At 41.7% G+C, this 72,089-nt stretch overlaps 3 protein-coding genes across 3 annotated transcripts in view; 1 reads left to right on the top strand and 2 right to left on the bottom strand.

Moving 5' to 3' along the window:
* Window positions 1–6,045, bottom strand: part of pgrmc1 (progesterone receptor membrane component 1) — a 9,317-nt gene extending 3,272 nt beyond the window's left edge. The window contains exons 1-2 of the mRNA XM_071530225.1: window positions 5,747–6,045; window positions 84–239 (exon numbers count right to left, since the gene is read on the bottom strand). Of these exons, the coding sequence (XP_071386326.1) occupies window positions 84–239; window positions 5,747–6,044 (454 nt within the window). The 5' untranslated portion in view covers window position 6,045. The remainder of the gene's footprint in view (window positions 1–83; window positions 240–5,746) is intronic.
* Window positions 6,046–8,315: 2,270 nt separating this feature from the next.
* Window positions 8,316–22,014, top strand: rab24 (RAB24, member RAS oncogene family). Its single transcript, XM_071530226.1, has 10 exons — window positions 8,316–8,555; window positions 9,091–9,329; window positions 10,462–10,530; window positions 11,239–11,317; window positions 14,075–14,142; window positions 15,441–15,540; window positions 15,905–15,955; window positions 16,739–16,787; window positions 17,417–17,432; window positions 17,521–22,014. Exons 2-10 carry the CDS (start codon window positions 9,213–9,215, stop codon window positions 17,584–17,586), a joined length of 615 nt encoding a protein of 204 aa, XP_071386327.1. The 5' UTR covers window positions 8,316–8,555; window positions 9,091–9,212; the 3' UTR covers window positions 17,587–22,014.
* A 10,142-nt stretch (window positions 22,015–32,156) lies between these two features.
* Window positions 32,157–68,009, bottom strand: nsd1b (nuclear receptor binding SET domain protein 1b). Its single transcript, XM_071530223.1, has 28 exons — window positions 67,811–68,009; window positions 60,888–61,835; window positions 58,873–58,889; window positions 56,554–56,695; window positions 54,753–54,925; window positions 53,433–54,336; window positions 52,932–53,072; window positions 51,234–52,499; window positions 50,321–50,433; window positions 49,677–49,935; window positions 47,948–48,048; window positions 47,688–47,733; window positions 46,967–47,238; window positions 45,639–45,776; window positions 44,326–44,449; window positions 43,696–43,896; window positions 41,843–42,022; window positions 41,450–41,606; window positions 39,999–40,204; window positions 38,783–38,895; window positions 38,015–38,161; window positions 37,747–37,869; window positions 36,750–36,866; window positions 36,261–36,402; window positions 34,968–35,074; window positions 34,071–34,272; window positions 32,856–33,391; window positions 32,157–32,792 (listed from the first exon to the last, which is right to left on the bottom strand). The coding sequence occupies exons 1-28, from the start codon at window positions 68,007–68,009 to the stop codon at window positions 32,652–32,654; spliced, it is 7,215 nt and encodes a 2,404-aa protein (XP_071386324.1). The 3' UTR covers window positions 32,157–32,651.
* Window positions 68,010–72,089: the final 4,080 nt, after the last annotated feature.

Genomic DNA, 72,089 nt, shown 5'->3' with positions numbered 1-72,089 from the left:
ACCCCCCAGCTGCACCGCCCCCCCCCCCTTCTGAGAAACAGACAGTGAAGAGGCGGAGCTCTGCGTTTGGGTCCTGGACTCACGGGTGAACTGCGTCTCCCACTCGGCCAGGCTCTCCTGCTGCATGCCGTTCAGGTCCGACAGGTCGTCGTGTTCGTCCTTCAGTGCTTCCTTCTCCAGGCAGAATGTCGCCAGGCCTCTGGACGCGTCTCTGCCTGCAAACACCCCGTACGGCCCCTCTGGAAGACAAGGAGACAGAACAGTTAGTTATTATTTATTCATTCATTTATTTAACCAGGAAAGCCTCATTATTGAGATACAGGATCTGTGTTACAAGAGGGACATGGCCAAGAAAAGCTGCATGAATGACGGACACAAAGGTTACAGACACACATCATAAAACAATATAAGGCATAAAAACATGAAATGAAAATATCACCAAGTTCAGAGCAACAATAGCTTTTAACAAAGAGATCAGTTGTCCATCGAGTCCATCAGAACAGTTAGTCCAAGCCAAGACATTTAGTCTGTTAGTTAGGAGGCAGATGCAAAACGACAGTCATAAATCTTTCTGTACCTCTTTTCAACAATAACAAGGTTACAAACCGCTGTATTTACAGATGGAATATATCGGCACTATTATTGACAGAAAGCTGTGTTTTGAACCCAATGCGGATGGTATTTTTAAAAAAGTTTAAAAAGTTTAAAAAGTTTAAAAAAACAGCGTCTTTTCTTTTTAAGGAAAATTAATTCTTTTAATGTTTGCAATACCATGATGACTCTTTTTTATTGAAGTTTTATTGAGTCTGTCTTAACTTTCTGCATTGTGGCATGGTATGGCAATCTCAGCTTGTCGAACAGGAAGAGACTTGATAGCCTTACCAGAGTGGCAAGCAAAATTATTGGAGTGAGTCAGGCCCAGCTCACTGACATTTATCATACACAGGTTCTTGGAAAGACCAGAGTCATTCTGGACTGTTCTGATCACCACCTACATGGGGAATTTATGTTGTTGCCATCAGGCTGTTTTAGGGTGCCGGGTGGAAAGACTAAGAGAATCAAGGCATCTTTTGTTTCTGTAGCCATTAGTCTGCTGAACTCCAAATAATCACTATAGGGACTATGATTATATGGAGATTCCTTTTATACTAGCTTAATCTATTGTTTTGATCTTTATTGTACAATGGCACTTGTGAGGAGTAGGGCTGAACAATTAATCAAAATTTCATCGAAATCGCAATATGGCCTACTACAATTTTTTCAAATCGCAGGAGGCGCAATATTTGTTAAAGGCGAAATGTGTGTCAAAATACCATTTTAAATTAAATATTGTCGTGCTGCAGAGATGTCCTCATCCCTCCCCCCGCCGCTCAGCTTTCACATTAGTCATGTTGTTCCGTATGTTGTTACGCATCTACACACTCCGATACAGTAGGTGGCGGTATGCACCTAGTTGGTTTGCGATCTGCCAATAAACACAAAGAAGAAGAAGAAGACCAGCGACCAGAGAGATCCTTTTGCGGTCATTTTCGCGGTCATGTTTTGAACGGGACATTCGAATAGTTATGACGTCACACTGTAAATAGCAGTCCACTTCCGTGTTTTGGCACAATAGTTTTCACACCTGATGCGAACCGTACCCGAGTACACATGAACCGTACTCGAGACCGCCTTTTCAAGTACACAGTTCACAGTGTTCACACTAATCAAACAAACTGGACTTTGGGGTCAAGTGTACTCGGATCCGGGCCCGGGTCCCTGATGTGAAAGCGCCCTATGATTCGGTTTTTACTGTTTTTATTGATTGACCTGTTGGGCACTTGTTGAGGACTTGTTCCGTGTTTTTGTTCTCGTCTGTATTGGTAAAGCAACCGGTCAGTAGTGACTGTTTGCTCAGCAACGCGTTCAGCTGTCTTCACCTCTCTTCCACACCAAAACGCAGCCAAAAATAAACTTTATTCACTCGAAAAATAAAGACACAAAATTAACTCCATCTTTTAAAAGCATTATAAGAAGCCTGAATGCCAGGCTAGGCGAGCATACGCAGCTCACATGCATCAAGCAACACAGAAACTAGAAAGCAGACATCAGTTTTCAGTTAATTTTACCAACTTAACATTTCCCTAAATAAACAGTGGAGCTGTTTATTTAGGTTGAATGAAGGTTGAATAAAGGTTGAATGAATAAACAGTGCTCGATCTGTTTGCACTTTCCTTAATTATTGATTTACTTTCTGTGCCCAAAGGCTAATGCAAATAAACTAACCTTACCTTATTACCTTAATTGTGGCATATGCTGTCGTTTCTCTATCTTATATTTTCGGCAAAGAACTCTTTAATGAAGACATTTGTTGTAAAAGCAAACTCTTACTCCTTCCTAGGAAATATTTTATCCAATTCGTGCTTCTTCTGCATCTGAATCTGCTTTTACATCAATTTAGGTCACTCAGATCAAGGTAGGAGGACAGTGTTCGTGTTCAAATCGAAGAATGAGGGTGGGCTAGTAATCAGAGTGTCCTGTAACCAAAAGGTCACAGGTTTGATCTCTGCAACAGACAATTTGTCCCGTTTGAAGCGTCCTTCAGCGAGACACTGAACCCTCAACCTCCTCCCTCACTCTCTCTCTCTCTAGATAAGAGCGTCAGCTAAATGACTTCAAATGGAAACACAATATCGACCTTCCAGCAAACCAAGGCTGAATGTTGTGAATTGAACAAAAGGAACTCTCTACCCTTGGAGAGTGTTGAGGTTTAACAACACAAGCCTTAAACTAACCTTTACACCTTGGTGTATAGGCTAAAGATAACCAAGGGTGGAAGTTACTGATTACATTTTCTCTTGTTACTGTAACTGAGTAGCTTTTTTGTGTACTTGAACGTCAGTAATTTTACTTTTACTTAAGTATGTTTTCACTAAAGTATTGTACTTCACTCCATTTTAAATCCCATCCATCACAGAACAGAGTGTGTCTCTCTCCATCAGCAGCAGAAACAGGATCAACGTAAACTGACAAACTGTGGATCCATTCGCAGTGAGAAGAGGAATCTGACTTTACTTTGTTTCTGCACTTTATTTTCTCATTTCTAATGTTTCCAGCGAAAAGAATCTAGATTGAACTCTGTCCTCTCTCCTTTTAGAATCACATGGAAAAGATCACAGCTAACAATGTTCTCTTTTCTAAAAACTCACACAGTAACATTTACTCTGAGGACATTTTAAAATGAGACACTTTTTACTTTTACTTTTTTTACACCAGTGATTTTACTTCTATTTAAAAAAAATATCATCAAAGTGACAGAACTCATACTTGAGTAGAATATTGCAGTACACCATTGAAGGTAATTATGACATTATCGTAGGCATCAGGATGGTCTAGTAATTAAAAAGGGACCATTTGTAACTGAGAGGTTGCAGGTTTGATTCCCTACATGTGTGCTGCTGAAGTGAAGCCCTACCCGCTCTCTCACTCTATGACTAAAAACCTAAAGTGGAAACAGGAGACAGAGGAAAGCAGAGGTTCAGTGTCTTCGGGGCTGGGTGTGCTGCAATGGGAAGGTTGCATGACAGTGAGATATCCAGTTGGTCAGAGGTTACACTGCCATCTGAGATGAGCAAGAAGCAGAGAGGTCTCACTCTGCCTCCATTTCCAGGTAACGCAAATATCACAGACCACCGGTTTCAAGGCTTCTCACTCTCCTTGCTGTCACAGAGGCCCTGCACACTGCCAGGGCTTCATCCCTCTCCTCTGTCCTTGTCCTCCTTGACTTGTCTGCTGCTTTTGATACAGTTGACCACCAAATCCTTCTCTCCATCCTATCTGAACTGGGAACCACTGGATCTGCACACTCCTGGTTCACATCCCATCTGTCTAACCGCTCTTACCAGGTCTCATGGAGGGGGATCTCTGTCCAGACCCTGCACTCTTAACACCGGTGTCCCTCAGGGCTCAGTCCTGGGGCCCATGCTATTCTCTCTCTATACTAAATCCCTCAGCCATGTGATCTCCTATCACTGTTATGCTGACAACACTCAACTCTACCTCTCCCCCCCCCCCTCAGACACACAAATTGATGGATGCATCTCACCTCAAGCTCAATCTTGAAAAGACGGAGCTACTCTTTCTCCCAGGGAAAGATCGCCCTCCCACAGACCTCTCCAGCTCCACTGACAAAACTACTGTGTTTCCCTCTCAGACTGCCAAGAACCTCGGGGTCATCCTGGACCACCAGCTGTCCTGCTCTGCCTACATTGCAGCGACAACCCGCTCCTGTAGGTTCTCCTTCTATAACATCCGTAAAATTTGCCCGTTCCTTACGAGGGAAGCGGCCCAACTCCTGGTCCAGGCACTTGTCATCTCCCGCCTGGACTACTGCAACGTTCTTCTGGCCGGGCGACCCTCTGCCATCAGACCTTTACAGCACATTCAGAACGCTGCAGCCCGTCTGGTGTTCAACCAACCAAAATCCTCTCACGTTACTCCCCTCTTCCGGTCGCTTCACTGGCTTCTCATCTCTGCACGCATCAAATTCAAGACCCTGGTGCTCGCCTACAGGGCAGTAGATCAGACTTCCCCTCCCCATCTGCAATCTCTGGTCAGGTTCCAAACCTCGCCTCGTTCCCTCCGCTCCTCCACCCTCACAGGTCACCTCGCCCCTCCATCGCTACGTGGGCTCAGAAGTTGCTCATCCCGGTCGTGACTCTTCTCTTTCGACTCTTCTTTTCAGGTTACACCTGGACCCTTCTTGAACTAACCTATCTTCTACCCTTCTAAAACTGAAAAAAAATATATATGTATATATATTATTCAACAAATGCTACTTATTCCTATTAAAAGTCTTAGCTGATGAAGACTGTGATGCACAGTTGGTTTAATTACTGTTGACAAAATGTACTTATTGTAAGTGCTTTGGACAAAAGGGTCTGCTAAATGACGTAATGTAATGTTATTTTCTGACAAAATAGCACGTTAATGCAACTCTGTGTAGCTGCCAGATGTCGGACCTTCCCACCAGCACATGAACGCACCATAAATATCTGCATTAAAATTATTAGTTTTTTATAATGATGTTTTTAATACTTGTGGAACCAATTTCCCATTGAGGCCAAATTATGCCGAAACTTGGGATATAGGCTAGCCTTTTGTTCCAAATATCGAAGGATCGTTTGGACCAAAAACACACAAACTTAAAGGATTGTCAACATCCTGGGTTAACATATTTGTCCAGAGAGGTTTTTAGGAAAAACAACTTTCTTTCGGCTCCCTACCAGATTGGCCACTACGGTAACGGCGTTAACCTGCAGGAGGAGAGCGCATGCGTAAGGGTTAACGCCCATTTTTGAAAACTGGAAGGTGGGCAGTTTTTTTATTATCGAGTGATTCATCTTCTCAAAACACAGACGATCTCTGGCTGCTATGCTAACAGCTCCCCATGTTGTGAAACGGGATCTCGGACCGCTGATTCATAAAAAAAGAGAAGGGGGTGTGGCGTTAGGAGTAACTAAGTGTGTCAAAGTTAGGCACAACAGCAACTGACCGATTAAAAAAAAATGTCATATAACGTCTCTGGATCGGTATCAGACGATGAAACACTACATACAACCACCGGCCACTTAGCTGCTGTTGTTGGTAGACTGCACCTATCTTTGGCAAACGCGAGACACTGCGGTTTCTGCGTAGTTTGGACTTACATTCAAGGAAAAAATAAAAAATACCTCAAACCGCGTTAACGGAAGCTTTGTAACGTTACCTGGCCCGTAAAACTTCTTCCCCCGGGTCACGTCAAACACTTTCCCGTTGACAGCCATGAGAATCCTTGGATTTTGCAGCCCGTCGTACGGCTTGAGCTCAGATAACGTAAAATCTTTCTTTTTCATTTTAGGCAGGGGTTTTTCCACCTCGCCCAGCTCCACCGGCTTGTCCCCGCGGATGATTTTGTACAGGAGGAAAATACAAAGGCCCAGCAGGCTCAGGTTCAGCGGGGAGGTGAAGATCTCCTGTAAAATCCCACCGGGCGAAGTTTGCTCGCTTCCCTCTGCGTCCGCCATGTTGGTTTCTCTGTGTGGGGGGTTCGGGTGGGACTGCTGGCCTAAAAACTACAGCGCGAGAGAAGCGGACCAATCACAACAACCGCAAAGACATCGGTGTACTGTTTTCGACCAATCGGGTTCATTCTGTGTTTGTTCGATGAGTCGTCCCTAGCGAATTAAAATAGAGAGGTAGTCCCACTGTAACTCCCTGTGGGAATATTATAAGAGCAATATAGTGGTACATTATGAGATTTTAAAAAAATACTTTAAATAATAAAGTAAATAATAATTAATGTAAAGTAGTAGTAGTAGTAGTAATGTAAATTAGTAGTAATTTACAATAATAAAGTAATATAATATAATAAATAAAGTAGTAAATAAATAATAAAGTAGTGGTAAATTAAATTAGTAAATAATTTCTAAATAAAAATACTTTATATAATAAATAAAAAATACTTTAAATAAATAAATAATATAAAAATAAATAAAACGTTTAATTCACCGCAGACTATAAATCTCAACAGGAATATTATAGTGACCCCTATAAACTCATCATTGAGTTCACAGACACACTATAAAACCCAATAGGAATATTCTGTGTAGGGTATTTTCCATTAGGGTAGGCCTACATGGCAAAAAAAAAAAAAGCTTTGGCCCGTGACCTATGACCCTTATTAAATGCATATAAAATATATATAAAATAAATATATATAAATGCAGAAAGGCGTGGAAATACGTAAATAGCCTATAAAATACTAAACCTTTTATTTTTCTTCACTTGCTTTATTGTACACAAGTTCATATACAAAGGTACAAACAGATACATAGACAATAGAGACAAAGATTAAAAAAAAATAATAATAACAAACAAAAAACACATTTTTACAATGCCAGAGTTTATGTTATATGCAGCATATTATATTCGTTTAATAACTTTAAGGTCTTAATAGCTTTTTCGTTTTTAACATTAGATAAAATGGTGCTATGTTGTTTAAATTAATTAATAAAGTGCAGGAAAGATGGTTTGGCTTCCTGACCATTTTTTCTTATGAATATGGAATTTTCCAAAAAATAATAAATAGTTGTATGATATACAGCATGTTATTTCCAATCTTATCTTGACTAAAATGTAGCATTACATCAAACATATCTATTTCAACGTTCATCTTAAGTTTCTTTTTTAGAAAGTTGGTCACATCAATCCAGAACATTCTTGTACATATACAGTGAAAAAATAGATGGGAAATACTCTTTTTCTAGTCCACAAAAATCACACTTATAATCAATATCCAGTTTGAATCTTTCTAACACATGTTTAACCGGATAAATTCTATGCAATATCTTGAAAGACACTTCCTTAAACTTGTTAATGATACTAGAGCTGCAATGATTAATCAATTAATTGTCAGCTATTAAATTAATCGGTAACTATTTTGATAATCGATTAATCGGTTTGAGTAATTTTTTTAAGAAAAATAAGTCAAAATTCTCTCATTCCAGCTTCTTAAATGTGAATATGTTCTGGTTTCTTTACTCCTCTATGACAGTAAACTGAATATCTTTGGGTTGTGGACAAAACATTTGAGGACGTCATCTTGGGCTTTGGGAAACACTGATCAACATTTTTCACCATTTTCTGACATTTTATAGACCAAACAACTAATCGATTAATCGAGAAAATAATCGACAGATTAATCAACAATGAAAATAATCGTTAGTTGCAGCCCTAATTGATACAGTATTTATCACAAATTTTCCATGCTTTTTCCCACTGTATATCATTAAATAAGGAAGACCAAAAACATTGAGAAGTAAGTAACACAACTAAGTGTATTCCTAATATTTTTGTTAGAGCACTTCTCTTTCAATACATTAGTTTCACCAATATAAATACTTTCCACCCAATCTTCAAAATTAAAAGCCAGGTCTACAGCACCAGAGTTTCTTTGTTTCTTTCTATAAAATACTAACCCAGACAATATTGCAACTTTAAAACGACGTCGCCCCCCCCCCCCCCCCAAAAAAAAAAAAAAAAAAAAAAAAATCATCACATCCGGTGGGTGTTTCATGCAATTCGGTACTTCCTTCTGTTGGAAACGGCCTCTCGTGCTTCTTTGGTTCCCACCCAAACAAAGCACAGTTGGAGGTTTTGTTGAGTAACGTTACAACCGTTAACCAGCTGCCTCTAGCTTAGCTGATCCCCGACCAGCCAGGCTGACTCATGAACTCAGATAGTTGTGTTTCTGTCAGCTAGCAGCAGATGTGCGCTAGAAAAAACGATGTCAGTTGAGGTTTAGGGAGTTCCTCTGCTTTGCTTGGCTGTAATTTCAGCCATTGCGCAACACCGACTATCAAAACAGCAGCCGGTTAGCTCGGCAGGACAGAGATGACAAGGGGATTTGCTATCGCTTTCCCTTTAAAACAGGTTTTGTAGGCACGGATAACACTTACCGACATCCCGCTGTTGCTGCTGCTCGGATTGGGCTCAGATGCGGAGAGAGATTTGTTGAGTCAAGCTAGCTATACCAGGTAAGTTTTTCATATTTTTGTGGTAGCTGAGTTTCCCCAACCCATCTACTACGAGGCTGTGTTGGCTAAATCAGCAGTGCCATGTTTTACCTTGTCAGTTAACTCAGTGAATCGCGTCATTGTGGATGATTCCCACTGAGCAATTTTTTACGTTTATTAGCCGTTTAAAAGACGTTTAAATTGTTCTAGACGTCCAGGCTAAAACGAGGGTTTACAAGTGAAAGGTTTTAGACTGCGTCTTCTGGAATAAATGGCAAAAAATAAAGTATCATCTTGTATTTCTCTGGTGCATATTGTCGATATTTACAGCTGGGTGTGTATTGTTTTAATATGTATGTAATTTAATGATCTAAAACTGGGTGATACACTGGCAAAACGATCCCGAGCTGCACGAGAGCTAAAGCAGAGACGCGACGTTGAAATGACACGTACTGCTCAGTGGGCGATAAAACAGCCAGCACTTTTATTCTATATTATTCTATATTTTTCTATATTCTTACACGGTTGTCTGCTGTGTATCGTGTCTTTCCCGCAGCACATCCAGCGACCCAGCGGCCGCCCGGCTGCCCCTCCCTGTCCCCGGCTGCCCCCCCTCTCCCTCTCCCTGTCCCCCGTCCCCCGTCCCGTCCCGTTCCGGGCCTTTAAACCGGAGTTAGCATGAGTGCGATGCGTGTGGATGCCAAAGTGGTGATGCTGGGGAAGGAGAGTGTGGGGAAGACCAGCCTGGTGGAGAGATACGTCCACCACCGCTTCCTGGTCGGCCCGTACCAGAACGTGAGTGTCAGCTGCCCCGCTTCAGTTTTTCCCCTCACTGCCTGCCTTCCCTCCTTCCTTTGATGTAATGGGACACTGCTGTTATATTTAGCACCAGGGAGGCAGAGGGAAATACAGCCTCTAGTCAGTCAGTGCTCAGGCTTACAACCACCGATTATAAACAATTAGATATGCAGACAAGCATTCATTTATCCCTTCCCCCCCTCTGAAAAGACACTGTCCTGCCTGCTGAAACTTACACCAGTTTGATGTCTGTTATGAATTTAAGTCCTAAAGGCTTCTGTCAGCCTAAAAAGGTTAGTTTTTCGAATGCTTGTAGTCTGAAATGTAAATGTTGAGTTTTCTGACTTTTACATTAAGAGATAAGATCAGATGAACGTTATCGATGCTTCAGGGCAGACTGGGTCTAGAGTAGCAAAGAATAGAGATGTAGGTTGGTGAACAAAAAGTAATAAAAAATTCCCAGTTTCAGTTTCAAGTTTATTTGGCATTCACATAAAAATGAATTAGAATTCTTGATCAGGAGGCTCACGTCATTCAGGAAAAAAACGCATAAGAGACGGGGTAAAAAGGAACGAGGACACACAAGAAGAAAGGCTGGAGAACAAAAAGTAATTAAAAAAAAAAAGCAATAAACAATATCAGTTTCAGTTTCAAGTTTATTTGGCATTCACATAAAAATGAATTAGAATTCTTGATCAGGAGTCTCACGTCATTCAGGGAAAAAATGCATTAGAGACGGGGTAAAAAAGAACAAGGACACACAAGAAGAAAGATTAAAGAAAACCCACTGTCATCACATTTCATTGATAATAAAATGTGCAAAGAAAACAAAATTTCATTGCAGGTTTTACAGACTGTTTTCACACAGCTGTGGTCAGGGAGGAACCTCTGTTATACTCGGCAGTGGATGACATGACTGGCTGAAATCTGATATTTAATAACAGACCGATATCGGCCCGAGATATCAGCACACCGATATCAGTCTAACTCTACTTTGTACCATCTCCATTAGTGCCCATTTAGACTGTGGCTAGTGAAAGCCCGGCTGGATATTAGCCGGAGTCTAGTGGGATTGTAAAGTTTCCATGCAGGAGCGGCTGATGCTCTGCCTTGTTTTCCTTCCTGGCAGACCATCGGAGCCGCTTTTGTTGCCAAACCGATCCAGGTGGGAGACAAAGTGGTGACTCTGGGAATCTGGGTGAGTTGGAGGCGACCGGACCTGAACCTGAACCTGAACCTGAACCCGTCAAACACCATGAGATGACCTGAGTGTGTGGACTAGAGCTAGGGCTGGGCGATTTTTTTATTTGTATTTATTTTATAATTATATGAAACAGAGAAAAACAAACAAATCTTAGTATTTTGCGACACTATAACCAGCAAATGTTTGGTATTTTTACCAACTAGACTACCATATCATATGCAGTGCAGCACCGCATGAAATAATGTTCTTTAATAAACAACCTGAACCTGTCTCTATGTTTTCCAATTCTCTTTATCTCCCTCGATTTGATTTGATTTGGGAAATAGAAAAATAAAAATTAACATTTCATATGTGTTAGACAGTTCCACAAACTGACACCAGAGAGGCCAAATGAGCTTTGAGCTGCAGAGATTTTCACACTGCGGATTATGCCAGACTTGAGTTTGCACCGGTGTCGTAACCAAACATGTAATATCAGATCTGAGGTATCCAGAGATATTTATAACATCAAACATACAATTTAGTTTCAGTTGTTCAATCTGCATTTTACAGGAAGTGTTGTGGTTTCTTTTATGTCTCAATTCTTCTCTCTCTCTCTTCTGTCTTCTTCTCTCCATTTCTCTTTTTCTGTCGGTTTTCTTCTCTGTCTCTGTCTCTCTGTCTCTCTCTCTCTCTCTCTCTCTCTCTCTCTCTCTCTCTCAGGACACAGCTGGATCAGAGCGGTACGAAGCCATGAGCAGAATCTACTACAGAGGAGCGAGGGCAGCCATCGTCTGCTACGGTAAATCAGTCTTGCTCCCTATCGTCCTTCTCATAGCTTTCAGGTGATGTGATGTGACAGACCCTCTGGCGGCCATATTGGAGGTCCTCAGGTCGTCGTGTTTCACAATTAAAAACCTTAAACCGAGACGTCGCACTGGTTTAAACATTGAAATTGAATGTAAACTGGAAAGTTGGTTGTCAGCTCAATGTTTAGCTTCTCTGTGGTGTATGCCGGACTGAAACAGAAGCGACACTCGTATGGTCAGCAGCCCTTCAGAATAAAGGTCCCTCGGCAATATACCAAAAGCTGTGAGAGAGAGACGGGGCATGCATGGTACTTTATGGGTTAAGAAGCTAGTTCTGGGTGACGGTAAAGTTTATATATTTTGTTTAAAACATAACTTGCTTAACCCGTAAAGTACTGCGCACATCCCTTCGCTCTCACAGGTTTTGGTATATTGCCAATGGACTCTTATTCTGAAGGGCTGCATGCGGCAGCGTAGATTCAACGTCACCAGCGACCTGGCATTAGCTTTTGCTCCCAGCTGCCAAAAGCTGTGTTTTGGGAAAAGGAAGGGCTTTAGTGGAACCTTGATGGTAATGTCTTCATCAGTGGTTCTCAACATGTGGTCCAGGAACCACCAGGGGTCCTTGAGAGAGTTCCAGGGGGTCCCCAGCAAATTGGTGAATTGTTAAACTTCACCATTATTTCATTTACAAGAAGTTAACACAATTAGAGAATTAGAGAATGTAGAAGAATGACTATTTTGATCATAGTTTCACTGTTATCTCTCTGCCTACCATACAGATAGTCATGAAATTCTGGACAAAATCGTAACTAATGATACAAATATTTTAAGTTTAAGATTTAAGTTTGAGAGACAAAATTTTATCAAATGGGGGTCCGTGGCCCTAATGTGGACTAAATTAGGGGTCCTTGATATGAAAAAGGTTGAGAATCACTGATCTACATGATACTAAGACCGAGGAGGAAGGGGGGAAGTTTGGAAACCGCACACAAAATGAAGAGCTTCGTAGGTTGTTCTGTATAAAAGTCTTTGGGATGCTAGTAATGGCACATACAAATCAACGCCACCTAGCGTCTCTTTGGGGCTAGGCGTGGTTGCGGGTTTGTGACACTGCTGCAAAGTCCAAAGGCCTAATGACTGTCTATCACTCCTCACTCTTTTGCCGCTGATCACACTTTATTCACACAGTAAGCAGCTAATTATTGCTCTTACTTTGACTAGGAGATAAAATGTTCTGAAACTGTTTTACATGCATGATGGCACAAGAAGGTTCTGGTTTATGTTCCAGTTCTCATGTAACGGTTCATATTGCGGTCTGTGATTTGAATAGATTGTCGTACGCCCGCTCCCTCTGAAGCCGACAGGCGACATGGATCTGTTCCCTCCTTCCTCTCCGTTCCTCTCGTTTAACTTTCCACAATTCATCCGGTGCTGAGACTCAAGGCAGGAAGTCTGGATGGAAGCAAAGATAGTAACTGTCAAAATGAAGGACTCAAGATATGTTGGGTGTATCTGGACAAGGCTTAGGTCGAGTTTAGTAGTGTTTTTATGTCCAGACTACCCTCCAATGCGGTGACTACATGTTTTATTGTTGTCAATATTTGCTATGTGCAAAAAAGCAAGCAAAAAAATAGAGATGTTGAGGTCGGAGAACAAAAAGCAAAAAAGCGATAAACGGTATCGTTTTCAGTTTCAAGATTATTTGCCATTCACATAAAAATGCGTGGGAATTCTTGATCACGAGCCTCGTGTCATTCAGACAAAAAACACAAAAGAGACGTGGTAAAAAGAACAAGGACACATAAGAAGCAAGATAAAAAGAAAACACTGTCATCAAAGTATATGATGTGATATGAAAAAAAACCCCAGTACAATTAAAAACAGAGGGTCACATTGAGGGCGATCTGCAGTTTTCAGACCTGTGAATTTACAGATTTGTAATGAAAAAACTCTGCTCACAGGTGTGATTTTTCTTTTTTCACTTTCTCAAGTCAGCAGCACTCAAGTTCTTTTTATTGCTTTTTTTTCTTCTTGTCTCCCATTTATTTATTTTGCGATGTTCCTGATCACGTTCCTGATTTTGCGTTGTAAGAAATCAAACACATTAAGGCTTGCTTGCTTGGTTTCTGGATGGTTTTCATGTTTTCTCTGTTTCTTCTGGTCCACACTGGGGAATTTTGGCCGTTTAGAAAATAGCTGATGGCATTTCCCACTCTGCATTACTCACACTGTCCTGCTGCATTTTTTTTTAAACATCTTCTCTTTCTATAGATCTTATTGTTCTACTGTTTTCCACCATGTTGTTTCTGTTATCATTTTGTTTTTTTTGTTTTGAGGTGAGATGTTTTTATAAGCAACTTGTTAATTTTTTGTCATCTCATCTGTGCAAATTAGTGATAACACATCCTTTTTTTTTTCTTTTTCTTTTTTTAATCACACTTCATCACCGTACCTGTGATTTGCCACTGTGAAAACCAAACTGAAGTGTGAGAGAACTGAAGAATTGAGAATTGGGAGTTTTCATTGTAATAGTGCTATGTGTTGTCAGCTGTGTCTATCCTCATAGTTTAGTAATGCATTCCTGTCTGTGCAGGAGCCAATCACATGTCCCTCATGCACTGTATGCAAGGCTGTGATCAACTATGCATCTTATGGAAGATATGACAAAAGGCTTTTGTGATATTACAAGTACACACTGTATCAGTAGTCAGTAAATGTGACTGCGGTTGTGTTTCTGTCCTCTGCAGATCTGACAGACAGCAGCAGCTTCCAGAGAGCTCGCTTCTGGGTGAAGGAGCTGCAGAACTGTGAGGAGGTGAGGGAGCCTTTCCCATCTGAATTAGAGGGAAATACCACTAAATATTTTTCAATTTGTGAATGTGACCAACACTCTCTGAAATCAGAAACCAGACAACCAAATGTGACCCAAATGTGTGAGAGAGCTGTCGATGTTGCAGCTCCTCGCTCGTCGATGGAGGTTGAAAAGTCATGGATTACTTCATGCCTCTTTAAAGCCTTTTTAAGTTTTGAAAGACATGACAAACCCCTGACTCATTGTTAGTTATTCTGGGTAAGAGTGTCAGCAGTGTGTGTTAAAGGGGCATTAAGACATAAATAAGAGTCACATTTTCACATTAGAGACTAGCTAATTAGAGCAGAGATCCAACAGAAACGTGTAGTGAACAGCTAATATTTTATATTTTTATATTTATTTTATTTAGCCTTTATTTTACCAAGATTATTACGATTACAAAAAAATCTCTTTTACAAGAGACACCTGGCAAAAAATGCAGTTGGACACAGAATTTTAAGCTAAAGGTTGACTAATAGTTAAGTTTAGGCAACTAAAACAACTTTGGTTAAGGTTCAACGACAGTTATCGCAACTGCAACAACATGGACAGGTGTCTGGCACATCGTACGGTGGCCTGTAGTTGACATAGCCTAAACAATATAGTCACATTAGAGACAAGTAAACTAGCTTATTAGATATACATATATATATATATATATTTTAATTTAGCCTTTATTTCACCAGGAAGTCCCATTAAGATTAAAAGATCTGTCTTACAAGAGAGAGCTGGCCAAAAAAGCAGCAGAAAAACCGTACATAAAAGTTGCAGACAACCAGCATCACCATGCAAACTACTGTAATAATACTGCTTTGTCTTTTGCCTTTATTTTTGGCTTGAGAATGACATGTCTTGCTCACTTGTAGCCCGCAGATATATTATGGTTGTTTTGTGCTCTGGGGCTGTAAAAACCTTATTTAACGCACTTTTCATTTTTGAAAAACATGATAAGTGCTTGATTTAATAGCAAGTTACTCGGGATAAGAGCATCAGCAAAGTGTCATGAACATAAATTCATCTTAAAATGGCATTTTTTCACTTTAACATTTTCCATTTGATGGTTGCTTTTCTCCAAAGTGCCTGAACGCACCACGAGTCCATACAGTTCCAGCATGGCCAGTTCCAGTGGGAATCGAACCCGTTAACCCTTGCAGCATTAGTGCCACGCTCTTGCCTGTTGAACTACACAGGAACTACCTTATGTTGTGTGTTGACTGTGTGTCGTTGACATTGTGTGTTTTTGCCTGTGTTGTGTGTTAAAGCACTGTAAGATCTACCTGTGTGGCACTAAGAGCGACCTGATCGACGGAGACCGGAGCCTGCGGCAGATCGACTACCACGACGCTCAGGACTTCACTGACGGTAAATTCAATTCCCTTCCTTCCTACCGTCCTTCCTACCTTTCTTCCTTCCCTCCCTCCTTCCTACTGACCACTCATTGCTCCTACTGACCTTTTAATTTTTTTTAACCCGTCTCCTCACCTTCATCTACATTTTTCCTTCACGACTGAAGTGGATTTTACAGGTTAAACTAAGAAGGGATTATGGATCTCACCTGAATTCCCTCACTCTATTTCACGGAGAGTCAGGTGTTCCTAATATTTTGTACTTATCTCCCATATCTCCCCCTGTTTGTTTGTTTTTTTTAAGCTGGCAGCACTAAACAGCTGCCTGGGGGAAGTTTCTGACTGACATGAAACCTCACACTTGTGATTTTCATTCACAGAGATCGGCGCGCAGCATTTTGAGACTTCTAGTAAAACAGGAAACAACGTGGGTGAGTCGCACCTTCAGTCATTCACAGACCTGACTGAACACTTCCTCATGGCTGGTTCACAGCTCAGATCACAGCTGGATTTATTTAGTCAGTCAATTCAGGAAGTGGGTTGTCATAAAAATTCTCGGTAACACTTTACAATAAGGGTCACTAAGTTAAGGGTTAGTTAATGCTTAATAAGGGTTAGTTAATGCTTAATAAGCATTAAATAACCCTTAATTAACAGTTAACTAAGGTGTAATTTACTAATGGTGTTCATCTTAACTAAGGTATTAATTTATACATTATTTAATAGTTTATAAAAATCACTGTTAAATAATGTATTAATTAATACCTTAGTTATCATGAACACCATTAGTAAATGATTACCAGACACATTAGTTAACTGTTAATTAAGGGTTAGTTAATGCTTAGTGACCCTTATTGTAAAGTGTTACCAAATTCTCATATTGAAAAACGTTTTGAAACATGTAAATATACAGGATTATAGTGACAGAAGGTAAAGTTTATATTTAGAGGAATTTATCTGCATTTAGTGCCGCTGCCTGAAATGCATCACACTGCAACTCAAGTCAGTGCTGTTACAAAATTTTGCATTTTGGAAATTATCAGCAGGGTTCAATAGCGTCTTTGACCAATCAGATTGCTGGGTTGAAACTAGCCGTTATATATAGCTACTACGTGCAGCGCAGCTCTCATTCAGGTATTAGGAATGTGAATTACAAACCGGTTTTCATCAGGTCAGAGTGTGTGAACTGACTGGTTTGCTCTGCTGCTCGCCAGATGAGCTGTTCCATAAAGTTGCAGAGGATTACAACAACACTGCCTTCCAGTACATACATGACAGGTGAGAGATTTGTGAATCCTGCTTGTAATGTTGTGATAATTATCAGTTAACTACCAGTCAAAAGTTTGGACACATGCATTTTTCTTTATTTTTACTATTTTTCACATTTTAGAATAATAGTAATGACATCAAAACTATGAAATAACACAAATGGAATTCTGCAGCGACCAAAAAAGTGTTAAACAAATCAAAACTATCTTATATTTTAGATTATTTAAAGTAGCTGCCCGTTGACTTGGATGGAAAGGCAAAGGCTTTGGAAAGAAATTCATACATAGGATCAACTTCACTATTTATATTTGTCTAAGAAACTAATTTCAAGCATTTAAGCATAAACCTTTAGATCAAAATGGCTTTAAGAGAATGAGAAACATAGATATATCATCTAGATGTTGTTTTAAATGCAGTTAACAGCCTCAATAGACCAGAATGCAATGCTGCTACAAGACATGTTGAGTTGAGTGAGGGCAATGGCCGCAATCATAGACACGCCCCAATGTTCATGAAGTAGTTGTTTAGCTAATTGTATTTATATTCCCATGTTCTCGCCTTTGATTGAAAACAAGTTCACGCCCGTTCTCTGGGGTTGTCGAAAGGCATTCTGGGAAATGTAGGAAATCACTAACTGAAGTAGAAATAGACGAGAAAGTGGATACACCAGAGGTAAATCTGCTGCTAAATCCTTGAAGCCTAACACTCTTCCTGTGTCTCAGCAGAGGAGACGGGCGTGGACTTGGGCCAGAAGAAGGACTCCTATTTCTACTCCTGTTGCCATAACAACTGAACCTGACAGACAGGAAGGGAAACGCCAGCGGTCACTTTCCCTTCGCCAGAATGAAACCTGGATATTATGCTGGATGGGTTTTTCACGACTCCGCTGTGGATCTGGTATCCAAACCACAGAGGAGGAAAGACACAGTGATAAAAAAAAAATAAAGCAGAACTCTTTGTTTTTTTCCCCCTCTTTGGATATGTTTATTTGTGCCATAAAGAACTGAGGCCTGCAGACTTCACTGAAGAGGATCATGGGAGTTCTCAGCACTGGGTGGAGAGATGCGTCTCGCCACCAGGGATCTTATTTTCAAGGTTTTGGGGTTTTTTTTCCGAAATCTTCAAGGAGTTTTTGAACACAACACTCCCATTCGTTTGTAGTGGAGGGTCGCGTTTTCCTCCTCTTCTCACCCATTTATTTCCTTTGCGTTGTCATCATGGCGTTCCTCAGTTTGCCATTTTTACACTTTCCAGAGCCTGGACCGCCTCATTCACTACATGGCATGGTAACACTTTATTTGGACAGTCCAATGTTGATACTCAACTATCAGGTGATAGAAAGTAGATGTTCAACGAAGTGTCACTTGCTTATTGCATCTCTACAGACTATGTAACCCTAAACCTGATCTTAGTCTAAACCCTAAAGGCCAAGTTACACCTCTGTTGCCGTAGCGACGCCATGCGGTGCGAGTGTTTATCAGGGTTCCTACGCAGGTCTGGAAAGTCTGGAAAAGTATTAAAAATCAATCTGAGCAATTCCAGGTATTGAAGAGTTTGGGAATTTGAAAAAGTCTCTGGAAAAGTATGGAAAATGTTGTGGTTCAGGTCCGATACACACATAATTCTAGCTTTTATGTTGTTGTAGAGCCACTTTGAGTCCACAGTTTTTGTTGATGTGAAGAATAATGTTCAGATAGAGGGACGCTCTTATTACCCAGCCGCTGTCAGCATGCATTATATCAAGTACCGACCAAAATCAAATCCGGTCAAGAACATAGGGTCTGGGAAAAATATGGAATTTTAAAATGGAAACCACGTAGGAACCCTGCCAATCATCTCACATATTCTGATATTTGTCGCTGTGAAGAACAATCTTCATCTATACAGTGATATGACCTAGTTAGCAGGGGCAAGATGTCTATCTGCGTAAATCATATTGAACACCAGACAAAATCTTCAAAACAAATCAAGGTCTGGAAAAAGTATGGAATTTTTTAATTGAAAATGTGTAGGAACCCTGAGTTTACAGTTCTGCACCGAAACACTACAGTAGAAGGCAGCAGCTTTCTTAACACAGAGGTAATAACAGAAGTAGTAGCGTTTACATTCTCTGAAGCTCGTGTTCTGGATAATTCTCACCACAAATTCAGTGACATCCGGTAGTCTCTATAATTCAGAGGTGAGGCGTCGTCCTACAAATCAATATAATTGTGAACCTCCTCAGCTCATTTCTCTTCGATCTGCTTCGTCTTGTCTTCACTATCGGTGGACATCAACCAGATAGCAGGTAGAAGGAAGTGCGAAGCGGGCCGATCACAGCTCTTGTGGTCTTGCATCGCCCCAAAGCTCAGTTACATTTTTGGAGAGGTGTAGCAAACTACGGCAACACCACAAAGACCTACAGCATAGCTTCAGTTAGGGCTGGGCAATATATTGATATTATATCGATATCGTGATATGAGACTAGATATCGTCTTAGATTTTTGATATCGTAATATCGTGATATGGCATAAGTGTCTTTTCCTGGTTTTAAAGGCTGCATTACAGTAAAGTGATGTCATTTTCTGAACTTACCAGACTGTTCTAGCTGTTCTATTATTTGCCTTTACCCACTTAGTCATTATATCTACATTACTGATGATTATTTATCAAAAATCTCATTGTGTAAATATTTTGTGAAAACACCAATAGTGATCCCTACAATATTGTCGCAATATCGATATCGAGGTATTTGGTCAAAAATATTGTGATATTTGATTTTGTTCATATCGCCCAGCCCTACTTACAACTGAACATTTAGCCCACTTGGTAGAAAATACCGAGATATATATCGTGTATCGCCATTCAGCCTAAAAATACCGAGATATGATTTTTGGTCCATATCGCCCAGCCCTAGCTTCAGTATAAATGTATAAATTGGCCTTTAGCCCCGACCCATTTTTACACTTAAACCTGACTCCATCTAACATCAACCCCAACCCTAAGATGAACCCTAAACCCAGACACTAAATATCTATTGACTGCTTTTCACACAATTATCAGTATCACTTGAGTGACACATTATAGTCACTTGATTGGTTGAGTGTCAACATTGGACTATCCAAATAAAGTGTGACCCATGGAATTAAACAAACAACTAAAACTCTATCTTCTCTGCTGGTGAGAAAGATTCAATAAATGCTAGCCGAAATGTGTTTCCATTCCACGGTACTTCGACTTGCAGAGAAAGCAGCCGTTCTGTCGCCGGTTTGTTTTTCCTCAGTAAACGTCTGGTTGGCCTGTAGCTCTCGGTGCTGTGGATCCTTCAGTTGAAATTCACCTCCGACCCGGAGAGCCAAACGGCAGCATAACACCCTGATCAGCGCTCCATGGTCCATTTATCACTCAAATGTTTTTTTATTTCTGGGGGTGAAACCGGGCTATTTTGCCTTCACACCCTCTGGAGGCTGAAAAAGGCGAACGCCAGGACACAACGTCTCAAAAACAAAGAAAGATCCTCAAACTTTATGCTGTCAGCCGTGCTTTATTTAAATTCATGCATATTATAATACTGTTGGAAATTTGGTGTAACGGATTAGTGAAATGGTACCAATGATAATTTTAAGGCCTTTCCATCCACATCGACTTTCTTGACTTTCTAGTGCTGAAACTCTTTTACGCGTTTACGGTGACATCATCGCCGCACTACACATGTATTGTAATGTAACTTGTACATTATGTTTTGGACCATAAGCTTATGATTCTATGTAAAGGTGAATTTCAACCTACACTGCAGTTGTTACCCTACAGGAGGAACATTTCTGTTACCAAATCACATCATGGCCTGAGATGACTGAAAGAAAATCTAACGTATCTTTATTAAACCTCTACATTTTCTATTTTAGTAATTCTAGATGCGTAACATAGGCATGGGAATTAAAGTTTCTCAGGAGATTTTAGAAAAATGCCCAAAACCTGAAAGTTCCTCTTTACGGTGTGAAACGCAACAGCGGAGATTTCACCAACGCAGGAAAGCCTTGGGTGTGAATTTTGCAATATGGCACAAAATGTTGCACAGCTTACGGTACACAAGGCCTTTTGAAGTTCTCATAACTCTATTTACACCCATGTTTAACTTACTGTATGTACAATCTAAGGCTCCAGTTACTAATTTATTGCCTTTTCCGTTGTGCTGCCTGGGAAAACATTGATAAAACATGACAGTAATTCCCTCTATGATGCTGCTTCGATGCGTCCGTGTCAATGTGCCATGTGTCGATAGTTTGATGCACAATATTTTTTTATTCAAGGCTGCTCTTGAAAGACAGTGGTGTAAAATACAAAAAAAAATGTTCTGTAAAATTAAAAAGCTCCTTGGAAGAATGTTTCACAGTTCTGACAGGCCTTGACTCTCATATAGTTATTGATTCATAATTTATGCTTTTTTTTTTGCCCTTGGGGATATGATCGTAGCTTTTTATGCTTTTGATTGGAACAACTGAATAATAAATTGCGATGTATGGCAGTGTCGAATCGTAATATTTAAGTGTATTGCAAATTCACATTGGGAAACCCAATGAGCTTAGGAAGTGAGTTTTTTGTATTCAGTTTGTTTCAAGGTATTTTCAGTGACTTTATTTTCTTCCACTTGCAGATAATTTTGCTGGTTTCAAAGATCTCCACCCCATCTCACTCCATCTATCCTAACTCTAAAATAAGGAAAATATCATAAACCAAATGAAATCAGTTGAAACCAGCGAAACTGTCTGTCACTGCAGCGAGGGAAATCCACTGCAGGTCTCCTGAAACTGAGTCGAAATACAAGTTGAAATCACTTGCTGATCTCATCTGTTTTTGCAGTTAAATTCTCCAGAAACATCCATCTTAACAAGTCATTTAATCTTGTAAAAAACCTTAAAATCTCATTCTCATTAAAACAAGTGGAAACAGAGAGAAAATTTCTTTGTTTTAACGTTTCAAGTTTTCTTTTTCTTGAATTAAGTGACATTTCCTTGAATAAAGCAGATCTCTCCCCTCGAGATGAGATGCAGTGGAAACCAGTGACATCATCTCACCTCTTTTGACATTTTTTTTTTTTTTTGCTAAAGAAAATAAGACAAATAGGTCTGCAAGCAAGTACGGAAGCCCATTAGGACGTGACTTCATACATTTTATTTATGCCGTTTTCCTGTGATAATGAGTTAATCATTTTTGTTTTCTCAATAGTTTTTTAGTTATTATGGAAGCCCATTCCCGCCACTCAATAAAATAAAAAACGACTAAATTCTGACTTTATATTTCAGAATTCTGACTTTATTTCTCAGAATTCTGACTTTATATCTCGGAATTCTGACTTTATTTCTCGGAATTCTGACTTTATATCTCGGAATTCTGACTTAATATCTTGGAATTCTGACTTTATATCTCGGAATTCTGACTTTATATCTCGGAATTCTGACTTTATTTCTCGGAATTCTGACTTTATATTCCGGAATTCTGACTTTATATCTCGGAATTCTGACTTTATTTCTCGGAATTCTGACTTTATATCTCGGAATTCTGACTTAATATCTCGGAATTCTGACTTTATATCTCGGAATTCTGACTTTATATCTCGGAATTCTGACTTTATATCTCGGTATTCTGACTTTTTTTTTCATGATTCTGAGTTTATATCTTGGAATTCAGACTTGTTTTTTCTCATGCAAAAAAGTCAGAATTCAAAGATAAAAAGTCAGAATCGTAAGATATAAAGTCAGAATTCTGAGAAATAAAGTCAGAATTCTGAGATATAAAATCCCTTGCTAATCTTGTCATTTTTTGCAGTCTAATTGCCACCACCACTGCCTCACATGCTGCATGAAAACGTCTTAAGTCATCTTTCAGTCTTGAAATCTTTTTATAACAAGTGAAAAAAACATTGGTATAGTATAGATGGTTTTACTTGTTTCCAGTTCAGTTACAGGAATCCCTGAATCTAGTCAGTGGAAACATGAAATTATTGTTTACTCACCTTGCTGACATTTAGTTTTTTCATGTTTTAAAGTAAAGGTAAAGACTGTTTATTGGGTTTTGGGATTAAATGTCGGGTCAAGATGCCTTTTTTGTGCTGAGCGACAACTTTTCTCAGTTTGTGAATGTATTTCTTCATGTTTACACTCATTTTGACAGTCTAGCTGTTGACTGTTGATTTTCTTTTTTTTTTACTTGATTTGACTGATTTTGTGTGTGTGTTAGCTTAGTAGAGCTTTATTTAATACTAGTCTTCGAGGCTTTGTGAACCAGCTGAGTGATGGGGATGTACCAATGTACTGATGCTACTTTTTCATCGCCGATATTGATTCCTAAACATTTAAATACTGAGTGATAATTCTTTTTAAACCTTTTCTTATCCAGGGAGAGTTTACTGGACAACGCCCTGCTTCACATTCATACTGGAGAAATTGAACTGTATATCATCAACATCTTTTACTGAACAACATAGACTTGAACCATTAGTTTAGCCTTCTTGGACAAAAATGTTGTTTTGTTGTTCAGCGTACCGCTAAATCCACACAGCTTGGTGTCAGATTTTAGTAAAGGTGTCCGTTTTCTATCGGTTTCTGTTTTTTATCGGTACATCCCGACGTCTCGGAGAGGATAAATGACGTCTAGAGCAGTGGTTCTCAACCCCAGGGAGTCGCAAGATCATTTTTAGGGGTCCCGAGATTATATATGTGATTAAAAAAACACATTTCTACGATATAAATGTATTAATTTGTTATAATGTCTGATTTCTCTCTAATTTTTGAGAGTTTTCAGCCTTCTGTTAATCAAATGAAATGGGAAAAGGGAAAATCATTCTTTGGTTGAACTGTTCATCACCATACACAGTAGGGATGGGACGATATATCGAAATTAAATATATTGCAATACAAACAGTAGGCATCACTTCGTTTTAAGGGTTCATGAGCCCAAAAGCTGGAGAACCACTGCTGTAGAGTCTTGGCAGCCGATACTGACTTGAATGTCAATCACATATCCATCATTTGCTGTTCATAAACTGCTTCTTTCAAGTGTATGTAAACATATGCTTGTTGTTGTCAACGCATATAGACACAAATGTACAGACAGACATCCTCCTGGAGCGGGTGTGTTGTATAAAGAGAATTCCTCTGCTTGGTTTTCATGAATGGTTTACAGGACGGTGCAGTCAGAGAGGGCAAGGGCCGAGAGAGAGAGAGAGAGAGACTGTTTACCACTCTGCTTGGTGCCCTGGAGAAAATCTTACACAATTCCTACAGAGCACCAGTGGGTCCACAGTGTTGGCTGATACCAGGCTCTCATGGTGTTGACGCCCATGACTGTTTTGTAGCATGTTGTAAATTATTCAAAAAAGAAACAAATAAAGATTAGATTTCTGTGAAGTTGTGTGCCGTCTCTCTGCAGGAACAGGGCTTGAAGCAAACTTTCATCAACCAGCCAGAATTCCACAATTCAATTGAATTTTTTTTTGTGTTTCACATTGTTATTTAAAGGGGCATCAAGCGATCTAGGACCTTTATTGACCTCTACTGGTGGCCAGTAGGAATTCCAGCAACATTGATAGAACTGATCTCCCCCTGCACAAGTTCCCCTTGATGTACGGTGGCCTGTAACTGACAAAAACAATGTTAAATTTTCACAATAAAGAAGAGCAATAGTAATTCAATCTATATCCAGTTTATGAAAGCTTTTCCATTGTCTGTTCTAAACAGCCGGTGTCTGGTAGTGAAGCGTTTCACGTTTCCGGTTTGTTTGGAATAAACAGAAGAAGAAGAACTCGGTAGTGAGCATGAGCAGCGATAGCCACCATGACTGAACAGACAGAGAAAAGAGAAACTCAAACTGCATCAACAGAAAATCCAAGCTCCGCCCACACTGTTTGATTGACAGGTGATCTCCGGGGAGTGCAGTGCAGAAACACCACAGCAATGAGCGCTTAGTACAGGGCAGACATTTGGGATCGAAGCTGGGATCTCCTGGCATATTCAATTTCTCAACTACCAAAGTATTTTTTGTAGTAGAAAAATCTTATCAGCAAAATGTCCGGTTAGGCACACAGTTGACTGTTTGGCTGGCGGCAAGTGTTTCAGGCTCTTCTCCCGTACTTTTCTGGAATAACAGATTTCATTTAAGCACACAGAAAGTGCCAAGGCGCACACACACACACACACGCCGGTTCAGTGAAACTTATCTTGACAGCTTTCTTTATTATGTAGAAAGGACTACAACACATTTGAACGTCCTTACAAGGCAACAAGATCTTTGATTCTTCCAACAGACACTTTAATTCAGACAGATGAGGGACACTCGGCTAAAAAACAGCAGAACAGAACAGAAACGACTCCTGTAACAAAAAGAACAAAATGTCCACGGCTGTTAGGAAAGTTAAAGACCCCATAAAGTGGCATGGAGAGCACGATTTGCTTCTGTGTGTTGATTTGATTTCTTAATGAAACAGAAAGCGTCAGTGGGAGGGGCTTATTTGAATATGAATGAGACACGGAGGAAGTGGGCGGACAGCAGTCTGCACTCTGTTGTGGAGGAATATTCTCCACCTCAGTCGGGGGGGGGGGGGAAAGAAGAGAAAGAGTTGTAAGGGGGAAGCAGCCAAAAAAACACTCCTTAGTCCATGTTGCAGCTGAACTGAGCTTCATGCTAGAAATACATTTTTGTCATCAACAGAAATGTTTTTCTAGAAAATTTTTGGGGTTTTTTTTGGCCTGTATTCGTGAACAGGTGAACACTAAGTCCAGCAACATTGACAAAAAGGTAAAAAAAAAAAAAGTTATCTTTCATTTCATGGGGTCTTTAATATGCAAGACAGTACAGAAACAGCGCTACAGCCTCTGCCTTATTTACTCTGCGCCACACTGTGAGCAGAAACCATGATGGGAAACTAACGGGGTTTTCAGATGACAGGACATGCAGCTGCTGAGGGGATGAAACCTGTGACGCATCATCATATCCTGATTACAAATATCCTCTTCCCAATCATCTGACTAGGCTTTCCCCTAGTGGTTTATGTACAACCTTATCTGAGTTATTGTTAACAGGATATGATATTTACATACAGTATATCTGTGTATGCTAAAAGTTAACAGGTTCAAAAATTCAAATTGGAATACTGAAGTATCCAAAATATTAACGGGACAATATTGTTGTCCCGACAATATCGTGTAATTCCACCACGACTCAAGGCAAAAGATCAAATGTTAAAATACGTCCATATCTGTAAATATTGGGATATATCAATACCAGTATTTTGATCAGGATTTGATTCTGATTTGATTCTAGTGTCATACACCCCTTACAAGACTGTAAAACAAAGTGAACAAAAGGTACAATACTGAAAACACAGAGTGCATGTTGTCCGTCTACAATTCACCTTCAAATTACATTACAAACAGTAAATTTCATCCAGTATCTCATTCAGAATTCAAAATAAATTGTCCAAGTCATCTTTTCTAAACAGATATTCAAGTCTCTGTCCATCCTCCATCAGAAATAAATCACAATGAATTAGCTTATCGCACAACTTAATTCTTAAATCATTATATAAAGGACAATAAAACATAAAGTGAATTTCATTTTCAATTTCATCTAGTTGCTAGCCCTCTGGGATTTTATTGTATCGTCCAGTTTCAATAGCAAGGGGTAATGTACCTGATCTCAACTGTGGACATAATGATATTTTACCTTTTGTTAGGTTGTGAGTAACATATGGTTCAGGTGCAAACTGATGAGACTTTATGTCAGGCTTTGTCCAAACATCAACTATGGTTATATTTTGAGAATAATTCATTTTTAACTGCATGGTAGTCCGTTCCTGAAAATATATTAATATTCAGGAGACACCACAACTGGTATTGGAAGCTTGAATTCAGTCTGTGGATATATTTTTCTGCACCAAGGTGTACACTGTTCTAGTCAAAGAAAGAAATACTAGGCCAATGATTCTCAAACTTTTTCATATCAAGAACCCCTAATTTAGTCCACATTAGGGCCACGGACCCCCATTTGATGAGTTTTTTTACTGTTAGATATGATTTTGTCCAGAATCCCATGACTATCTGTATTGTAGGTAGAGAGATAACAGTGAAACTATGATCAAAATAGTCATTCTTCTACATTCTCTAACTGTGTCCACTTCTCATAAATTCAGTAATGGTGAAGTTTAACAATTCATCAGTTTGCTGGGGACCCCCTGGAACCCCCTCAAGGACCCCTGGTGGTCCCCGGACCCCACATTGAGAACCACTATACTAGGTGACATTGAAGGGAAAGGGAAGGCGGCTCATACATCCTGTCAAAGTGCCTTATACTCACTGCAGTGATGGACGTCCACTCTTAGAACCAGAATAGACTTCAACCAGTTCATATACTGTTTTTTCATCACCTAAAAATATTACAGATATAAGATATATTACCAGCGTCCTGCAAAAACCATGAGTGTATGTTTGCCATGGGTGTAGAACCACCAACCTTGGCAGTGTTAGTGCCTTGCTCTACCCATTGAGTTTAAAAGGGAACGCCAACCATTTTAAGAATTCACATTATGTTCTTCCTGTGGCCTTAGGACAGTTCAGTCAATACATGTGAACGTGCATGACTCTTTGCTAGACCTACAAACTGGAGAAGTAAGGCTGCGTTCACACGTAGTATTTTTTTTCTTCAAAACTGCCATCACCTTTTCTTTCTTTTTCTTTATTACATCGGCCGCAAGACACAAAAGTTGGTCGCTCTCAAAAAAGTGCTGCGCCCGGCAGCTTTTTTTTGTTGCAAGAGTGGAGCGCTTTAAAAATTTGAGTTTGGTTCAAGTGACGTGAACGGCTTTTTTCTCAGCCAGCCAATCGCGGTGAAGGAGAGGCGGGGTTTCATGCTACGTAGGAGGCTAGCCGTTTCACACAACAACAACAAAGATGGAGAAAGTGCCGGTGGAGAAACAGTTTGTTTTAGTAAGTGAATATCTGGTACCGCAACACCAATCCTAAAGAGGCAGTGTGGATCATACTGGACATGTACTGGGAATATCTGGTTTGCTTGTTGCACAACTCTGTATTATCTGCTAGAAGTGCTAACCAGCTAAGTTATTTAGCGAGCTAGCCAGCTACTCGGCTAATGTCAGATATTGTTATTACTGTATTTCTCCTCATCAGAAAAGCTCCAGGCAGCGCTTCACAAAAAAAAACGCTATGTGTGAACGCAGCCAACCCTTGCATTTGTGATGTCACTGTGACAAGATTAGGCACTGCTCCATTGACAATGAATGGGGCTTTGACTTTGTGCAGCCAGTTGTTGTCACGCTAAAATTAAGTTTATATGCTAGCATTGCTAACCGGTATGAACCTGTCGTTCAATCTCATTTGAGTGCAAGAACTCACACAAAGAATCTTATGGGTCGACAAAGTCAGTGTTCACCGTCTATGGAGCAGAACCAGACTCTACATCCCAGTGACATCACATTTTCAAGGGTTTACTGATTTCTAGCTTTAGGAACGAGCGTTGCAAGTTCAAACATTTGACTGAACTGTCCTGGGGAAAAGAAAGAACATGTGAATTCTTAAAATGGGTGAAATTCCCCTTTAAGATCTCAATGATTTGAGGACCAAAACTGCTTCAATTAACTTTTTCCAATTATTATATCAACATGTAGACTCTTTCCAACGACAGCGTGGTTTCTACATGAAATTAAATGAAATTCAAGAACTCAAAATTGGTATGTTTCGGGGTAAGACATGACATCAGTCAGAATTAGACAACACATATGATCACATAGGCGTCATATAGGTTTTTAACTCATGATCTTATGTCAAGTCAAGAAATCCTGGTGAAATCCTTCATTTTAAAAACTGCAGATCTCCATCACAGGGTTTCCCTCAAGATATGAAGTGTTGATCCAGAGAGCTGAGGCATATTGATGAATTTGGGTGCTATAATTTCATTTTAATAAAATCAAATACTTTCAAGGCCATCCATTCATTTTCAAAATCTTTCACAGCTTTATTCTATTTAACTCCAATCTATTCAAGGATTTTCAAGGCCTCTGGGAACCCTGGAGATGTTCTGATCTTGCAGATATGTCAGATATGTGTAACAGTTACACAGAATTAATTGTGCAGCCTTCAGCAGTAAAAACATAGTGGAAAAAAATGAAAAATTGGAGATGGAGGATTTTTGCAGGACTGTGATAATAAATAATGATTATTACTGGCAACAGAAACTGACAACAAATCAACTCACAGACAACCTATGTGACCATTAGAAAAGGCCTCTGAAGACGATGTATTATATCATATAACTCAAGACACATGTATAAACAATTTTACATTTTCTGTTCATATATTCTTATGTACAAATATACAGGACAGAATATCTGGGCGGCTACCTTCACAGAAAATATAAAGCCAAGGACAGTCGGATACTGCGGAGTGCTGCAGTGTCCGACTCTACTCTCTACTCATATTTCTCAGCTTAGAGACAAAAACTAGATTTGCAGAAACTATCGCTGCTGTTGTGGAAAAAACACGGAACTTTAACGCAAATTCAGTGATTTTCTAAGTTGGATTTAATGGTCATTTATGTTTGGAGCCTCATTGCTTAATTTCAAAAATACAAGGGCATCAGTGAGAAAGCTCCTGAAGCATTCTTCTAAAAAATACGTTTTCGCGGTTTCATGTTTTTTTGCCTGACATAAGTGATAGTGAATTCGAATAGGCTACGGCGCTGATGTCTACTCCATAAATACTGTATCTGCTCTTGCTGGCCATTTTCTAACCATCTTCAACATTCATCCCTTAAAAGTCTACACCGCCTTTTTGGGAGTTTGGCCCATTGGTCACCTCAGCCAATGTGTGTCAATAGGATTGGCACCAGAATCGTCACGCTGTATGCTAACGCTTTAGCATACAGCATGTTAAGTAATAGGCGACTAGCATAAAAGTGAGAAAATTAGAACTTAAATCTCTAAGGCTGAATGATTAGTTCATATTAATGATTAGCGAATTGGTAAAACAGATGGGGGGGGGGTAAACAGCTGCCATCTCTTGGTTCATTCCTGATAAAACGACAGCAGGTGGCACCAGAGCAACCAGTGCAGGGGCAGGAACCATTTTCACCCCAGTCAAGAAAAGTTTGGTTTTCGCGGAAATTATACAAATCGTAACATACATCTTATGTTCATAACTTCTTTTTATTGTCATCATATATTTATAGCACTTTTCTTAACAGGCCATTGCTTGAGATCTAACAGGTAATAATTACACTGGAATGAGACTTGACATTGCATGTTGGGCAACTTTCGAAAAAGGCGTAATTAGGAGGGAAACTTGGCTCACAAATTAAAAAAAAAAAAATCTACAAACAAATATTGTCAAAGGCATTGGCAGATAACACACAGACAATGTTAAGCTTCAAGAGGGAGCGAAACACGTGGCAAAGACACATACTGAAGTGCAAGCATCATGGCAGGAGTCCGTCTTTTCAAGTGCCTCACGTCAAACAAACAAGTCTTTTTTCCCTCTGTGGAAGTTTGGACTGATAACAGAGACGAGACAGAGAGCACATCAACCCCCTTGTCATCATTTGTGCGTTACAAAAGCCTATATAAATATTTAATACAGAACAGACCATACACATAGGAGCCACCTTAGTGCTATCTCTGCATTCAGACCTCCAGCAACCACAAGGGTTAGACCGATATATTGGTTTGCCGATCAGATATCTGCCAGGCGCTGTTGCCAATGTGATGGAGGCGAGGATAGGATTTTAATCACTCAGCTCCAGGTGTCAGTCTGTAAAACCTGCACTGAAACCTGCCTCACCCTGTGTGAAGGAGCTAATCAAAACAAGAACTTAATTATCCTGGGTTGTAATGGAGAGTTTTAATGTCTCAGGATGCAGTTTCAGAGTTTTTACACCCTGGCAAGGATTAAATTCTGGATGATGACGCTAAATTCTTGTAATTTGTGGATGTTTTTAGCATAAAAATTGTAAAATTTACAGAATATTGGCACAAAATAACGGCAGCTTCAATCCAAAAGTATCAGCATCAGTCTTGAAAAACCTATATCGGTCAATCCCTAGTAACCACAATGCCATGCTACAATCCGACGGCTGATTTTAGCTAGCTGTAATGTCAGCAGTGTCGAAGCAACAGGAAGGAAGTAGAGCAATGTCAGTGCGACTGGCTGCTGATGGGCGACGTCCCCCATGAATTCCTCTTTTCTGTGGCACTGACCGGCCACCGGATGTTTCACCGGCCGTCGAGAACGGACCTCCGGCGCCTGTTGTGTCAAGTTGCCTGTGGTGTGAACGCTTGGTGAGGCTACACCGCTCCACCGCTGAGCACAATCTGGCACTTTCACATTTGAAGATACAGTTTGACGTTGAAGCACGTCAACGCGAGACACCGTTCAAGCTCCCTCTAACCTTTCAGCCACAGAGACTTCAAGCAGAATTCAAGACTCGAGGGGAGACTTGAACCAATGGAAAGAACGACTTGTGTGTTTTATGTCCTCGTTGCAGGATGGAAGTTGATTCGGGTGGCTGTGGTACGTCACAGACTTCAGCTCCAGTATTATAATTATCAAAACGACTGCAAAATGTCTGCGAAGCCCTTTTGATTTCACTAGCAATTCATCTGTGTCCATTAAAATTTGAATTACACACCAGTGAATGGATTTTCAAAGTGGTAACCCAGGTCCATCGACGCGGATGGAAAATTTCAACCCAGTTGAGGCTGGTTGGGTTCCTCTGGTCCGACTGAGGTGTTTGTATGAGGTTGTTTGATTTGGACTGGAGTTCAGTCAGTCGTATGAATAGATTACCAGACTGAATATAAACGTTGTCACTATCGAGGGGAAATACTTCCAATACAAATTAAATGATAGGTATTGTTTGTGGTACTTTTGTTGCCATGACCTCCCTCAGAAAGTGCAGCAATGTAAACATGGGAACATTAGATTCTAATGTTATGGATTAGAAGTCATTGGCTGGGGCCAGTTCTTCAGCTAGGCTTGTTGCTGTGACAGGTGAAGTGAGTTTAGGAGGGTTGAGTGTGGACATGTTACCTTTTGACCTAATTCAAGAGCGCAGTTCTCAAGCGGCTCGCTCGGTGGTGAAGCCTCTTCTCGTACCGTCGGGCCCAGGACTCGTGGGTTCGAGACTGGAGACGGAGGCTGCAGGAACACCTACACAGCGGGTCTACAACGCAGTAGATAACTGGATTGATCTACATTGAGCTTTAGCAGGCCATCTTGCTGGCACAAATGACTGGAATACTATAAAACATACCAAAACAAACCAGCAGCTAGGTGAAATTGATCCAAATGTAAAAAAAAAAAAAAAAGTACAATGGAGTGAATATGACTACAATTCCCATTCATCACAATCCCAAGTTTTACATAGCAGTTCCAGATAATCTCGTTTGTCAGGTCTCCCGTATCAAGGTGCAGTCAGCGTCAGTGTGTGCAAAGTCACTGTGTGCAAAGTCACTGTGTTATAAACCCAGTTTATGGAGCCAGTTTGCACCAAGGTCCACAAATAGATCTATATTTACAATGACAACAAGATCTGTGTTTGATTACACAGATCAGGCAGCAAGGAAGGCCAACCAATCGCTAGCGAGCCTTTCCCCCGCCGCAGTGATGAGATTTAGATCCCAAACTCCTGCTCATTAGATGTAATAAAGGATGAGCAGGATCTTGTGTCAGGTGATTCTCCGTTTCCTTTCCCACTGCAGGCTCCAAACACTCATTGGCCGACAGCAGGAACAGACAAGCTGCTTTTGTATTGCAATTGGTTGGCCTCCATATCCTGTGCCACTGTAATAACTGTAGAATGATAATCCACTGTGCATCACTCCTCTTCCTCCTCCTCCTCTTCCTCCTCCTCTTCGTCCTCCTCATCCTCCTCTTTTATCTCAAGGTATTCCAGCCCCCCTTCCTCCAGCTCTCCCTCTCCATCCTCCTCATGCGCATCCGATTTCTGCCTCCCCTCCTCCTCACCCTCCTCCTCCTCCTCCTCCTCCTCTACGTCCTCTTCTTCCTCGTCAGCCAACACCTCTTCCTCCTCCTCCTCCTCCTCCTCTTCTGCGACGTCCCTCTCGTCCTCGTACGAAGAGATGGGCGAGTACTGGGGAAGGTCGAACGCTCGCGGGCTGGCCGGAGCGTCGGAGGCGGGAGGAGGCATGGTGGCGGGGGCGGCGGTGGCGGCGGTGGCGGCGGCGGCCACAGGGACGGTGACGGGTACCGGGACGGAGAAAGGGGGGAAGGACTCGGGGGCGCTGGTCCTGACCTCTCTGGTCCTCCTGGTGGTCGGGGCCGGTCCCGCGGCGGCTTTAGAGGCGGCGGGGGGAATGACGGCCATGCCCAGGCCCGAGGTCACGGTTTCGGGCGTGTACTCCCGGATCTCGCCCGGCTCCAGCGGCTCGGGCCCGCACGGGTCGTGCTCGCTGCAGGACAGCTTGCCGTCCAGCTTGGAGATGAAGAGCAGGCCGTCGCGGTGCTGGCAGCAGTACGAGCTGGGGCACATCTCGCAGAAGGACGCCGCGTCCTTGCCGCATATGTCGCATTGGTGCCACGGGCATTCCCAGCGACCTGAGACATACATACACACACACATACAAACACACACACACACACACACACACATACAAACATGCACACACACACAAGAACATCAAGGAAAGTACAAAGGCAGGCGGTTCACCAGTTAACCAGGTAACTGAAAAAGATTTGAGAAGAAGGTTTGTCTTGATGTTTTGGATTTGATTGGATTAAAGTGAACTTGAATATTTTGGAAAAAAGAACTTGAATATTTTGGAAAAAAGTGCACAGAAAAAAGTGCACAGTTTGGGCTTCTTCTACGATACAGGAGAAGCATAGTTCATAGGAGATTAGGTTTGCCACACACAAAAAAACTAATAGACTTTTTTAGACTTTTTTGTGAGCTAAGACCAATTTGTCTTAGCTCATTTATTATATACTTATTTCAGAAAGTGTCTGGGAGCTCTTTCCTGGGAAAAATCCTGGTGGCTATCCAGTGATAGCCACCATGGCTGAACCGACAAAGAAAAGAGCGCCACCTACAGAAACTCAAACTTCATCGGCAGATCCAAGCTCTGCCCACAGTGGTCTGACTGACAGGTGATCTCTGGGAAGTACAGTGCAGAAACACCACAGCAATGAGTGCTGAGCAACAAAGATGTCACCAAAATTAACAAAAAAAAAAACGTGAGAATTTTGCAGATTCCCATGTTAAGGCGGAGCCACTGACCTGCGGGCCTCTTGGTGAGGTTGAGGCAGTCGGCATGGTAAACTTTGGGACAGCCGGGTCTCTTACAGGAAACCATCTGTCCTCCGTCTCCGCAGCTGAAACACTCGTCCTCCCGCTCCTTGGTCACCACCACCTTGCTCTTCCTCTTGGCGTGGCCCTTCTTCTTCAGCTTGCGACCTTTGTCCTCAGATGGAGGGTTGTTCTGGTCGGGAGAGAAGAAGAGTTTTATTCCATTTGATCTTTATTTAAATGAGTACACTGACTTTTGGGCAGATAAGCTCTTTGATCAGTTCACCACTAACCATCCACTGACCTTACACAGAGTTCTAATACATTAGCATGCACCATTCAGAACTACACACAAGAGATGAAACTGTTACGAGTTTTCTCCATTCATGGAAAGTTGACTTTTTGATATGAGCTTTCACCCCGGAACCAATCTCGGAGCCCATCGTCTATCGGTCTGACGACGATTAGACTCTGGGGGCGACGGACAATATTTCAGGGTTTCCGGTGTAGCCAGCGGACATCCGGGCCAAGACTTCCTCTTCCGTGCACCGGTCATTGTTTACAGTCCGATTAGCAACTTGAGACGCGAGAATGGAGTTGGAGTTGAGAGACGACGTCTCATATGCACATATCTGTTTATAGAGATTAGCTGAAATGTCATCTGGACCTGAAAAACTTGTGAAACAATCCGGTCGTATACGTCGTCTCTCAACTCCAACTCCATTACCCCAAAATATTGACTGTCGCCCCCAGAGTCTAATCGTCGTCAGACCGATAGACGATGGGTTCCGAGATTGCCCTGGAACTTGACACTACACAAAATCAATTCCACTTCAAACGTTGTACTTTATATCAAACCAAATAGTATTTATTTGTCCTTCCTCTCACCTTTGGCCTGACTCCCAGGAAGCCACTGCAGTTTGGCGCTCCACACTTACAGACCGTCTTCCCGTTACCCAAACACTCCAGGTTGTAGTTGAAGGTGAGTTCTGTGCCTGGGCAGACACACAAACGAACAGCGGGTTGTGCCATTGTGTATAAAGTGAATGATTCCCATCAGGGACACAAAATGGACGCATATAACAGATGTTGCAATGAATTATGGTTGTGGTTGTCAAACATTTTCATTTCACAGACTCCCAAAAAGACAAATATTTGGGCCACGGACCCATGTTTTATAAGATTTTGCCTGAAGGACCCATGGGAGGAGAATTGTTGTTGATTTATTCTTGAACTCTAGAACTGTCTACACTCTACATGGGGAGATGACAGGGTGAGAGTGAAACCTAGGATTACAGTACTCATTCTTACTCTCCAAATGGGGATAATTCTTATTGAATTAAATTATTATGAAATCCAATATATTTGGACTGCCTTCCTGACCTGTTTTTGCTCAATGTAAGTCTCAGCTGCACATTCCTTAAGAATCTGTCACTTAACCATCTCTAGCAATACTTGGATTCACATGATCAGTCTATTTCATGGAAAGACTGAGAGCTCCTAATGTTTTGTATGCTCAGCGTAAATTGGCTGGTCAAATTCTGATTCCACAAGCCGTAATGGACAGTTGATGATACATAAAAAACTAGAAATAACCACCTTGCGGTTGTATGCCTCCGCCAATAAACTTTGTTTTATCATTGCAAGGACAGTCTTTATTTATTGAATATATATAATTAATGTGATTATTAGGTCAACTTTAAGGATTTTGGTGTCTGCAAAAGTAAGTGACAGCACTTCCACCGTTTTTGTAGAATGACCCAAGATCATTTTCTCAGCTACAGTGGTAAGCAAAACATTATGATGTCACTGTGAAGTTGACCTTTGATGTCATCACTTCATTTTATCCTATTAGACATTTGTGTGAAATTTTGTCATAATTAGCGTATGAATTCTTGAGTTATGGCCAAAAACGTCATTTGTGAGGTCACAGTGACCTTGTCCTTTGACCTTTGACCACCAAAATCTAATCAGTTCATCCTTGAGTCCAAGTGGACGTTTGTGCCAGATGTAATGAAATTCCCTCAAGGCGTTCCTGAGATATCGCGTTCACGAGAATGGTACGGACGGACGGACGGACAACCCGAAAACATAACGCCTCTGGCCACGGAGGCAGAGGCATAAAAACTTCTCCTTTATTATTTTTATCTTTGATTTGAGCTCCAAGCGGAGAGAGTTTACCTGCGGTGACGTCGACGAGAGCGAACAGCCCCACCCGGGTGTCTCCGCTCACCGTCCACTTCTGGGTCTCACAGTTTGGCTGGCAGCAGTGATTCATGAAGCGAGCCTCGTTCCCCTTCGGCCCCGCATCAATGATCCGGTCCTGAAACACACACACACACACACACACACACACACACACACACACAGAGGGTCAGAAATTAATATCTGTCAAGCACCAAATGCCGTTAAAATTTGTCTTTGGCGGATACTGGCCGGTAACTTTTTGAGACAAAGACTTTATAATGCCTCAGTTATATACAGTGTTTAGTCTTTGCCTCTTCTCAAACTTTGTCCCTGCTGGCCACCATACACTCTCTCTCTGACCATGAGCCAATCAAATCAAAGCAAAACAATGGCTTCGTATCAAACTGGCTCCTTATTGGCTGAATTGGTCAGTGATCCATACTGCTATTTTTGAAATCTTAAACACACGGCTCTGAGCTTTACCTTGTCCAGAGTGAGCATGTAGAAGTTGCAGATGTCGTTTTCCTGGGCGTGTCTGATCCTCGACCTGCACTCCTCCTCGTCGATCACCTCCCCCACGTACTCGCTCACAAACTCACCCTGACAGAAAACACATGGAAAAACACAAAGGCATGACAAACACAATTTTTTTTTTTTTTTTTGGATTGGCACAGTGGAGAGAAGACAGGAAAATGTGGACAGAGAGAGAGGTATGACATGCGAGAAAGGTCCCAGACCAGATTCAAACCCTGGACGTCACGGTTACATGGTGCGTGCCTTAGACCAGTGGTTCTCAACCTTTTTCATATCAAGGACCCCTAATGTAGTCCACATTAGGGCCACAGACCCCCATTTGATGAGATCTTGTCTCTCAGTCGGACCCAAATCTGAGATTATTTTTATTGTTAGATATGATTTTGTCCAAAACTCCATGACTATCTATATTGTAGGTTGAGAGATAACAGTCAAACTATGACCAAAATAGTCATTCTTCTACATTCTCTAATTGTGTTTAACGGTGTTTAAAAGTTTAACAATTCATCAATTTGCTGGGGACCCCCTGGAACCCACTCAAGGACCCCTGGTGGTCCCCCGACCCCACGTTGAGAACCACCGCCTTAGACCACTGGACCACCAGGACACCTGGTGTCTTTGTTTTTTAAAGAAAAGTGTTATACAAAGTCAGCATTGATTACTATTATTACTATTATGATTAGTATGTAGTAGTAGTAGTAGTAGTAGTAGTAGTAGTAGTAGTAGTAGTAGTAGATTAGTAGTAATAGTAGTAGTAGCTGTAGCAGTAATAGTGGTATTAGTGGTAGTACCAGTAAGTGTAGCAGTGGTAGCAATTAGTTTTAGTAGTAGTAGTAGAAGCAATAGCAGTATAGTAGTAGTAGTAGTAGTAGTAGTAGTAGCAGTAGTAGTAGTAGCAGTAATAGTAGTAGTAGTAGTAGTAGCTGTTAGCAGTAACTGTTGTTACCTTCTTGATGTCGTGGACGCAGCGGAGCCCCCAGCCTCTGGACAGCGTCCTGAAGATCTCCACCTGGCTGTACTGACGCTTGGTGAACGCCTGGTTGAGGCAGCACTCACCTGCCGGGCAAACCTGCGGGGTCAGAGGGTCACAGGGTGAATCCTCCACCAGGGACACATGGATGATTTCGGTGTCTATGATCTCATCACTTCACAGACAAGTTGACCAATGGGATTCAATAAATCAACTTGGTAAATTAGCTTGGTGTATTGCCTACCTGCGGGTGGCACTCGTACAGCAGCATGCGGTTGATACACTCTGAGTCCATACCACACGGGCTCTCGTCTGTCGCCTTACAGTTACAGCGCGGGATCTCTGACAGGTCGGCCGTAATGATCTGCACCTTCCCTATTGGTCGGTTCACCTGAATGAGTTGGAAAGGTCAAAATGACATCAACATGAAGCAGTACACATTTCTGAACACATTTTGACACATTATGTTACTTCCATCTGTAAAACCAATAATGTGAACAGCTGATGATGTGCAGCTGCATCTGCTCTGTGAATCTGACATTTACACACCTTGCATATTATGTGAGATATGACACACCAATGCTCCAATTTTGACAAACCTTGGAGGGATGGTGCAGTTTGGCACTGTAGTCTGCCGTTTAAAAGATTACACTGATTGGCCTGATGGAGATGCTACTATTAAAGGTTAAAATTTAAACCTCTGAAAGACCCCAACTGCCACACCACTGGTCCGATTTTGATGAAACATGGACGGATGATGCACCTTGATACCGACTGGCCCAAGGGTGACATCAATTGGCCCATCATTCGTGGGGAACAATATGTTTTACTTGTTTTGAAAGCGATGTCTGAGAAACCTGCAGAACTAATGAAAGGAACAGAAAGTGATCCACAGCCCCGCCTCCAAACACACACTGAGCTAAACAGGCAACAGATCTCCCCAACGCTCCCAGTGTCAGCGCTAAACTTTCCCCCAAATGAGCTTTACAAGAGCACCGGTCCAGCGGCTGACCTTAATGTGTCTGTACGGAGGAGGCTTCCTGTCGTTCTTCCTGTCCTCTTGAAGCTGCCTCAGCTCCTTCTCCGCCTGCAGCTCCCGAAATCGCACCGCTGCTTCCTCCAACGCTGAGGAGGGAGATGAACGCTCAGTTAGAAAAAAATGAAAACACTCAACAAAATTAACCGTCACAGCAGGAATGAGCTTGAGACACAGTAAACAGCATAACAAAACACTAGATTAAAAGCTAAGAAAAATTAAAATACTAGGATCAGAGTCTAAAATTAATATGCGCCAAGTGCCGGATGCCGGTAAAATGATCTTTGGCGGATGAAATAAATAAGGCTCACCCACCACACGGCAGTAACTTTTTGAGATGATAACATAATGCTTCAAAATGCTCTCTTGTCATTTGAATTCTGTTGCACTTTATGAGTTATAAACATGATCCACTGTATCAGAGTAAGCAAGTTAACACAGTATCTGATTCCATACGCATAATAGCATTGAAAACAGACATATTTCTATGTAAATCTTATTATTTTGGCCAGTAAAAATTATTGTTGGCATGTTTTTTTTTTTTAATTTACCAGCCCTTGGTAGGTGAGACAAAAAACTAATTTCTGACAATGGTTGGGATAAGGTTTAAAAGAAAAATCTTAAATTTTTTGAAAATGCTGCATTGTTTCCTTGAATAAAAACCCCAAACAAACAAAAAAAAACGCTATATTTGCTCGCCTGACACATCAAGACAATAATCACAGTAAACTCTACTGACTCCCCAGCGCAAATAAACTAGAAATCTAGAAATCCTATTGCCTCTGTCCATACTCACAGGTAAAGATGGAAAAATAAAAACGAAAGATCAAAAGAACAAAAAACGTGCAAACCTGATTCATTTTAGTAGGTTTTTGCTGTGCAGTTCTGTACTAGAGTGTTAATACATGTTTGTTTCCCTCTACACTGTAGTAAATAACTGAATCAGAGTGGATAAGACCTCCATGTGCCATTGCTGGCTTAGGATGAAATGTCCCACTAAAGAAAAAAATAAATACGGTCACAATATTCTTAAAAAGAAAAGACACAGAGATACTTTCAACAAAAACTCTGTCTAAATGCTGCCAGAACTCTCCTGTGTCTCCCTACCTGTCTTCCTCTCAGGTTTCCTAGTATTTCAATGAAGAAAAATAAAACTTTAAAATAAATAAATAAATAAAAGCACACTGGATACCTTTCTTATAGACGGCATCGACGCCCTTCCCCATCTTCTCTTTGCTGTTGGCGTCCACGTCCATGTAAGGGAAGACCCGGGCCTGGTAGGTCCACAGGTAGTCGTTGGAGCCGAAGAAGTGAACGGGGAACTCGCCCACATCGTGCCTCATCCGCTGGATGTTCTCTGGGATCGTTTTAGGGTGGCTGACCTCCGCTGGCCACCACCTGGGCACAGCAGGAGAGGAAGAAAACGTTAAGACAGCGGCCGACGAGTCCCTGTGTGACTTTGAGTTGTGGTATGTGATATTGAGCCTGGACCCCAGGGAGAACACATATTTCTGATTTGGATTCCATCTTGAAAAAATATAAGAACCTCTGGTTTAAGGAATGATGAAGGGAGAACACAGACCACGTCCACCAATATGTCTGAACATGTAATTCATTCAGAAATAAAAACAAGCTGTGACCAGAATATCTGCATCTGGTTGTCATTTTCTCTAAAAACCAGCCTTGGACCCATCAGTGTGACAGAAACAAGAAGCGAAAGACTTTCTTCTAAAAATAATTAATTCATTAATTACAAATAATTAAAATCTCTCACACAATGCAATCTGAAACTGAGTTTTTTAAATATTTTATATTAGTTCAATTTGATCAACATCAACTCGATTATTTAACAGAATTTTGCATGTTAGTTGATATCGTTATATATCGATATTGAAAACTCCACCTAAATGTATTCTAACTCTCTGCTCTTACTTCTTTTCCTTGCAGAATTATATCTAATTCTGCTGTTGCACTGTTCACTGTAAACTGTTCTGGACGAGAGCATCAGCTAAATGCCAAAAAAAAAAGGTTTTCTCTGTTTTTTCCCTACTTTCTGGCCTGATGTTCTACACAGGGTTCCTACACATTTTCAATAAAAAAATTCCATACTTTTTCCAGACCTTGATTTGTTTTGAAGATTTTGTCTGGTGTTCAATATGATTTACGCAGATAGACATCTTGCCCCTGCTAACTAGGTCATATCACTGTATAGATGAAGACTGTTCTTCACAGCGACAAATATCAGAATATGTGAGATGATTGGCAGGGTTCCTACACGCTTTCCATTTTAAAATTGCATATTTTTCCCAGACCCTATGTTCTTGACTGGATTTGATTTTGGTCGGTATTTGATATAATGCATGCTGACAGCGGCTGGGTAATAAGAGCGTCCCTCTATCTGAACATTATTCTTCACATAAACAAAGACTGTGGACTCAAAGTGGCTCTACAACAACATAAAAGCTAGAATTATGTGTGTATCGGACCTGAACCACAACATTTTCCATACTTTTCCAGACATTTTTTTTCAAATTCCCAAACTATTCAAGACCTGGAAATGATCAAATTCATTTTTAATACTTTTCCAGACTTTCCAGACCTGCGTAGGAACCCTGTCTACAGTTTCTACAGCTAGCCACTGACCTGTACCGCCCCACTTTCACCCAGAGGATGTCCTTGTAGTGGGGCTTCTTCCCAGCCTTGCAGTCGTTGCAGTACCAGCTGCCCTTGGGCATGTCGATGTTCAGACACTCCCGGTGGAACGCAGCGGGACAGGACTCGCAGCACAGCAGGCTGCCCCCTGGAGCACAGGAGGAGGAACAGCAGAGATGATGAATTTATAAATCATACTTCATTTGTAAACCGTATTATTCCCTACGCAAGTGTTGCAATATCCGTTATTGGTGCTACATCATGGAAATTGGCACTACTCAGTTCTGCAAAAATATAGGTAGAACATGACATTCAGCCCTGGAAAAAACGAGCCGGCACTGCGAAGACAGACTCCTGGTGGACATGTGACTTCAGCGGTGATACCTTCGGTGCAGACGAAGCACCAGCTGACGTTGACGTGTTCGTGGTTCTTGACGCCGCGGCGAGGGGCGAAGTGGTTGGGACAGATGATGCTGTTGTTGGACAGGACCACGCTGCCTGCTGCCATGCACAGGTCTGTAGCGTGGTAGGCTACAGGGCAGCGAACACAACGCACCAGACGACCTGCAGACACACACACACACACACACACACACACAACACAGGAGAACAGGTAGAGATCAGTAAGTGTGGTAGGCTACAGGGCAGCAAACACACCGCACCAGACTAGACAGACAACAGACAGATGGACAGCAGAACACACAGCAGAAAACACAAATGGAAAAGGAAGGCTTTCAGATGACATGACACGCACTGTGGCGGCCATATTGGAGGTCCACAGCTCTTCAGCAGCAAGAGCTGTGACAGCTGGTTGCATTTTAAACACACGAGTTGGCCTCTCAACAGAATGAAATGCACAGCCTATTTTAACTATTTTACTCCTGTGAAGCACTTTGTGACTTTACTCTGTGAAAGGTGCTATATAAATAAACTTTACTTACTTACTTACACATGGTTAAAATTTCTGCTGTGTTTGACTTGGGGCTTCTCATTTTGTCACTGGTGCAACTGATCCATCTTGTGTTTAGATAATGTCAGCTTGTTAATTAACTAGTGTCCGGTCAGCTAACCATCACAGCCTTGTTTACACGCTAGAATGTATCTAGTAGAAGCTAGCATAGCATGTTAACATTTAACATTATTTGCTCTGCTAAATTAGACTGCTGGCTAGCTAGCAAACAAAACAAAAAAACAGTTTGTTCAGGTTAAGTAGAAACTAACAAGACAGTTTAGCTTTGTCACAGAGTAACTAGGGCTGGGCGATATGGACAAAATCAAATATCACAATATTTTTGACCAAATATCTCGATATCGATATTGCGACAGTATTGTAGGGATGACTATTGGTGCTTTCACAAAATATTTACACAATGAGATTTTTGATAAATAATCATCAGTAATGTGGATATAATGACTAAGTGGGTAAAGGCATATAATAGAACAGCTAGAACAGTCTGGTAAGTTCAGAAAATGACATCACTTTACTGTAATGCAGCCTTTAAAACCAGGAAAAGACACTTATGCCATATCACGATATTACGATATCCAAAATCTAAGACGATATCTAGTCTCATATCACGATATCAATATAATATCGATATATTGCCCAGCCCTAAGAGTAACAGCAGTTTGTAAACAAATCCACCTTATCACACTATTCACTTTTACTTAGCTACTGATTGGACATACATGCACACCACAACAATATATAATATATATCTCTCTTTTTCTTTCCTGTTATATTCAGCCACTATTTGCACACAGCCAATTCTCCAGTGAACCTCCATGATGGAGCCAGACGTGGTTGGTAGGAGATTCACGACATAACTGCAAAGCCTCTATACTAATCTGTGGCAAACTACCTTGTATCTACACTTAGGTTTACACCTTTTTCACACAACTGCACCCAATGTAACAGCCCTTGATAACAGCCAATATGCATTCAGACAACGTAAGCTAACATGTTGAAACTAGGCTCTGGAAGAACAGCGCCCTCTTCCTGTTTTGTGCCATAAAGCAATCCATCAGATTTCCTGCGAAAACCGACCTGGTGGCTCACAATGTAAAACGCAGTGTAGAGGCCAGCCACTGCTAATCTTCCCATTGATGGTTTCATTTGTTTACGGTAAGAAAAACTCAAAATGAATGTAATGATCTTTTGATGTAAAAATGTTTCACATGGTACCATTAATGATGTAGAACAAGTGGGAAGACGTGGAGCATATCATCTAGATTACCTTTAGAGACCGATGGGCTGCTGGGGTTGGCGATGAAGCAGGTCAGACAGACGTGGAGAGAGCAGCGGAAGCCGCGGTTGAGCGGCGCGGTGGGGGCGTGGCCGGCTATACACTCCCCGTGGTAAAACTTCCCACACACAGGAATCATACAACGCCTCACATCCTCACCTCGCTTCTTACACACAAAGCAGGTGTGAATGCCTGGGAGAAACATAATAATATGATTAATATCTGCCACAGAAGTCTATCATTATAAATAGAAGCCCTCTCCCTGTTTTAGCTGGTTATTTTTCGAAGTAATTAATTTGCGGCTGGAGGAGCAATGCTAGCAATGACAACAAACCATTTTCAGAGAAAAAATAGAAAACATTTTTCACACAATGTGTCAGCTGAAGAATGTACCATTGCAGCCACTGTAACAGCCGCTCCCCCTACATCTGTCCTGCATTACCACTGTATACTGTGGTTGCCATTAAGTCCCCCTTCATGTATTAATCCTCTAGTTGCATACAGTGGTAGACTTTGCAGAAGTACCCCCACCCTGCATCTGTCCTGAATTAGTACTGGACCCAACAGCAGCCACTGCAGACAGACTTTTTTCCAGGTTTAGGTTCTGTAACAGAGACGTACCCGATTTGCACTCAGGGCAGATGAACTTCCCTTTAGGAGCCTCGGCCAGAGAGATGCAGGGGAGGTGGAAGGCCCCGCAGCAGTGGCCCTCACACAGCAGCAGCTCCCCCGTCTTCTCACACACCTAGGACAAAATCACAACCTGCTGTAAAAAGATGTAATGTAATAATAAAGGTTCAGAGTAGCTGTAAAATGTGCTCCTGTGTAGCTCTATGGTTAAAGCATTGCAGCAACATGACCAGGGTTAGGAGAATGATTCCCATTGTACCATTCTCGGGACGGGGTGGGGGGAGGGTGTGTTTTATTTTTGTTTATTTTCTTTTTCTTTTTTCTCCTTTCCCATTTTTTTTCTTTTCTGTCTCCTGTTATTGTCTTTACACTTTGTATAAAAAATGACAAGTGTACTTGTTTGGTGCGTTGTCAACAAATAAATCTTTAAAAAAAAAAAAAAAAGGAGTCTGATTCCCACATGCTAAAAACGTATGCACTCATGGCAGTGTAACGCAGTCTGTGGAGTCAGTGGAGCCCCAAAAATGTCATTTAAAAGAGGAATTACAAAATGTGCTCAGTAGAGCACAGACCTCCTCCATGTCTGACAACACCCCGCAAGGAAGTTATGCACCTTTTGGTGATATGCCACACTCACCACCACGCCCCTTTTTGGCCAATCGACATGAAAAGTTAATCAGTTATTCCTTGGCCCATAACCAAACTTCATACCGGTTTTGTGCAAATCCGTGCCCAACTTTTTGAGATATCCTGCTAACGGACGGATGGACGGACAAACACACAGACACAGGTGAGGTGGAGGTAATTAGTGCAAAATATGAGGGGAAAACAATGAGTGTGCTATGGGGTGGAGGATGTGTATTTTCATGCACTGACTACCACTACAGTTCCAGTTCCTTCCCAGTATGTGAATGTACTGTGCACCAACCTAGAGCTGGCTCATGCTTGTGTGACTTCCCTAAGCACTGCGCATTGCAAGAAGCATTCCACACAAACAAAACCAACCAACCAACACACAGAGCCCGGCTCTTACAGAGCTGCTCCCAAGCACCTAATAAAGAAAGGCTGTGAATTCGGTTTGAACCCACATCGTCACCAGTGTCTCAGCCCTCTGAGCCACTACAGACTGAGTCCACAAACCTTCTACTAAGATTAACTTCATCCTTGCTAAGATAAAACTTGCATTTTCTTCAACAAACTAAGATTTATAGAAGAAAGTTATGAAGTTCTCAAGAAGCTTCTGAACTTACAAAAATATAGCACTGATGAAGATCCAGCCCCCGGACAAGCCAAGTCCGACTTACCTGACATATATTCTCCTTCATGGAGGCGGGGCCTCCTCGGTCCCCTATGATCTTCCTGGTGGGTAAGAGCGGGTCGTCGCACAGTGATGATTCTTCCTTCATAGAAGAGAAGCTGTTATCCAGGCTGGACGGGTCACCCTGAGGAGACAAGAGTACCGTGTGGTAAAGGACAATTACAGTGTCGTACAGCAAAACAATAGGATATTTGTTTCAAAATGTAGCAGTGAAAAATGAAAGAACAAAGTTTCCTGTGATAAATAAATAGAACACATCAAACCTGTTGCAAGTAATTCTTAGCACAGATGGGTGGGCTTTACTGCATCAGGCCAATTCAGATAGGGTCAGACAAGGAGTCAATTACATTAAACTAATAAATTGACTTTCCTTTCTAGGAACTTACTGGTACCCATTACATTATGGACAACCCAATCCATCTGGAAACCTATTCAGGTAAAATTAACCAGGAAGTATTTTCAAATTCTACCTGTTACCATACTGTAACAGGTTTGTTTCAAGTACAGTTCAAAGTAAACTCCTTGAGGAAAAGGCATCATTTATTTATTACATATACTTTACTGAGAGCAGTGATACCTGAGTGAGATCTTCAGAGTGATTGTGGACAGGATGATGATGATGCCAGGTGTGAGATGCTTGAAGGAAGCAGGCATCACCCAAGGAACCGCATTAACTGTTAAGAATTTCCTCTTGGGTGTCATGGCTTTTGTGCAACAGGTACCCATGTAATATGTACTACCCGAAAAGTCTCATCATAATAATTGTGTACAAATGTAAGATTTCTTTTTTTTTAAAAAGAGGAAAACTTAACAAGTAAGTCAGTTAACCTTCTGAGTCACATTTCGACAATGTGGCCCAAAAATGAAACAGCTTCCCTAAGCACATTGGTCCAACCAATCTATTCATGTGAAAAGACAAAGGAAAGTTGTACTAAAGTTGTACCGAGAAGGTGTAACGCCGAAACATGTTGGTGTTTTTAGATTTTCTCTGCCCTCTAAATAAAGGCTTTTGTTATAAAAATTCACAGTTATGAATGGACTTGGATTCTTTTGCTTCCAACCATAGAAATACAACTTTCCTTTGTCTTTTCACCGGCTCTAGCTTCTTCCCTACCCATGAGCAGAGTTTTTTGAAATCCTGATGAACTCCTTGTGCTACTTCTTGCCTTCAGTCTATTCAGGGTTTGGTGAAACACCGGTATGTGCAATCACTATTTCACCATGTCATTTTGAAGTAAGCAACAGTTCCAAATGTGAACAGGAGAAAAAAAAAACACACAGCAAATCCAAGTTAGGAAAGTAAAGATGGCTGACCTCTGACTCCACTGTGTCCTTTCTGACCTCCTCCTCCTTTGTGTCCTCTTCTTGTGGAGTAGTGACGTTGTCCGACACGCTCTCTTCAGGGCCAGGGTCGGGTGGGCATGGTGCAGGAGTGGAGGGGGCAGGGGTGCTGGGGGTGGGTGTGGGTGTGGGTGGGGTTTGGACGGAGGGCGCGGGTACAGAGGTGGAAACCTCTGGGGTCGCAGGTGTGGAGGTGGACGCCGTCGGTTGCTTGGTCTTTGATTTTAAAGACGCCACTCCGGCACCTGAGTGTAAGGCAGCTATGTTAGCACCAGTTATCACAGTTATAACTTGACTCTAGAGAACTAAATTCATACACTGCAAAAAAATCTCAGTTAATTTTGTATTCGGTCTTAAAATCTCATTTTTCTTGAAACAAGTACTGAAAACTACCAATGGTGTGCAGTAATCTCATGTGTCTCCAAATATGACTTGTCTTAAGAATATTCTTTAATCAAGATACATTATCTTGAAACAAGTGGTGTGATTTGCTTTATTTCAAGATATTCCACTTTCCAAACGTTCTGGAAATAAGTGGAATTAATTTTCACCTTTTAAGACAAATGCAATTTTGACATTACTTGCTCTGCAGAAGCTACTTACGAGAATAGCATGCACAATAACACATTCTCTAATCATTATAAATTGCACTAGAATATTTCAAACAGCAAATAATCTTCCATTGTTGGCTGACCTGAAGGAAGAGCAGGATTTGCTGTGTTGTTCTTCAGTGACTTGACCTGTAGCAAAGAGAAACCCAGTCAAAATACAAAACAACAAACAGTATAGAGTTACAAAAGTTTGATGGAAAACATGCATCTGTGCACAGACACATCACACTGACACACAGGTATATTGAAGTGGACATACTGTACCATAGATGCACTCAAACTTCATATAAATACACTCGCACGCACACAAAACACCCTTCTTCATCCCATGTCCATTTCGTACCTTCTTCTTGGGGCCTGCCGAGGCCTCGGCTTCCAGACAGTACTCCAGGATCTTCTGAGTGGGTTTTCTCTTCCTCTTCCTCTCCAGCAGAGGAGCATTTCCTGTGAATGGAACACAATGTCCGGATCAGGATGGTGTGAAACATAAAGGGGTATGAAGTCATCTGTGACCTTCATCGTCCTCTATCTGCAACCAGTGGGAATTGAAACAATATTGACAGGATTCTGGCCCCAACCTAATTGACAACAATGAAGTGACATTTTTGCAGTAGAGACGAGTATGCTAGCTAACTAGAGCAAAGAGCCAATAGAAACGTCTAGTTCAGTGTTGAATGGCTTTGAATTGTATATGAATGTATTTTTTTTATTATTTCATATCAATGTAAGCTTGCATTTTTTATATTAATGTATATTGATGTAATTTGGTGTATATTAATGTAATTTAACGTTTATCATGTAATGTGTTATGTACAGTATGTCAGGTGTGGACCCCAGGAAGATTAGCTGATTGCCATGGCATCAGCTAATTGGGATCCTTTAAATAAATAAACAAACCCCCAACCTCGTATTATAAGGAGGTTTAAACAAAAAATAAGAATAATTGCTTTTATACAACAGTTCTACAAACAAAGCAAATTATCAAGTAATGGTAATTTGCAACAACAGATGATTTTTGTCCTTTATTCGTCTCCGCCAACAAAAACCGTTCCCTCAGGATTCCACTAGCAAGTGTTGCCAAGCAACAGGTTAACGGTTTCCCAACTGCAGGCTAGCTGCTACTTTGAGGTTTGCACAGACGAATTCAGCGTACTTTCTTCCCCCTCGTCCTCCTCTGACGACCGTTCATAATTAAGGTCAAATGTCTCCATATTTGCGTTGTCGCTACTAGGTGCAAATGAAGTTAAGAGTTTTGTATAGCCTAATAAAGGTTATATTAGAACACCTGTGAAGCGGAGTGATACATAGAGTAAAAAGTCCCAGTGCTGCCTCTTGTCCAATAAAATTACTCAACCGGAACTAACTGTTGTATAATCCTTGTTCTCACTTGTTAGCTTAGCAACCAATTCACATGAGCCTTCACACAACAGGCAGTTTCAACCAAGCAACCTGATTGGTTGATTTATATGATTTTATCTTATCTTTTTATCTCATCAAATTTCTAGGCTATTAATAATAATAATAATAACAATAATTATTAGAAATTTCAATCAATCATCAATCATATTAGGAGCAGTTTGTGAAACAAATATACAGATGTATCTTAGAAAATCTAAAAATGTACTGCATGTGCCGCATTCAGTAGTACATTTCTATTCTGCTGGTACTCCGAAACATATTGTTAATAAAATGCAAATTTTGTTCTCTTGCTGTCAGAAGCTGTGGGGAGCAGTCTGGTAATGAGTAACTGGAAAGACTCCAGTTCCAGTTTTGTGTTTGAATATGCCAATTAAATCTAATCTCTTAAGATCTTTTGAGAAAGTACAAACTGCAGTGGATGCTGTAGGATATGTGCAAAATACATATAATATAAATACTAGATGGAACACTAAATGGTCTATGACTGCAATAGCACTGTAATATCACCATTGTAAAAGCCTTAAAATACCTAACCAGAAAGAGATTTTCTTAGAGATTATTTTGACTAACAGATAGAGGATAGACTTCTTGTGCAGCAGACATGTGTGTGAATGCGGTTAGTTGCAAAAAAAGATATGCAAGTAGAGCCTCACCATTGTCTTTGATGTGGCCTTCTGTTGACAGGGAAGGTTCAGCTTCAGGGGGAGGCGTTAGTGTGTCGATGGAAAGTACCGGTGCATCTTGGGAAGATGTGTTTTCAGTACTGGGAATTTGTAGTTCTGAGGGTGTTGTTACAGTCACTTCCTCAGGGGGTGGTGTCTGGATTTCAGGAACTAAGTTCAAGGGGGGCTGGTCATCTGTATTCTTGTCCAATAGCGGTGGATCGGACTTGGGGTTGATGGTTGGAGTAGCCTAAGAAAATAAATGGGGAGAGTTCATTGTCAGTCAGTGATACAAACGCCATGCACGGATGTTACGATACTGACACTGGTATCAGGTATTGGATCAAAACCAGGATAAAATTCAGTATCAGAGAATTTTCCCAATGGTAGCATTTCTTACAAAGTGCCACATAATGTCAAAAAGCTTTTCTGCCTTTTTTAAACACAGGGTCCTTGGTCTCTCTAATGGAGAAAACTCAATTATATCTCAGGATATAATTAGGATACTAGGATACTTAAATGTTAGCATTCAGAATCAGTATTGATGGATCCCTAATACAATAGCATTACACATATATAACACAACATGTGTTTACATAATTACATTAGATCTTAATTTGTATAATATTTTTTACCTTTTCAATTGACTGGACAGGCTTTTTGGGTTTCTTCCTTGTGGAGAAAATCTGATCGTACTCTTCAGTCCATTCGATCAGCCTTTTGCTTGGTTTTCTTATTCGTTTATGTGCTGAAACAGACAAGTGAGAAAAGACACTGTAGTCGTTTTCATTCCTATGTTGTTTACAGTATGTGAAATATTACAGTATATAAAATGAGCATTGTGGGGGGGAGGGGTCTATCAAAACAAATCCAATTCTAGTGTTCAGTTAAGAACAAAAACTAGCTAAATGTGAGCATCAGTTGAGAAATCAAGACTGTGGTTTGCCCTTGGTTTATTTTGTTATGCTAGGTTTTCAAAGCATGACGACCTGCTGGCTATCAGATGGCAACATCCGTTTCCTTATATCCATATCCTCATACCCATGTTTTGGGATATTTTGCTATGGTTGGTTCAGATTACGTTCTCACTCCGAACAAAACGTACTGCAGTTTGCTTGGAAGAGGACGAGACCCGGCAGTCTCGGTGCGGTTATTTGGTGCCACCCGAGTTCGAATGGAATTGTTCTCACCTGCCCAAACGAACCAAACTAAAGGAGTAAGTGCTCCAGAGATTGACTAAATTGCTCCCCACAGGCATGGTGTACACACACTTAAAGTCAAGTTCACACTCACAAAAAGGTATTGGTCCTTGGTCTCCGTTTAGCCTCGCAAGCTAGACAAGTCTCACAAGTTGATCACAGTGCAAGACACATTTGGCATCCCCAAGGTGTTGCCGCATGGCCAGACATGTCATACAGTGTGATCAACTCGTGAGTTTTGTTTGGCTTGCGAGGCCAGTCTCCATTCAGGTTCGGGCAGAAATGTTTGGGGTTTGGGTCAGGCTGGGCTTGAATTTATTAGCCAGACTCTAACCTAGAGTGATCTTACCCATGGGAGCCTCCTGGCCTCCTCCAGTGTTGTGCATTGAGCTTATGTTCATCTCAGTGCAGTCTGCGACAAGGCCATTTGGCTGTTCCAGACCCGTCTTTGGCTGACAGGACAGAGCAGCGTCGGAGCCCCTCTGCTCCAAAGGCACCATGTTCTGTAGCTTCTCCTTTGCTCTGCTCCATCTCTCCTCCTCCCCCACTCCGCCTTCACTACCTCCATCCTGGACAAGACTCTCCCAGGTGCTGGCCTGCACACCCGATGAGGACTCCGTTACTGGCGAGGAACCCATTGCTGGGTAGCCAGGGTAGCCAGGTCCTGACCTGGCTGGACGACAAGGCACTTTGCTGTTGGCTTTCTTCCTCCCCCCAGAGGAGCTGCTCCTTCTGTTACATATCCTTTTGGTGGGCTGACCTGCGCTATTTTCAATGTGTGTGATTTCTTTGTTTGGACTTGACTTAGGTTTAGACTTGTCATTGACGTGTTCAACTTGAACTTGACCTGTGGTTGACGCTTCCACAGGCAAGGTGGGCATCACTAAGGGCTCCTCCTTGACATGGGCACTTGGTGGCCCAATCTCCAGCTCTAAGGGAGCCCCCTCTCGCTCTCTAGTGTCATGCAAGTCCTTCAGCAGCATGAGAAAAGTACTGAACTTGTAGTTTGTGTCTGGTTTGAATGAGATGGGTTTACCGTCGCTCTCATTTGTCACAGACTGGAAGGATATCTCCTCCAGGTCTTTGAGGTTATTCATAAAAGCAAAGGGTGATGAGGGTGAGGATGAGGAGGATATGTCAGAGGAAAGATTTTCTTTCTTTGCCTTTACTCTAGAGGTCAGGGGTATGAAGTCCATTGGCGGAGTTGTGGATATTGAGAAGTCTTCATCCTCGCTCTTGACGTCAGCTTCAAAGTCATTTGAATCAGAAAAAATTGAAGAAAAGGGGGGAGTGTTACAGCTGGAAAAAGTTGTGTCCTGATCATAATCACCATCATTATCATAATCAGACTTTAGAGATTTCATTTTAGTGCAAAAGTCCAGTTTGTTCTCTGGCTTCCAAGTGGAGTTGTGTGTGGAGCGGCACACCTGGTCCTTTTTCTGCTTGGCTTTTTCACGCTTTTTCTGTTCAGCCTCCCGCATGGCCTTCAGGGCTCTGGTCATCAGCCGATTGCTGGCAGGGAGGTGGGCAGGCTGCTCACCTAGAACTTTAAGTGCTTCATCTGGAACCTGCTTTGATTCATCTACAACGTTCTTTGATTTGTCAGACGATGGACCTACAGACATGGAGGATAAAGGAGGACTCCTAGAAGCAGAATTCCCATGCTGGTCAGAGGGCAGAGAAGTCACATTATAAGCTGCACTGGTGATAGGAGCATTTTTAAGTTCTGAGCTGCCTAATTGGTCAGAGGACATGCTTGTCACATTGAAGGCTGGGGACTTTTCACCTTCTGACCATCCTGATTGATTAGAAGACAAACACGTCTCACTGCTAGGGCTTACATTTGTGACTGGAATCTTTCTGACCTCTGGGCTACTTAACTCATCAGTGGCCATACTTGTCACATTGGAGGCCGGGATAGTTTTCCCTTCTAATGATTCCGATTGGTGACAAGGCATACTAGTCACACAACTAGCAGTTAACCTTGTAACTGAGGCCTTTTTGGACTCTGAACTGACTACCTGCTTTAAGGACACACCAGTCACACCTTCTGGCCAGTCTGATTGTTTGGAGGACACACCAGTCACATTAGTGTCTGGTGTCTTTCCATGCTTTGTCCATAGTTGGTCAGCTGGACTGACGATTATACTAGACTTCGGGGTCTTCTTACCCTTCATGTCCTTACGTCCTGATTTGATAAAGGGCATGGCAGATTCGTTAGAGACCCGGGTTTTTTGCTTCCCTAGCCTTCCTGATGGGTCAGTAGTGCTGACATTTAAACTGGAAACTGGGGTCTTTTTACTCTCTGTTTTTTCTGCTTGGTCAGAAATCATGCCAATTACATGGGCCTTTTTATAGGCCAATATGTCAGAATGTTCAATAGTTTGACTGAAAACCAGGTTCTTTTTAGCCTCGGACAATCTGGATTGGTCATTGAAACTGACCGTCACACTGGGTACTGGGGCCGTTTTAACATCTGAACTGCCTAACTGGTCAGAGGGCATGCCAGTCACATTGATAGTTATATTATTGACTGGAGTCTTTTTACCCTTTGAATATCCATATTGGTCAGAGGGCACATCAGTCTCATCAGAGACAGGGGTCTTATGCTTGTCTGACAATCCTGATTGGTCAATGGGCCTGCCAGTCGTAGCAGAAGGCATACTAACAACCTGGGTGTTTTTACCCTTCAAATGTCCTGATTGGTCAGAGGGAATGTCAGTTTCAGCGGATACCGGGATCTTATGCTTGTCTGACCATCCTGATTGGTCAGTGGGCCCACCAGTCACATTGGAAGTGACACTAGTAACCAGGGTCTTTTTACTGACAACAGATGAGGTCTTTTTCTTACAGGGCACCTTACTAAAGAGAGTGCGGTCTGGTATGGGACTGGTCGTTTTAGGTCGTCTGTCTTTGCCTGCTTTGCTGAACCACAGACCACTCTGAATCTCTGGCTGTTTCTTCACCTCTTTGACAACTGTAACTGAAGGTAGAGTCGGGACCAGTTTGGACTGACGTTCAAGTGCTTTAGGACATAAAATCTTAGGAACTGAGTCAAGGTCAGAATATGGGCACTCTCCAGTGTCCCTCTCTGATTGATCTGGGCTTTCGCGAAATGTATTTTTAGAGTTTTTACTGCTCATGTCCTTTGATGATTTACACAGTTTCTTCTTGCCAGGAGGCTTTCTTAAAGTGCTTGGCTTTGTCGGAGTTGTTATCAGGGATGACATGGACCCATTGGTCATGTGACACGTTTCAGGGGGAGTGAAGACAGGTGAAGTGGAGGGAGGAAGAGTTGGATGGGCCTTGTTCTCTCTCTCTGGTGTGGAGCCGTCATGGAAAGCCTCGTCTATGGAGGAAGATATGGAGGAAGCCATTTTGGGTCTCTCTGGGAGAATGGATTCAGCCTCTGTCACACTGGATTTCCAAGAGCCCTGAAAGCGCTTAGCAATCTGTGGGAAAAGAGAATGGGTTTTTATTTACCTTGTGGTGAATTTGTTTAGCATATAAAGAGAGCCAGCAGTGCACAAAAACAGACACTCCACAATCATTACACATATTACACAACAGTTAATAGAAGAAAGAATTTGATGGTGGTGGCAATCACCATCGTGGTAATTAAAGTGATTAATGGATAGATCTTGACAAGTCTTGACAAGTCTTTGTTGTAAAGAGAAAAAAAATAATTTTGTACTTTGTGTAATCAAACATGATATTACCACCCAGCTGTGGTAATGACAATAATAACAACAAACAATACAAAATAATACAATAAAAACAATGGAGCAATCTAACGATTAAAACATTTGCTTTGGACAAACATTTTAATAGGGGATTTAAGTAGTGACACGTCATTCATAGTAATTACAGTGTATTTGTAGTTCTGGTCCCTCTGCTTGCCCCTCCGGCGCAGTAGGGGCAGCTGTTCAAATTCAAAGCCTCCATGGAAAGTGTGAGTGGCTTTCCCTTCCACCCAGGCCAGCTCCACTGGCTCCCCGAAGGTCCTGACATGGTAGAGTCGACAAGGCCGGTCACTGGGCTCTAAAACAAGAAAACATCAGCCTTGATGTAATGGGATGCAAGCACTTTAGATCAGTGGTTCTCAACGTGGGGTCCGGGGACCACCAGGGGTCCTTGAGGGGGTTCCAGGTGGTCCCCAGCAAATTAATGAATTGTTAAACTTCACCATTATTTCATTTACAAGAAGTGAACACAATTAGACAATGCAGAAGAATGACTATTTTGATCATAGTTTCTCTGTTATCTCTCTACCTACAATACAGATAGTCATGGGATTCTGGACAAAATCGAACAACGAACAATAAAAATATTCTCAGATTTGGGTCCGAGAGACAAAATCTCATCAAATGGGGGTCCGTGACCCTAATGTGGACTAAATTAGGGTCCTTGATATGAAAAAGGTTGAGAATCACTGCTTTAGATAATTAAGAAATAATAAAAAGATTACTTTAAAGTGTAATGGCACGGCACTCTCACTTTTGGCTGATTTCTGCCCCTCTGCCTTTTTATAAACCTGCAACCCAATGCAACATTTACGGCACATCATGCTGTACAGGAAGTACACAAGTACATCAGCATACCAAAGGGATTGAGATTTGAAACACTAAAGGGAGGGGAAATCTCTAAATCTCTACAAAAATACTTAAATAATCAAACATGCATATTAATGTCAGGATTTTAAAAATGAGTGGTTGTTATATGCCCAGATTTACTGACTGTCAACTGAAAAGAAGTGGTTGTAGCATGCATCTGAGTGACAGGAAAGATGGGAGAACCAGGTCAAACCTACTACATCACAACTACATGGCATTTGCCCCAGCCTGCTGAATCACTAGGACACCCCAACTTAGTCCACACAAGCACAACAACACATAAGTCTAAATCGTAAAGCAGGCAAACACTTTTAGTGCATAAATACATACTAAATGTCAAGGGATGCAAGTGCTTGAAATAGTAGCTTCAAAAAGCGGTGGGTTATCAATATGGTATCAGGTTACCAATATGATATCAGGTTATTGATAACAATATGAGAAATGTAAATTCTTATTCTAAATGTGTATCCATTTTAGTTTGACTTTTGTGTTTCATGTTTTGAAAACTTTCCTAGCAAGATGGTACTCCATGACGTAAAATCTGAACAACAATTAGCAGTAGCACTAGAGAAGGAGTTGGCATAATGTAGGAAATGGAATAGTTGAACACAGCTAATTAGACAATTTTTGTTTGTTCTGGGACTAGTCACGGACACCCACCATAATATAAATATACATACATTACAAGATAATATAGGAAATGTATATAATATTTTTCCTATAGATTTTAGGTATTTTTATTTTTAATGAATTTAGTTTATTTACTCTTCTTTCATTCAGTAAATGCACTGAATGTTTCTAATTTTTTTTAGAAATGGAAAATTGGAGACAAAAAAACAAAACACAAATCACACAAGTGAACTAAGTTAAGTTAATACACCATTAGTAAATTACACATTAGTTAACTGTTAATTAAGGGTTAGTTAATGCTTATTAAGCATTAACTAACCCTTAACTTAGTGACCCTTATTGTAAAGTGTTACCAGTGAAAGGAACCGATATACAACACATTACTCCAAGTAATATCCAAGCAAGTGAGTAATGTTTCAGGCCCACCTTTCATTCTGTGGTAGATTCCCAGTTCAGGGTCAACGATCACCTCACAAGGCCACCATGGTCTTCGGTTGAACTTTGCCCAGATGACTTCTCCCTCTAAAAACTTCACAGGCGGCACAAACTTTTTCTTTGGGCTGTTTTGCTGTTGAAAACATGCCAATAAAGAAAAAAACAAAAAGAAGGTAAAAACAGAACTTTGTCGGCACATCTGTAACATCTGAGACTTTAGACAGTGTGGTCGCCCTTATTCCAACATGTTTGTGTCCATTAATGACCCTTTACATTGCAGATGTGCATTTTCTCTACTTGCAAAGACATAAATATAGACATTTTGCATAATTCCTAACGTTATAATCTAATAGTGTCTGTTTTCATGCTTGTGTCTGCCTGTCTTGAACACCCTGCTGGTCCTCAAACTTATCTTCCCAGAAGGATTAATGAATGTATGTTGTATTGAATTGTATAACCAAGGATGTCATCACACAAAAAGCAAGAAATAATAGACAAAAAAAAAACAGAACAGAAAACAGGACAATCCATTAGAAATTAATGGAGGTGTTGTGTCCAAAATCTTCCAAGAATAAGAATCCTGAAATATTAGATTCCTGAGCGACAATCATAGGAATAATCTATAACCGTGGTCGGGAATCTCATTATCATCCATAAGAAGCATAAGCCTCTTTTGAGGCTGTGAGCCCAAAAACAAATGGAGGCTGCTGGGGATGTTAAACTATAAGCAGATTTACTGACCTCAACTGACCTCTCTAGGCCTTTAGCTCAAGTACAGGCCCAAACCTCGAGTCATTAAAATGTCAACAGTCATAGAAATGCAAGTGCCAATAAGCCTTGGATCTATGTACAATAATAGTTCTTAACTTTATTTACCCAAAAGCTACTTAGATGTGCCCAAGGTTATACTTACTGTGTGAGCCATGGCAACACTGAAATGTTACTATAACAACTTTTTCAAAAGACAAGAAGGACTTTAATCCAAAATAATAATAATAATAATAATGAAATGCTGTATATCCACTTTAAGAAAAATAATATTGCCTGAATTTCATGATTCAAGATTTCAAGACTACTGTACATCCTCAAAAATGCTCATCTTTTGTAGGCAATGTTCTTCAAATGGTTCGCAGCTTTCACATTTTTCAGGTTTTTACATCAAAATATAATAATGTCACAATTTGTGATCACCAGCCAAGCATCTCCTCCCTGGCTGCACTGTGTAAATGAGTAACGGCTCTCAGCGGCAGGTCGAGTGGACGAGCGGCGGATACGATCGGGCCTGAGTTATGACTGGCATGTAGCGGGACTGCTGCTGTGATGTAACCATGGCAGAGTCGTTTACAGCCAGCCGCAGAAAAAACAAGCCGCAGCACTGTGGGTAATGGAAGAATCCACCCTCGGACACCATTACATCTTTAGATATTATCTGTCTGCGATGTTCAGTGCATTCCAGGAGTTATTTTGTGAACGGATATTTCGTGAAGTGTTCTAATTTACTTTTCAGGCGTGCCAACTTTCCCTCAACCTGCTCCGTCTACTTCTACTTCACTTTACCCACAGTGATTCACTTTTCCTGCGTTTCTTTGGCTCAACTACAGTTCGTGGTTCGTAGAAGAGGCAGAGATAGACCAGTTTCTCCACTGACAGTAGTCTCAATAGACCAGAATGCAATGCAGCCACAAGGCAGGCTGCGTTTTGAATGTTCACAAACTAGATGTCTAGCTAGCTGTATTTCTATGCCCATATGCCCATCTTTGACTGAAAGCAACAAGTTAATGCTCCCTCTCTGGGGGTTCTCGAAAGGCAAATGTAGGAAATCACTAACCGAAATAGAAGTAGACATGGCAGATGGATGAGGGAAAGTAAATCACAACGCTTGATCATAAAATAACTCGTGGAAAGCATTGAACATGACAGATTGATGATATTTTACAGTGACTACGTTTACATGGACTTATTTATTCTAAATAAGACAATATTTCGATTAAGGTGTTTACATGAGTTGCTTATAGAATATTCCATTCATATTCCCGCTTTCATGCTACAGAGCAGAGTCCGACTAATGACTGAAGACACACGCCCACGTTACGGAGTTTCCCTCCAGAATTTAACCTGAAACCCTTTCTGTCATGTATCTACTGTGGTCGGGACAAAATGTTGGGACTTCTTTTTACCGGTGGCAGTCGTCTTTTCTTCTGTGAACAAGTTGCTCAACACTCGCCGCCGGATTGCCGTACGTGTCGCAAAATGCTGCGAAAACTCCGATAGGACGTCACAGTGCGATTAAGGTGTTTACATGTCTACAACGCACTTCAATAATGCGACTAAGAAGAATCAGAATACTCCACATGTCTTAAATCGACTATTGCTTACTCTGACTATGACCTTATTCCGGTTAAAGTAATCAGAAAATGCTGTTTACATGGCAGTGTCTTATTCAGAGTATTGTCTTAATCGGGTTAATATCGGAATATTGCAGACCATGTAAACGTGCTCAATGTTAAAGTATCTGAGGGTGTATTTTTTAATTTAAATACTGAATCAGGGTCAGTACTACAGCTTAGGATTATTAAAGACTACCTAAACCCCAAATCCAAAATTTCACCTAATGGTGAAAAGTAGCCTTGTGAACTCTGGCCTTCTGCTATTGGCTGGTCTTTGGTGCCAGCTGATGTCACCACCTGTTGTACTCTATAGAAGGTGACATCACCTGGCACCAAAGACCAGCCAATAGCAGAAGGCCAGGTCAGTACCCTACTTTTGACCATTAGCCTAGATGTCAGCCTTCACCACACATTTGTGTTTGGGGTTTATTTTCTCTTTAAAGTAGGCCTGCACACAGAATTATCGCTCCACGCAAATACAGTTACAGTTAACTACAGTTAATTTATATCCATAGAAAGAAAATATCTTTGACACCATTGTGCGTCCCTGTATGGTTCGGGGTATCATACCATATCACCACGTTAAAACATTAAAACACTGTCTGTGTATCTTTAATACTGTCTTGAAGCATATATACATGGTATTCTCTCATATTTGTCATCCAAAATTCCATCTAAAACGCTATTGGATGTGATGTGGCCATTTTCCATCGGCGAATGTTACAGACTTTGCAGAACATCACTGAAGACTGTTTCTGAAGTGTCAGGATGCCCAGGTTCTCCGCCAGGCAGCTCGAAATTCAATAAAATTGAAACTTTTGTAACTGTTTGGCTTGTTCAAGGAAACTGCCCCACACAGTCGCTAATAAACTTCTCACATTAAGGCTGGCTAGAGGCTCTGGAGTCTTGGTGAGAGAAGATCCACAAGCGCAGCGTTCGTAAGTCAACAAATATTTGTGAAGTAAGCCTTGCATACAGGAAGGCGATTTCACATGACCAACGTGTTGCTCCAGCCTTATGATGAGGAGTTTACTGGCGATCATGTTGGGTAGTAAGTTGGAAAAATTTGAGGAAGATACTGAAGTTGAGATGTTATTGAAATACGAGCTGCTTGGTGGATGCTAAAGATTCAGAAAAGTGAGTGATGTTCTAAAAGGTATGAAACAACTGACATAAAAAAAGGCCACATTACACAGAGTAGTGCTTAGATGAGATTAGAGTTTGGCATCGAGGCCAAGTGGAGCAGTAATGTTTTGTGCGAGCCTAGTTTTAAATTCTCCTATTCTGTCTCTGTCTGCACCGGTGAGAAAGCTGGACGTGCATCAGCCTCTACCAGGGTTTCATTCGCAGGCGAGAACCCCTGTTAAATCTCCCTCCCTATTTCACACAAAAAAAAAGGGGGCGGAGAAAGCGAAGGAAACGGATGACCAATCAGAATCGAGCAAAGAAGCTTTTTCCGTAGATATGCTAACACATCTCTCCCTTGAACTAACTCCTGTGCACAGCTTCTCTACAGGCTTCATCTCTGTAATCTGATGTCTGCACATGACATGGAGGCATGACATCGTCTAAAATCTGCCATCTTCATTTTAATAACAAACTCAGCTGGACTCTTCTTCTCCCCGCTGGGAAGTTGAGTTTGGCACCGATTGACATTCTGTGTAGCCAATGAAAACACAAGGAACCAACCAGGAAGCACTGACTACGAGAAAAAGGGGGAAGGTATTTCTCGAGACCCACGAACGAGATTTAGGGAGAATGGCTGATCTGGGTCTGGCCTTGCGAGACTAGGTGTGCCTCTGACAGGGATGTGATCAGGAACACAAAATAGCATGAAAACGTAGTAATCCCAACTGGAAACGAATGGGAGTTGTGTGCCAGAAAAAGCCCGAAATGTGGAAAAAACCCTGTGGCGAGCTTGTTTGAAATAGTAAAAACTTGCCATTGAATTTCTTGAAGGACTATTCCCAAACAGGAAGGGCTCGGCGTCGCTGTCCCAGTCGTCGTCCGACCCGTCCCAGTACCTCCTGCGCTGCCCGGAGCGCTGGGACCGGGTGACCACCTTGGCCGACGACGGGGCCGGGTTCTTGGAGTCCGAATTTAAAACCCCGGGAGCGGACGGCAGAGCGCTCCCCGCCCTCTCGCGCTTGTCTCCCGCGGGCGACGCGCTCTCCCGCCCTTCGTCGTTGGCGTTTTCGTCGTTGTCATCGTCATCGTCGTCGTCGTCCTCGAACAAAGAGGACTCGAAGTGGAGGAAGCCGTTGGCGAAGGGGCTGTTGCTGTCGAGAGAGAAGGCCGGGCTCGGCGGGCCCGAGAAACCGCCCTCCGTCTTTCTCTCCGAGGCGGGAGGATCGCTCTGATTGGCCGCTGCTGGCGCGTCTCTACTTCCGGGTTGGACCGCGGGTTGTTTTTGTCCGTCTGAGGAATTCCCGAAGTTGTTCTCCCTGCTTGTATTCCGGGTCTGAGCGTAATCCCTGGTGGTGCGACCGGTCCAGGACTCCCTCTCCGTCTCCCTCTTACCCGTCTCCCACTCCCAGTCCCTCGCTCGCTCCTTCTCCTCCCTCTCCGGCAGCACCAGGTCGGGCTGGCTCACCATGCTGGTGAGATGCTGCAGCCTCCTCAGAGGACTATAGGAGGAGGAGGAGGAGGAGGAGGAGGAAGAGTGGTCCCTCTGTGTGAACCCATAGACAGACGTGTGTTTGAGGGAGGAGGCGGCGGCAGACATGCTCAGGCCGGTCCGGCGGTCATGGTGTCTGGAGGAGGAGGAGGAGGAGGAGGAGGAGGAGAGGGTGGAGAGGTCGCGGCCGGAGGTCAAAGGGCAGCTGGAGCGAGGAGTCTCTCTGCTGGGCCCTTTGTGAGGCCCGCTCATGCTGCCATGCTTCCTCCCTGGAAACACAGAAAACATGCTTCGTTTAACACACTGAATGTTGTTTGCTGTCATCATAAACATCAAAATAGCTAAGACAAACAACATAATGAAAAATCACTATAATATTCCTAATATCCATATTCATAGTGTCTCTGTGGTACACTATAGTGAGTTTATAGTTATTCTATTAGATTTTACTGCCATTTAATTTCGTATAGTATCCCAGTAATACACTTATAATATTTATAATATTCCTATGGGGATTTATAGTTTAGCTGATTTTTCAATTATAGGGTTGCTTTGATTCTTTTTCATAATAGACACTCATAACATGTCTTTCACTCAATAGTTTGCTATAAAATTGGTAGCCTACATCCAAAGTTATCCCAAACCGCTTGTAATCAGATATAGTTAAAAGTGGCTGAGGAAGGCAACTGATTGCTCACATAATTTAAAAATCTAGTGCTGAGAGACACGATGGTCTGCCTCCATAGCGCCAAATAAAAGGTAAACAGACACGCCGGTGCACAACCTACCGCTAAATAACGAGGAATGCGGCCGATCTATAGTGATCCTGTAATAAAATTTTAGAGGGATCCTGCGCAAACACCACAGCAAAACTATAAAGCCCGATAGGGATAAGATCGTGATGGAAATGACATCAGGTACGATAAGGTCAGCAGCCTGTAAAGTCACTACCGGATACCACAGACACACTAAAACCCCGCAGGATTATTATAGGAATATTATACCGCGTCATCTTAAAATCAAACCAACGTAACCGCGCGACGCTCCGAGGGGTTAACCCGGTATGAAAACACCGGGCCGAAAAATCACGAATGCCCCTGATTGAGATTAAAATGGACCCGGCTGTATGTGTGTGTGTAAGTGTGTGTGTATGTGTATGTGTGTGTGTGTGTGTGTAAGTGTGTATGTGTGTATAAGTGTGTGTGTGTGTGTGTGTCATCCGTTGCTTGCAGTAGTGCACAAGACAGAAACAGGAACGCCACATAACATGCAGAAACGACACACACCAAGTTCACCTACACACACACACAAACACACACACACACGCACACACACACACACACGCAGGCAGGCTTCCCTCCGACAGATGTATGTGCATCAAACAACAAAATCACGGATAAAACGCCAAATGACACGGGATCCGCCGCAAGAATCTTACCATTCCGGTGTCGGCCACCGCAAAAATAACCCTCAACCCATTCATTTTTTCATTTAAATGCGCTAATTTCCGATTTTTTGAAAGCGGATGAGGAGAATCCCAGCGGCAATACTACTAGGCCTGGATCCTGTGAAACGTACACACTCCCCCCTCCTCCCCTCCACCTCCCGCCCTCCTCCTCCTCCTCCTCCTCCTCCTCCTCTCTACATGCGCTGTCGCCTGGTCCAGCGGCCCCTAGAATAGAAATACCGCCGTGTTGGGCTGCTCCGGCGACACTCCCCCTTTGTTTTGTTTTAAACTACAACTTTATAATTCCCCGTTACTCTTCTCACTATGGATTATTGCTCTATTAAACGGCTGTTTCCTGCCTGCAGAGCAGACCTGCCCCTTGCAAGCCAGTCTGTGCGCACTGCCAGTCGTCACCACTGCCTCCCTCCCCAGCCAGTCCACAGCATGGAGCACAGAAGGGGCCGTAAATCTCCCCCCCCCCCCCAAAAAAAAAGAAAGAAAAAAAAATCTGAGCTGTCAGCCACCAAAACGCACCAGACGACCACGGACTGCACTTCAAAAACGCCCCGCCCCCCTCCCTTAATTATAACCATCAATTATTAACCTAAACCGGGCTGCCATCACCACTGACATGTCACATGCCAAACTTGTGCCAACAAATGGCATCTTCACCAGCACGACGCGCACTTGGCAGCCACACATGCGCCCTGGAGACGAAATAAATGTAAAGTATAATTCAAAAACGTCCACGTCTGAAAGCAGTGAAATGTGCTGCAGGGCGGGCTACCCGGAAAAACAGAGGGTTTCCTTTCCTGAGACGAGTTGCTGTAGTCTCTGCACACCCGGTCCCTTCAAAATGGAGTCCTCCAGCCTTAGAGGAGAGAGAGAAAAAAAAACAGGCCACAAAGTGTTAATATATGCTCGATATAAAGTTCACCCAGCCACGCAAAAACTGAGCCACCAAGCGCACCTCTCCTGCACTCCTGAGATGTTTCTGGAGGCGGTTTGAGCCTTGAATCGTCCAGGCAACGACAGAAAGCCCTTCTTTACATGTTGTGCCTCCCAAAGTCACTGTCTTATGTGCGTTTCTGCCTCGACGGGGGGGATTGAGACACATTGATTACCTGGTGTGTGTCAAACGCACGCCTGGCAGTACAGCCACAACACTAAATGACATTCTGCGCGTCGTCTGGGTTTGCTGGTTTGTGGGTTTTGTGTGTAAAATGGAAGCATTGAGGGACGACACGCAGTCAGGTTTTTTTTTTTTTTTTTTTTCATGTTGTGTGTGCAGACACGCAGGGTGAAATGCAGCTCGGCCGGTGAGACGGGGCTGAACTGGGAGATTTCCACTTTGGTATATTTGATTATAAGGTGGGGAAAATCCCTCCGATTTGTTGGAGACGGTTTGACAGAGAGATATGGAGGAAGAGGAGGAGGGGGGTTCAGGTATAAAAATACCCCACACTGTTGGCTCTGGAAGGCGATTTGGAAAATAGCGTTCCCCCAGTGGCATGTCCCTGTCGACAAAGACCTATAGTAACCCTATAATAAATGTTAGAACGATACCATACGTAGATCCCAGCAGATTAAGCCCCCACGGTAATATTATGAGAATATTCTAGAGATACCCGAGGTAAAAAACCCATAAAGTCCGACAAGGTCACCACAAACTCACTAATGAGCCCGCAGAGATCCTGTAGGGATATTCTGGGAATGTTATCATGGTGTTTTTTCTTTTCGCTAGATGGATGTTGTTTTGCATCCTCAAACAAGCCGCTTCACGAAATATCAGTTCCCTACTTTTCCTGGCGTGGTTTTCTCTACTCAGTACAGTGGCATTTTGGTTGAAGGAGAAGCTGCGTTTTCCCTTTTCAGCCTCGATCTCAGCCAGGAAGGGTTTTAGTGAGAGAGAGAAGGAGAGAGAGAGAGAGCGAGGGAGAGACAGACAGCCAGACAGAAAGAGAGACAGAGAGAGAGAGAGACAGACAGACAGACAGAGAGAGAGAGACAGAGAGACAGGGAGAGAGACAGACAGACAGGGAGAGAGACAGACAGGGCCTGCTGCAGGTTTGCGCACCGCAGAACAGAACAGCGCCCCGGCGGGCCAGGGAGCGCCATGCGTCTCCAACACGCCATCATTAACCTGGTTTTAATTCTCATTTACTGCTGCCACATAGGTCAGTCAGCATAGGGTTTTAAGTTCCCGGACTTTCCACTGCTGCATCAGACCAGGTATTGATTTGAAAAAAGGCATTTATAAGTTGCTTAATGCGTCTGGTGATAGCAGAGAATGATAGTAATCCTATAATACAGCCTGTTATTACCAAGAAGTCACTATAGGAATATTATAGTGATACCATGGGAGATAAAAGTACCATAAAGTATGATAAATTCACTTTAAACTCACTACTGAGTACCACTGACTACTCTGAGTCCCTATATGACTATTATAGGAATATTATAGTGAGTCCATATAGATATGGAAAAAATACAAACATAAAGCACTATAAGGTCACTATTATTTCACCAGAGTACCACTGACATACTCTAGGTCCCTATAGGAATATTATGGTGATTCCATAGGAGTTTAAAAAGTACCATAAAGTACGATAACTTCACTGTAACCTCACTATTGAATACCACAGACACACTATAAGCAATATATAGCAATATTATAGTCATACCACACAAGCTAAAAAATACCATAAAGTACGGTCACTTTAGGAATATTATAAAAATATTGTAATGAATTTCTCAATTTCAAAATTCAAATATGTTAATTTCATGTCCATTTGTAATAGCGTGGTCCAGTTTAGAGGGAGTGAGTTAGCATTTTTGATTGTGATTACAATCTGAATGGGGCTTTGGTTAAAAGCCTCATATTTCACAAAATAAACCATTAAACATCCCACCTTTGAAGCTTTTATGTGCCCTAATAAAGTAAGTTGCTAACTAATGGCTAACTGTCTTAGAAACTGAACAACAGTGGGTTTTTGTCACAAAATCATCACATCATTATGCAAAAGAGTCCGCCTTAAAGCCTCTAAGCTCTAGGCCACTCACGTTCTTTTCAATTTAATGATATTCCATTGTAGATTTACTAATTTAGTGTTTTTTCCAATTGTAGATTTTTAAATTGTAGGTTTTTAATAGCATTAGCCTGCTAGTTAACATGCTACCTTAAACTTTGAATCTTAACCATTGAAGTTACAGTGGGGCAGCGAACCAAAAAATGTTGCTGGCAGCAATCGTAAACCTAACCTTTAGGCTTCAGAACGGCCCTTCAGAAACCTCTGGGTGACGTCACACTCACTACATCCATCTTTTTTTTTTACAGTCTACAAAGAAACATCCCATCGCTGGAAGCAACAGGAGGGTTTATGCTTCCCTCTAACCTGTGAACAGATTGGAGTTTTAGCGATACATTTACAATGATCTCATTGGTTGAGCTAAACCTTAGTTTTTCAGGTAGCTAACTGGAAAACTTGAATATGAGAGAACCACCACTTGTTAAAATATAAATAAAAAGTATAAGTTACTTCTTTTTTTAATTCATTCGATCATGACCATGGCATTCATGATGTTGAAGGTCAGCAGCTAACTAGATTACCTACTGTAGATAGCTATAGGCTAGTATGGCTAGTTTGACCTTGGAAGGTCAGCTAGCTAACTAACCTAGATAACTTAGTAAGGCTAGACTGCATTTTTCTTTTTCTTATCTCTTGTCTTTTTGTCCCCCACCAAAGGGGGGACTATGGATCGGTCTCCGTCCATTCGATCATTCGTTCATTCGTTAGTCAGTCACACTGTAATGTTGACTTTGTGTGGACTCAGTGGTAAAGCAGGTCATACAGTTAAAGTTATACAGTGTGGGGGACAATGAATGGGGACTCAGTGGTAAAGCAATACAGTTAAAGTTATCATAGGTAACATAATAGTTTACACACGCTACACAGTTGGAGACATCAGACTGGGTTGATGTGTTGAAGTGAGAGTCAATGGAGAATTTTTGGGCAAACCTCTAACCACAAGACACTGTAGTTATTGTCCAGTTGTTGGACTGTTGTTCTGTTATTGCATCATCACTGCACTACCACTGTGCCTCAGTGTTGACTACTTATATCATATTACCATTTACCTACTGTGCAATACCATATATCAATTATCATTTAGCATTTATATTATAACACTCACACTCCTGGTGTTGTATGTTATATTGTATATTGTAGTATAAATTGTATTGTAGTGTACATTGTGTAATGTATGGATTGTATTTATTGCGTATTGTAGTTCTTATATTTTGTACTGTATTGAGTAAAAACAGGACAATTACAGTTACTACATTTCAAGATATAACTTGTAAGCCTAATTCTGAGGAGAGTACAGAAATATGTTCAATCTGTCCTTTCATTGTCCCATACAAAAATGCTTATACAATTTCACTCATATTTCAAGTACACTCAGCAATCACTGACTGACCCAAGGGTGGAACTACATCACTGGTGGGGGACAACATGTTTACTATTTGCTTGTTCACTGGGCTTCAGTCTAATGTTACCTAGCCAGAAAATCTGTGGTTCTTTGGTTTAACTCAATCAGTGAGATCATTTCTGCCTCCAGAGCAGCTCTGCTTCTGATAAATATGACTAAAACTAAAATCTGCAATCTGTGATCTCACATTGATGTACAGCTCAATGGAGCTGAATTTGGGAAGATGGCATGGGAGACTGTGAGAGCACACAATGGGATTTTCTGGGGATATTATGCTATGCTATGCTATGCTATGCTATGCTATGCCATGTGGCTGCTGGTAGAGCGTGTAGGCAAGTAGATCTGGACCATGGCAGGGAGGTTTGGGGGTGTAGAGCTGGATCATGACCTGGAGGTATTTGGGTGCAGCTCTGTTATCTTCCTTGGATGCCAGCACCAGGGTTTTGAATTCCCCGCTGTTCTCCATGATGTCTCCCACCTTGGCCCACAAAGTCTTGCTATGCATGGAGAGGCAAACATTCTCCACATGCCAGGAAAAACAAGGGGGAATTCTGTCAGATTTGGGTCTTGGCCTTAAAAGCCTCATGAATCCACGCTTTACACAACAACAAATGTTGTTTTCTGACTGATTTTTGTCGCTAAAGCTACCAATAGGAGTTATAGCCAATCGTGACACACCCATCTCTCTCTGTCATTTACCCGGGCTTCACATGACTCAGCTAGACGAGACAAGCTTGGTTTCTGTAGGTTTGATGGTTTCTTTTCTGGTAATATGAAACTGAAAGACTCCACACAGTCAAAGCAGCCGGTATTTCCTCAAAAGATCTTTTTCAAACACTGTCATCTCAACCGCCAACTTTCAAATAAAGGCAAAAAACAATTCTTAAAAGAAAAGAAAGAAATGGACTTGTGACTGGATGGTTGGCAGTTTGAATCTCTGGACTGTCTATAAAAATCTGGATGAAAAAGGGACTAGGTAGAAGATGGTGGTTGTACACCTCATACTGTAGTGTAGATTATAGGGGTTCATATAACATCCTTTTTACCTCTGTCCAACCTTGTTTAAACTTTTAGGAAGGACATTTGAACCTCTGTAATGTCAAAAACGTTTATTATATGGCTTCAGCACTGTATAAAGTGTTCTGCGAAGAAAACTGGATCCCAGAAATGCTAGATCATCCTCTATTTTCTTTTACGATGAGATCTGGAATAAGTGAAAAATAAAATATATAATGTTATTATATGACACGTTTTTCATTCATTTTTTCTTTCAGGTTGAGTGGAGGAGTGTGTCCTTGCTTTATTCTTTGCTGAACTATTGAAGTCTGTTTGACAAAAAAGGTGCTCACTGGAGTCAAGGGTAAAAGAATATTTGAAAAAAGGAAGCCAAGCTATTCCTCTTTTGTGTGGAAAAGCGTTAGCCACTTAGTAGATAATGTACCAGTGTTCCTCCACCAGCCATTCATTCTGGTCAGTGGAAAGGAGAGGAAGGAGTGTGTGTGTGTGTGTGTGTGTGTGTGTGTGTGTGGCGTGTTTTCTGCTTGTGTGAATCTACGAATCAGAATACCAGAATCAGATGTGTCATGATGTAACGTCCCTGCATGCAGCGTGTTGTCATGTTGTGTGCAACGCTGAATCGAAGACGCCTGGTTCCCCTCTTTTCTCAGGCAAACACAAGGCTGCATTCTTCCTGTAGAAAAAAAAAACAGAGAGAGGGAAGGAAGGAAGGGAGAGCGGGAGAGAGGGAGAAGGAGAGAGGAGGGAGGGAGAGCGGGAGAGGAGGGAGGGAGAGAGGGAGCATGGCAGTTTCCGGGTAGAAAATCTAGGCCGTTCCCTCCCTCCTCCCCTCTCCAACATTATACATGAGGCTGGCAGCCCATTGGCTCAGGGAATAGGCAATGGGTGGAGGCCCTCTACTGCTCTTTTAGTTTCTCCTAAATGCTGGAGGGAAAAGGTTTTAACCATAGACTGTAAAAAAGATGGATGTAGTGAGTGTGACGTCACCCTTTAGAAACCAGTGGATGAAGCCTGGAGATTGAGTTTATGGTCGCTGCTATGGCAACATTTTTCTGAGCAGCCAAAGCGAGACAAAGGGTGGAGCCAGGATGGAGGGGGCGGAGTTTGGGTCGTCTGCAGCTCCGCCTTTTATTGGCCCATAATCGGCGATGCATGGGCCAGTGACCCATGATGATGCAGTGACCTGTCAATCACTAGGCAAACAACGCTGTTTTATACCCATTATATCCCGTGACACAGTTGTTTTGAAAATCGCCATAAGGACACACATTAGAAGAAGTGAAATTAGCTACTGAGACCAAAACCTCTTGAAAATGTACTAGTAATTGACTTTATATTTTTAGCAGAAGTTGCGGTTTGGAGTCTCTTTGGAGCCGGACTCTAGTGGACGTTAGAGGAACTGCTGCTGCCACTTCAGTATTGGCGTCAAAATTCACCCGTGGTTTTGGCCGTTTGGTTTTAACGCTACAATATGCAGCTTTTCGTGTTTAGACAGGAAGTGTATTGTCAGCCCCACCCACCTCCCCTCAGTTGGTCAAGTTCCCGCCCCAAGACTTGTCACTCATCTTGATGAGTTGTCATCTATCCTGAAGCTGAGGTGATCTGTGAAGCCTCCACAGGTGCTGAACAGCCAGTCTGAAAGAAAAACACAATGCCAAATTCACGAGTCTTATCTGCTGCATATTTAGCTTCGCTGTACTTTGCTTCCTTTCCGTTTTGTTGTTCCTATGACTTCCTGCTCTGTGGCTGTCAGCCTCATCTTAATAGCCACAAACAGCTCACTGCTGGCCATGCCCACAGCAAATGGTATACGCCCCCAAAACATCCCCGATTGTCCACTAAAGTGTTACCGTCATTTTGGATTCAATCCGGATCCTTTTTTTTGTCTTCGCCTATTCCAAAAAATAATTGAATGGAATTTTTGGATCTCTTTAGCCAATTGCTCTCTTCTCAAAATGGGCGAAATAATGTAAGTAGAAATGACATATGGTATAACGAAATTATTACATCAACGCGTTACGGAATTACATTTATTTATTTTTGCTAACAACCATAGATAAAAATGGCGATAACGCAGCAAAAAGGCCAAAGTGTGGTACAAGTGCGAAATCCTATTCAGTTTCTATGAACAAAACAATAAATCGTCATGTTTTTTTCCCATTACACCTTCAAAACACACCAGAAGCCAGTTTCAGGCAAATGGGGGGATTCATAGACAGACAGACTGATAATGTGTAATATATCCTATTTATTTACTGTTATTTTAATATTAAAAAAAAGTTGCATATTGTAGCTTTAATTCTAAAGACGACATAATGTTCTGAGCCATTCCAATGAACATCTAATTTCCATTGATCTGTGTGTTTTTCCCTGAACAGTAACACTGTGCTGAACCCGTCCCACTGCTGTTACTCCACTGGCTTTTAACGATTTGACTGAAGACGTTTTGGCGCTTAAATTGAGTGAATGAGCTACTGACACATGGACTGGCAGTATATTTTAACAAAACATGGGTTTTAAGATGTATTTTGAGGATGTAAAACATGGGCATCAGTTGGGTATGGCAAAGTATGGCACCATACTTTAGCCTCAGTGAGTTTGATCTTCATTATGATAGAGAGCAAAGATCATTGCCAGAAATGTATTGGGAAGCCAATCTATAGCTGTGTCTGTGCAACAAGGTTTGGTGACCCTCATCTAATGATCAATCACTATTGACAAAATAACAATATATTGTAAGTCATCAGTAATCATCAGCTTCATTTGTCTAAAACATTTACTTGATATGCAGGTTTTTAAGTTTTGGTGCACATGATATTAGATGCTGGGGTTAAGTGAACTGACACCCAAGCTGTAAAAAGTGTATTTATAATCATATCTTCTGTAATCACTGAAGTAAAACAGATCATCTTCACATCAAACCCTTCAATTACATGATTAAAACCCCAAATTTTGATGGTCAAAAAAAAAAAAAAAAGCAGATTGTGTCTTTAAAAGCCCCACGTGAAGACTGACTCCAGTGAAGCCAGCTTGTGGTAACCTGATACTGCCACCAAGGGGCAGCACAACACCTGATATGAGGCGGAGCTGCAGAGGGGAGCAGGTCACTGAGCGGGCTGACACTGGATGCCAGGGTCAGGGCCGTTCATCAACTGAATGGAGACTGCAGGGAAAATTCCAGTTCAGTTCCTGGAGTTGGAGTTGGAATGTGAATGTCACCCAGGAAACAGAATGTGAATTGAATTGGATTGACAGGACACAGAACTGAATGCCATGAAATTCCACTTCTAAGAGAGTTTGTCTCGACTCGCTAAACATTATAAATCAAACATTATGAATCAAGTAAAAGACAGTTCAACAAGTCAAATACATTCAGTCATAATGTAAATCATAAGTGAATTGGAATTGATGAGTTAATTCATGAATTGACCCCCTACCTGGTGGCTACGTTTACATGCACTGAGATAATGCAACCTCAACCTGATTAAGGCAATTATCTGACAATAGCAACTCTTTATCAATACTTCAGTCTGATTGTCTTAATCAGAGCAATGTCATAACCAGTGTA

Source organism: Centroberyx affinis, unplaced genomic scaffold (assembly GCF_046629955.1).
Source record: "Centroberyx affinis isolate AG114_WGS23_722 - 3 ecotype Tasmania unplaced genomic scaffold, CSIRO-AGI_Caff_v1 ptg001904l_1, whole genome shotgun sequence".
Lineage (NCBI taxonomy): Eukaryota > Metazoa > Chordata > Actinopteri > Beryciformes > Berycidae > Centroberyx > Centroberyx affinis.
This window is presented reverse-complemented; position numbering and strand designations above follow the sequence as displayed.

What these genes read in the sequence shown, in the direction of transcription:
- rab24 (XM_071530226.1), top strand. Translation starts at nt 9,213, where the DNA reads ATGAGTGCGATGCGTGTGGATGCCAAAGTGGTGATGCTGGGGAAGGAG. An exon ending in TGGTCGGCCCGTACCAGAAC is followed by an intron (nt 9,330 to 10,461) that starts GTGAGTGTCAGC and finishes CCTTCCTGGCAG; the next exon opens with ACCATCGGAGCCGCTTTTGT. An exon ending in TGGTGACTCTGGGAATCTGG is followed by an intron (nt 10,531 to 11,238) that starts GTGAGTTGGAGG and finishes TCTCTCTCTCAG; the next exon opens with GACACAGCTGGATCAGAGCG.
- nsd1b (XM_071530223.1), bottom strand. Translation starts at nt 68,009, where the DNA reads ATGCATAGCAAGACTTTGTGGGCCAAGGTGGGAGACATCATGGAGAAC. An exon ending in AATCTACCACAGAATGAAAG is followed by an intron (nt 54,926 to 56,553) that starts GTGGGCCTGAAA and finishes TTCTTGTTTTAG; the next exon opens with AGCCCAGTGACCGGCCTTGT. An exon ending in CTGCCCTGAGTGCAAATCGG is followed by an intron (nt 43,897 to 44,325) that starts GTACGTCTCTGT and finishes TGTTTCTCCCAG; the next exon opens with GCATTCACACCTGCTTTGTG.